Here is a 72,089-nt window from a genome sequence, read left to right on the forward strand (position 1 = left end):
TTTTCACAAGTTATATTAGGAAAAATTATAAAACCTATAGTTACCCAAAACCGAATTTCAAGCACTAAATTTTCTACGTATACTTTAAGCTAGTACATGACAAAAATCCTTATTCATACTGATATATTGCAGATTTACTTCACATGGCATTCTCTACTTGACCGGACAATTGGAGTATACTCGAGATCGCAAAAACCTGCCTCATACTAAAAATGAAATATTGCTCATCATTTCAACCACCCTGAAGATAATAAAATTGGACAAGGCAATTTTTCTAACTCAGGTAGTAAGATACCACTTTCTTTGACGAGTTCATTTGGCCAGGGATGTTGTTAGGGGCCTAACGAATTGCATGGTGCACCCTAAGACTGCAGTGGCCCTGTCCCTGAGGATTAACAGTACGTGGGGTAGGTATTTATAGGTTTGGAGTACATGCAGTAAGTATTTACGGATAATTTCAGGTTTGTGTTTCGGATATCAATCCGTTCGCGTGTGCACAGCGGTGAAAGAAAACATCGTGAGGAAACCCACATTCCCGAGAATTGCATTATCGGAGGTATATGATAGTACTACTTATGAAGCATTTAATCATTTCATCAGTTTTAATTTTGTTATATTTGTCAATTTCTGTGAGTAAGCGAACCCTGTGAAAAATGGTTTCGGATATCTATCAATAGACTATGAAACTTAAGCTACAAGAATTAGAATCAACGTAGTTATCACGGATAAACTTGTTGAAGTTTAATTATATTTTTTTGTTTGTTAATTATAACTATGTATCCTACTGAGTTTTTTTTTAATTTGAATAATTTCAGTTTCGTATATTTATCTCCGAACACACCTTGTTCCATCCCTAGGAGCATCTTCACCTCAATTTTTATTACTACGCACCCCCTAACGACGGGGGTGTGGTAAGTGGCTGGTAATTGTATGGGATAACTTAGATTGGCTTTTTAATACCACGGATTTGTTTGCTTGATTTGATTTTTAATGGGCACTCGAAAGGACCGCCTATTCTTCGGAGGGTAAGTGGAGTGTTTACTCTGTGGTATTTTAAAAAGTAATGAAAGTTTAAGAGTAAAAATTGGAGATTACAAATAATAATGGAACTCTTTCTTTTGAGAAACTAGAATTCATAATTCATAATCATTTATTTGGAATAAAAATGGTATTACAGTTTGCAGATGGTCAACATTTAACATTTGGTCTACATTTTTAGTTATTCAAATTATAACATGCAAATAGTTAAACAAAATAAAATTGATAATTTAAATGTCAATCATGTACCTAACATTAATTATGAAATAATAATAAAATGATTTACAATGTCATTATCCAAATTACACATCACAAAAAAAAAACAAACAATACACAAAAAAGAAACAAAGGACAGTCTCACAAAGTGATTTCGACAATGTACCCTAACGCTCTAACCACGGAGGTGACGGAGGCTGTTATAAGTGCTTAGTCACCTTAAATACGCAGTCCTATAAGGTGGATACAATAAACGAAATGGTTCTACGATGACTATGGTGGTAAGTGGCTAGAAAGATTATCACTCTTCGCCCGTATAATCACAGTAACTGCCTCTGTCGGTTTTTACGACATGCTCAGGAAGACACGCAGCTGTAACGCGTTTTATGTTTTATTCGCTCCCAGTGCGGCATCTAACCGTCAATATTATATATACACGTAGTCATACACTTAGCTCCCTCTCGTTCAATGAACATCCAATTTGAATAACGCCAGAGTTTGCTATTCAAACGCCCGAAGGTCCACAACTGAATAAATTAACTTGTTGCAAGCTCGGTGCATCGCACTTCCATCATCGGACTATCTACAGGGCCGTCTTTAGCCAGTAAGAGGCCATGGACCACTGACATACTAAAAAGAAGTAAACTCACAATATTTTACATTGTTTTAAGTTTACGCGGTTATAATCAAAATTAAAGCACATAATAACGGGTTCTTACCGCGTTTAAATGGGGATATGGGGATATGGGGATGGGGATGGGTCTCATATAAACGCGGTAAGAACCCGTTATTATTTACTTTAATTATCACAATATTTTTTCTAAAAAAGCGTCCGAACCGTGTTGTAAGTACATATAGGGTGTTAGTTACGTCGTAACGAAAACTTTGAGGCATGATTCAGACCAAGATCCTGAGTTGATTTCAAGTGGAATGTTTCATCGCGTAAGTATGGAACTGAAAACAATTAAAAAAAAACACTAAAATGAATCATGATTTTTCGACGGGAAATTCCACTTGATATCAACTCAGAATCATTGTCTGATTCATCCCCTTTAGTATTCGTTACCATGTCACTAACACTCTGTATACATTAAATGATACAGGTCCAAAAAAATAATTAAACCCTCAAATTAGTATGGTTGTTACATTTTGCCAAAATAATATTTATATTTTAAATAATTGTTTCATAAAACGAGCATAACAAGCAAGATTATGCTCCTATTGTGCGGGTAGTAATATAGGCCTTATAGGTCTGTTTCAGACGATTCATGACTAATATATCGGTAATTAAAACATCGGATAACGATTGGGGCTCTGGTGGGAGCTAGACCCTCATCGATCGTGGCGCCCTGGGCACTTGCCTAGAGAGGGGCCTGACACTCTCAAGGAGAATATTCCAAAGTCTATTAAGCCACTTATCTCTGGTGGACTGAGAGTGAAAAGAAAGCAAACATAGTCTTGGAGTTTTTAAGGTTAGAGTGAGAAGGCATTATAAGGCGAACCTGTGTCACATAGCTCCACACTTATCAAAAGTTGAAATTGTAGTAATACGCGAACCTATAACTAATATAAAAATGTCTTATGACGACTTATAATTCTGCCTACCCCGATAAGGATTAGGAGCGCGAGTTTAAATATATGTAATTTTTTATTTCTGTACAAAACAAACAATAATAAATCACTACTACTCAATGGCCGTGCTACCCATTTTATCAGCGGTTACTTAATTTCCTCCATGTCATTCAATTCCTATCGACAACGTTTACGCACGCGTTACATCAAATTATGTATACAGACTCGCGTTCGAATGGCCACGAGTTGCGATAGGTCAGTGACTTCTGACTTGTCTGTCAATAGGTATCGTTGTATACCATCTATGAAAGATACTCTCTTCTTCTTCTGACGTGTAAATGAAGAAAGTGAGCGGTCAGCAGCCCAATGTTCGACTGCGTAACCTTTAAACGCCTAAGGCGTATGCGAGCGTGCAACAGGAAATTTTGCTCAATCTCGCACCCTCTTAACGTTCTGGACGTGTAAGTCATCAATTTACCAAAAGAAGGTTCGACTTCACCGTTTTACAGAGAGTCAAACTACGATTACGGCGCGACAAATTTATCTTGTCACTTCGTTCGATACAATTTCTATACAACTTTACCGCATTAATAAATTTGTCTGTTTAGGGGGTTTTTTGCCCCCCATTTTAAGCTTCTATTCCAAATTTTAACATTCTAACACATCTAGAAGTACCTTATAAGATCTTTACCCACTTGACAGTCCAGGCGCACTAGCAAATCTAGCCTCAACAGTCCAGGCATTTCGAACTGGCGCGGCGTTCGGTGGGCGATATCGTGGCGTGTTATAAAAAGGCGTGTAACTCAAAAACTACTGTGGCTATAATAAAGAAAATTCAGAAACAGCAAGCGAGACGTGCAATGATTCTAATTAGATAAAAATAAAAAAGATCACATTATAAAATCTATCTCAAATCCAATTAGAATTGACAGAATCCGCTCATTTTTTCAGTTATCCCAGCCATGCCTGTTAATAGCATGTAAAGTATCATGTTCTAGGAACTGTAATATTTTTTATTTGAAAGCGCATTTTTTACACTTTTTACTAGTATTCAAATTATATTTTAATGTTATTTAGTTTAAACACAAGAAATATAAATATAACACCTGGTCACGACTTATTTGTAACACCGTATTCTTACCAAGATGGCCGCCCTCGCTAAGTTTCTGTTTACACTGAGCGTTCCTACCTTTTTAAGTCTATGGTAACTATAGTTACCAATAAAGGGTAAGATTAACATGCACATTTTGTGCATGGAATTAAAGTCGATAATCAGAATCAGAATCATTTATTCAACGTAATTATCATGGATAAACTTGTTGAAGGTCAATGTAACATAACATTTTTGAATTTACGTCATTTCGCAAGGTGTTATGGCTGAGGAGAAGAAATGACAAGAAACTGCAACAGCAACACATCTTTTAAATCAATGAGGATACATTATAAGTTATTTAATAACTAGAGGAACACATTCAATACCAGACATTTTTATCATTTAGGTAATCATTAATTTTATAATAAGCTTTTTTACATAAAGTAAGCTTCACGTGAGCTTTAAATTTATTCTCTGATAAATTTAAAATATTATCTGGTATTTTATTGTAAAAACGTATACATAACCCCAAAAAAGATGAATTTAATTTACTTAATCTAGAATTTTTAACAACAATTTTATTTTTATTCCTTGTATTGTAAGTATGTCTTTCACAGTTTCACAGTTGAAGTTTTGAATCTACAGTAATTCCTAAGAAAACGGTGTAACGGTGATAAGATACATAATACATAAAATGCAATAACATAGTAATTTTACTAAGGCCCATCGTTTTCCATACAAAATTTTAATTTGGAAAGTCTGTATTTAGTTTCTCTTGAAAAGTTGTAATTTGTAACTAAGTTATAACCAGCCAGTACCCCATACATAAAAACTTTATTTTGCATAATTTATAACGAACTAATTACCAAGACCAATCTATACAGATTATAGTTAGTTGAAAATAACTCTATTAGTTTTACGGTGACCTAATTTAGATAAGCCGGTCCATCGCTTCGGAGTATGTTGGACGCGTACGTATACACCGATGAGTGTATTTTTGAGCCTTCAGGTCGTCCAACTGCCCGGAGAAGTAGTAATAACAAAAGTCAGCGTCAAAAGTCTTAACTGTCAGTATTAATCAAAAGTCGCCAAAAATCTCAATCGTCAGTATTGTCCTGGTTGGTGGTGGAAGTGCGAGGAGGCTTATGATAGGCTTTAAAGCAATACACGATGCACAGATTTACGTCACACTCCTCGCACTTATATGCAGTCCTAGACGGTCGTTTGTTCTTAGTGCACATAAAACAACGTGTGGCAGTGGATCCCGTTTTCATCGGAAAATGGTTCGAGGCCACGTACGGTCGCGTTGTTTGGCGTGCCACCAATTGAGTCGTCTCTCTATGTCGAATTAGTTTGGGTTCTGTCGTCAAGTCAATGTTTTTGTGCAACCGTAGCAAGTCTTCAGCCAGCGTCCTCCTAAACTGACGGTGATCAAGTTTGTGTGTGGGATTACTATCGTAAATCACAAAGCAGTTAAAGATTGCTGCATTGTAAAGGCGCCTAAACAGCTTCTTGTACCACACTTTAGTTTTCTGTCTCTCAAGAGCTTGACTGGCAAGATACTGATCTTTGCGGTCGACACCTCCCATTGATTTGTTGTAGTCAAGGACGACAGCCGGCTTATGTACTTGCGTACGGTTATACGTAGTCACTGATCCGATTAGAAGGGGATGGTAAGTGGAGATCATACTAACGAGGTTAGAGTCACGCCACAACATCACCGACAGATCGGAACAGTAAGATGCCACTATTTCACCTTGTCGCATGTCAGTCTTTTTTATAGTCTTTAAACTTTCGGGAACAAATTCTCGCGATAATCTCAGAGTCCCAAATACGTCAGTCTTTTCCTGTTTAAGGCAACGCGCTAATAATGGAGCATTATAAAAATTATCCATTATTAGCGTGTGTCCCCGGTGAAGTAGTGGTGTCATTAAGTCATAAACAATCTGAGAAGTAGCATTTCGCGGACGAAACGTACTGCTCGATTGGTCGTCATGTCGGTCTTGTTGGGTGTCAGGGTCATTAGCTTGGTCCTGCTGGATGACGCGGTCTTCAGGTCGGTGTGTCTGGCTGTCACTGTTGTCAAGTCGCTCTTGCTGTGTGTCCTGATCCTCAGTCTGTTGCTGGGTGTTGTGGTCGTCAGATTGTCGCATTTTTCTTTTTCTGTTGGGGCCATCTTTTCCAGTATACACCCTGAACTGCCATAGGTAGCCTGATGACGACTCGCACATTTCATAGGTTTTTACACCTACTTGAGCGGCTTTGGTTGCTATTTTTTGAGAAATACTAAGTCGGCCATGCCATTTTAGTAGGCTCTCGTCAATAGCCACGTTCTGTCCAGGGTAATACATTGATGAAAATTTGGCATTAAAATAGTCGATGACAGGTCTTATCTTATTAAGTTTTGTCGTGTCCTCAGTCGAGTCATTGTCTACAAAGTGTAACATCGTTTTTAACAGGAAGTATCTGTTGTAGGACATTATTCGCCCAAAGAAAGGAGTAGTCCCAAACCCGTCATAAGAGAAGTAGGACTCCTCCGTCACTTTGGGGTATAATCCCTGAAGTATAATCAGTGCTAAAAACGCTATCACTTCGTCCCGGTCAGTCGGTGTCCAACGCAAAGTCCGTGTATGTTTTTTCGTTTCTCGGTTTTGTTTTAGTTTTGTCAGTTTTTGTTCACCGTAAAGGTTTGTTTGTCGTATCAGCATGTCAACAAAATCAGTGTCAAACATTTTATAAAAAATATCAGTCGGAGTCATGTCGTTAGTAACCGTGAATGTCGGTCCTGGCGAACCAGTAAAGACTTCTCGCTTACCAGTAAAAGTCTGTCTGTCACACGTCCAATTAAATTCAAAAAAATCGTTAGTAGGTGCCAAGTCTCTCACACATATGTCATCAGCTTCCTCTTGCGCATGAAGTAAAGAAATTTGTTCAGTAGTTAGTCCATCATCGTCTGCTGCGCAGTCAGTGGCTGTACGAGTATTACTTTGTGTCGAGAGTGAGATACCCAAGTCAACGTCATTACTGTCGATATCGAGTAAGTCTTCGTCCTCACTATCAAAAAAGTCTGTCATCCAGCTAGTCACAGTCTCGGCAAAGTGATCGTCGTTCATAGCTGAAAAAGTATTTATAATATTAGCACAGATTTTTTATCATTTTCAGGGACTAATTGTATAAGGATATAGTCAAATTAATTAAAAGTGTTTCACCTATTACACTCCTTTTCGACGTACTGGCAGTTGGCGCCGAAAATATAGACGGGCGGACCTCTGCAAAAGAATATAATTTAATGCGAGTTCAAGTACGCTTACACTCCACAATTTTGTATTAACCTGTTACCAGTGATATCTGAGTCGTCGTCACCAGCGGGTGCTACGACGGGAGCAGGCGCAGTGACAATAGATGCGGCAGGTTCGGGTGCCGGTACTGTAAACAAAATATTAATAAATGCGGGTTTAAAGACGATAACTACACTTTTATATGATTATTAATGAGTTTTTTACCGATATAAAATTCGTCGGTGTTCCCGACCACTTCTCCGCCAGCGACGTCGGTGGCTTCGGGGGCTGGATCACAAACAACGCAATTAAGTGCGGGTTTAAATCTATTGTGTTTAAACTATACAAGTTAATCTCTTTAAATTACCAATAATAATGAAGTCGTCCGTGGCCACAGGCACGGAGACTACCTGGCCAACAGGTGCATTGGAAGTCGAAGCCACAGGCACAGAGACTTCCTGGCCAGCAGGTGCATTAGAATTTGAAATAAATTCTATTGCACCACGTTCTGGCGATGGACGTCTAAAACAAAAGCAAACATATAGACAACACAACAAACATATAGAAAAAAAACATAAAAAAAACATAAAAACATATAGAAGTGTTTTTATTATTATTATTATATAGACATGACAATAACATAAATAACAATAACGAAGATTACTTACTGCGTGCGGCGCTTTCGTGGAGGCGCATCAGGCAATAATATACGATCTAATTGCGCCTGCCGCTTTCTGTCTATAAACTCCTGTTGGATATTTATTGGCAGTTTAGTCAAACGTTTTTTCGTAATTTGTCTTTGTGCCCTCACTTCAGCTATTGCAACTCTGAAAAAAAGCAGTCACTGTTTAGAACTGAAGATAAAAGAACGCTAGTTATAAATTGAATTTGTGTGCAATACTACTTACTCTACATTGTCAACTTCGCTTTCTCTGTGTACACGCCCACCTCTTCCCTGTCCACGTCCTCGCCCTCTACCTCTTTGAACACTGAAACGTAAAACAGCATATTATTATGTTATACATACTTTATTATCACGAAAACAGAAATAAATAATATTTACCTTTGACGACTTGCCGACCCGCGACTTGTCGGACTCAAGTCGCGACAATTTTTGTTTGGTAATCTAAAATAAATACTTAGTAATTAGTACCTATAATTAAAACATTATGCTTGCACAGTATTACAAAAATGTCATACAAGAAAACCGCAAAATTAACCACTATAGATATTTGGATTAGTATGAAAGTTAGTATTGTAGCATTTGATTATTAAATTAATTAATAAACCACACAAAAATCATGTCACACAAACACAAAAAAAATGACACCAAAACGTGCTCCAAATACAAACACCAAAGTAACTGTAAGCTCAAACAAAAAATAAGCGCGTTCAAGCAGCCATACAAAGATAATCGCTCCGTTTGTACGAACCCTTAAACCCAGATAAGTCGATGGTAGGTTTAGTTACCATGATAAAAGTTGACCAAATTTGGTGTACCCTGTAATCTAAATCCTGGGCATCTGCTGAAATAATTGTTTATTTAGGTAAATAATTTGTTTCCACGAGTAACTAATAAGTAACGTGATGTATTTAAAACATTTTAAAATATAATGCGTCGTGTAATATTCTGTAATTTGCCTCCATTTTTGTCTCGGGAGACGTTTTTTTTGATACGATATTTTTCTCTTAATGATTTTGGAACAAAATCATGGCTTAAATGTTCAGGTTTTTGTAGAAAACGGTAGAGGATATATTCAAGATGTATGCTAATCAATAAAAATAATATATTTTATATACTTACGGCATATTTCTTGTTTAAAACACTCACTCGCAAACACAGTAGTTGACAGTAGACTCGACCAACACTCGTCTGACTTTGAAAGTTGTTTTTTTAATGTTATCGACTCATAGGGAAGAGATGCAAATACCACCTAGTAAGGTTTTTTATAGTACACAATACTAGTATAAGTTTATAATCTATACTAGCTTGTAAAAATAGTTAATCCGTAAAATTGGTCACCCTAACGGAACCCCGTCGATTGGTAAGTATAGCTACCACCGACTGCTGAGGTGAATTTGGAATCGGTAGCTATAATTACCAACGACTGTAGAGTGGTTAGTGAGTCAGTGTAATTTGTAATAAAGTATAATAAATATGCATTTCAAACTTTTTACATTTAATAAGTCTAGACTGCTAACAACATATCCTGAGAATTTGGTTTAACTAGTATAATCCAAACCTGGGTTATGAGGATTCAAAAATCGACGAAACGTTTTAAGAAAAGGTAAGTAGTGCCCTGCCCTTTGCTCGTCTTGGCGGGGACACTCCCGTGCCCCCAGATCGACTTCCTAGTAAACAACCTCCATACATTTTCCCTTAATAGTGTTATCACTCCATTCGCATAACCACTCATAACTTTCGACGATTTACTTTCAGGCATGGGGCTTCGATACAGGCAATCCAATGATCACTTTACCATATAAGCCGTCTGGTAAAAAGGGTTTAATGTCGTCGTTCGTGGTAATAGTGGTGAATTACCGGACATTACCGCCAGTAAGTCATCGTATCTTGTCTCAACTGCGATCTGACTGGGGTCAGAAGTAAATAGGACGTGGCGTGGTTACAACTAGCTTGCATAGATGTTGATAGAGAGGTGGATGCGGCATTGTACGCCGTGATAAAAAAATAATAATAAAAATAATTTAATACAGGAACCATAGTCAATTTGAACGGAAGGCGATTGGGGCAACCACCGTTCTACACGCCCTATCTATGGAGTAATGGCGATTACTCCACCGACAAGAGCGCAGCTCTTAAATAAAGAGAGAGAGAGTCAATTTGCAAACTATTATGACAATAGCTGTCTATTATAGTATTCTAACCTTTGATACTTGTTAGTACTATATATGCTTGTTAGGCTATACAGCTTGTGAGAAGCTGCAGTAGTTTTAGGCGGATGAGACGTTCGTTATGTAAAAATTGACGATTCATAGTGTAACTATGTTACCTACTGAATAAAGATATTTTTGAATTTGAATTTGAATACTGTCGAATGCTTCGCCGATGACACGGTCATAACCTTTGCGGGCCCTACATGGAATGATGTCTTTCGTAATGCAACTGAAGGGCTAAGAGTAGTGAAAAGGTGGTACGACAATAATCTCTTGTCATTAAATGAGGCGAAAACGAACTATATATGCTTTTCCTTAACAAAAGCCGGACAGCCCAAAAATCAAAATCCCTTGCAAATTCATTCCTGCTCTGTCAACGATGGCCCTTGCAACTGCACGTGTATTTCCAGAACTTCTTCGACTACGTATCTAGGTATAGAATTGGACGAACATCTGAGATGGGACAAACAAATTGATAAAGTCTCTAGTAGAATAAAACAATTAGGATATGTTTATAGGGATTTAAGAAATGTTGTCGATCGCGCTACTCTGATGTCCGTGTACTTTGCACTTACGCAGTCCATTCTTTTGTATGGCATCATAGCATGGGGAGGCTGTGGATCTACCATCTTAAAAAAAGTTGAAGTGGCACAAAAGCTGAATTTAAAAATAATTTATAGAAAACCTAGACTGTTCTCGACAAGTGAATTATATATATAATATTACGAATGTTATGTCACCTAGAAAACTATTTATTTGGCAGGTCTTAATACACTTTGCAAGAAATATTTGTCAAATGCCACAAAAAGAATCAAATCGTCAGACAAGACAAACAGCTAAAAATAGAGGTAAATACTTAACACCAGTTAGATACACAGCTGCAGGAAAACGGCATTATTCTAGTATAGCTCCTAGACTGTATAGTCAGTTACCAGACAGTATAACCCACTTAATTGAATCTTTTCAAGATCCTATGTTATGTAAAAATCCGAATACAAGACAGAAACTTAATTCTGAAATTAAAACCTACCTACTAAACATGCAGTGTGATCAATTTGAAGAATTATATGATAAACTAACTTAACTATAATTATATATGCATAAATAAATAAAACATTAATTATATATTTTAAAATTCCTATTGCATGCTCTAATAAAATTACTAACAACCACTTACCATCACCATTTACAAATATATTACATACAAACATACATATATCTTGTCAATATTATATTACTGATATTTTCGCACTTTATTCAAAATCATAACGTAACCGCTCGTATAAGATGCACCTATGTGACTAGTCCTGCCACAGGCCGAGGCCTTTAAGGACTGTCACTGCAAACCATATAGTTTTGGAGCCGATTGTCGTAATTTCTGTGCATTATATTTGCATACTTTTGTAACTTGTATTTTATTATAAGTCTATGGTTTTAAATTGTCATCTAAATTAAGTAAATAAATAAAATAAAATAAATAAATAAAATAAATATATAATATAAGTCGGTAATACAATGTAAAATAGTTCTAAGTTTTTTGATAAGAATCTCATTTGGTACGCAATGGATATATATCTGTAATGTAAGTGTAAATAAATAAATAAATATTAAAAGTCACCCACGGAAAAATCACGCTCTTAAAAGTAGGTATGAAATATGCTATTATTTCTCCAAAATTCTTTGAAATAGTGATGCCTAAAAGTCAGCCGAATTCGCATGACGTGGTAAGCGATTGGCATACGACAACGGTTATCTACTAAACATCACCAATTTAGTTTAGAAGTTATACCGGGACAAACTTACACTGACATAGATAGCATAACCGTCCTTTTATCTTCGCCGTAGTCGGACAAAATTAAGCCGTCGTGTGACATTTAAAGTGTGTACATTGTTTTAGGTTTACGCGGTTATTATCATAATTAAAGCACATAATAACGGGTTATTACCGCGTTTAAATCAGGGATATGAGACTCCCGATATTTCAACGCTGTTGCAAGTGCCATGATCACTGATGAGATTGGAGTGGAGTATGTAGATCCATAATTTTCTACGGGCATATCTGTCTACCCTCTTTCTTTTTCTTTGCCGCTTTTTTATTGTTGATATCGGAATGTTCGGAACCATCTGAACTCGCACCAAACTAAAATATCGCTAGTCTCATATCCCTGATTTAAACGCGGTAAGAACCCGTTATTATTTGTTTTCATTATTTAAAGTGTAGTGAAAGAAACATAAATTTAACTTTGGTAATCTTAATCAAAGTCGGTAAATAATTCGGTTCATGCAATATAATCTACTGGTAGATAAAGACGGATTTATTTGACTCTTTCATTAAATAGAAGCCATATCCAAATTTTACGAATCCATGTCCACCTGGCAGCGAAAGCTAGTGATGACGAGCCTGGAGTAATGCTGGGAAAGTCTAGTTTATAGGGCACCATGCAAACACCATGCCGAGATGTACCCGATAATAACCCTTTAGTCTCGCTCGTACTAATGAGAAGTTGTGTAAGTGAGAAAGAGATGGCATTACTGTTAATAACAAAGTAAGCTTTGTTTAATGTTGTGATTATTCAAAATTCGTTTATAGGATTTTTTGGGTAGGATGTAAAGAAACTTGCGGTCAATTTTTCTTATCTCATGTGAATTGTGAGATCAATGAACGACCTCATCAAACCTGATGTCAAAGTTACTCTTCGATTACAAACGACCCTTGACATACGGCCGACTGCTTAACGTGCCGTCCGAAGCACATAACATCTTACTATCGGACAATCAGGTGATCAGCATGCAATGTCCTAACCGAACTAGAGATCTCAAAGTGATTTTTATTTTTTAGTGATTCGAACCCGGGAACTCTGGATCGCCCCAACGCTCAACCACTGAACCAATCCAGGTGTTGGCGTCAGATCTGGCAACGCCCGTTGCGTAAAAGTAAAAATTAAAGTAAGGATTTTTACATTATTATAACTTTGTGTTCTTTTACTCTTTCATCATCATCATCCCATTAACGTCCCCACTGCTGGGGCACGGGCCTTCCCTATGGATGGATAGGGAGATCGGGCCTAAAACCACCACGCGGGCCTAGTGCGGATTGGTGGTTATTAACGACTGCTAATGCAGCCGGGACCAACGGCTTAACGTGCCTTCCGAAGCACGGAGGAGCTCGAGAGGAAAACTTTTTTTGTGGTCACCCATCCTATGACCGGCCTTTGCGAAAGTTGCTTAACTTCAACAATCGCAGACCGAGCGCGTTTACCGCTGCGCCACCGAGCTCCCCATTAATAATTTCACTTTTACTCTTTATTTTACGTTAATATTGAGTTGGTCATCTTTGATTTCGCTCGCTAATACCAGGGCAGGCAGTTATTGTTTCTCGTCTATACCAAAAATATGTTACATTGGTAAGGGTATACTTAGTCTATTTTTACGAAATGTCCTAAATGATAATGAAGAATTGTCATGATCACTCATACTTTAAAATAAGTTGAATTATCTGCAAGTAGATATCTCAATATCTAACATGAATATTAACTAGATTAAAGTTAAAAGTTGCGAAACGATGGAATTTATGTGGACTATTAATTTACCTGTACTCTTATCGTTCAAGCAAATGGGCATATAATTTAAAAGTATTTTAATGATTTAAAATATTATTAAATAGAATTAATATAAATTATTTATAATTGTAAATGTTATACAACTAATTAATTAATTTAAAAAGTAAGTAAACAGAAAAGGCGGGAACGGAAGTGAGAATTACGCGGCGAGAAAAACAAATGAAGACCGGGGTTGGATTGGTTCCCCGACTTTTCTAGGAGACATTGGTTGTGGAAAGAATTACGATGGAAATTAATAAATAGTCGATAAAGTCACCAAATTACAGTGTTTTATTAAAAGAATACGGAATAAAAAAAAGAGGTTGAAAGGGCCAAGTAAGCGCGAAACGCGCGCTTTCCAAGTATGAGTTTATAGTTCATACTTCAACTTTTCACTCAACTCGTCCGCAAACTTCGCGACGCACGGGCTCCGCGTTAGTATATTAAAAGGTCGACTTGTGCATTATATCGACTACATTGCAAGTAGATGCCTCTTTATCACAGAAAAGCTAAAAACCTTAGTATCATCGGAAATTTATCAAAACTTTTGTATGCAGTATCCTACTTCTTATCGTGTGAGTTGTGAGGTGGAATACCAACCTCATCAACCCTGGTGTGAAGGTCACTTACTGAGCCGCCGAAGGCCCCTGACATGGCTCGTGTAACGACTACATACTTACATCAGTAAGTAGTAACCGGGACTAACGGCTTAACGTGTCTTCTGAAGCACGGATCATTTTAATTTCGGACGATCAGGTGATCTGTAATGTCCTAACCAAACCAGGGATCACAAAATATTTTTTGTGATATTTTCCCACCGGGATTCGAACCCGGGACCTCCGGATCGTGAGCCCAACGCTCAACCACTGCACCACGGAGGCCGTTAGTAGTAGTATCCTACGAAAAGTAATGATAAAATCGCAACTTATCACAAAATTTATACACAGGCGGTAAAGTAAAGCTAACGTAATTATCAGTTTGCATGAGAAGTAGTAAAAGAGAGCGGTGTTGAACCGGCGACAGCGGTTCTCATACAAAATCCGCGTTAGAGCATTTCCATCTTCTTCTATACCGTGAAACTAACATACACGTAGGTATATAAACTTACGCCTTTTTCCCTTCACAACGCAATATATAACTCACAATCCAAAATAAGCAATGATAAAACTGTTGAATCGAAACACGTAATTACTTTAAATTTCGATTACTTTTATTTATTTTCACAATATAATCAAATGAAACCGCTTTCATTTGAAATAATGCTTTAATTTTATATGAATTGTAAGTACCGCAGTTTAAGCTTGAAGCCTGTATAATCGATTTATTTAGCGTTAAATTGAAAGTGCATCTCAAGTTAATGACTAAACTATAATTATACAGAATCCAAGATGGCTACTTTAATTATAAATTAATTGTAATAAAGACAGGTATATCGTGAAAGTAGTAAATTATTTCGCTGACTAACGCATGAGGAATGTCGCTTGGAAAATATGAATCATTTTTACCATCATCACCAGCCCATTAACGTCCTCACTGCTGGGGCACGGGCCTTCCCTATGGATGGATAGGGGGATCGGGCCTTAAACCACCACGCGGACCCAGTGCGGATTGGTGGTTATTAACGACTGCTAATGCAGCCGGGACCAACGGCTTAACGTGCCTTCCGAAGCACGGAGGAGCTCGAGATGAAAACTTTTTTTTTTGTGGTCACCCATCCTATGACCGGCCTTTGCGAAAGTTGCTTAACTTCGACAATCGCAGACCGAGCGCGTTAACCGCTGCGCCACCGAGCTCCTCAATCAATCATTTGAATCATTTTAATACTCCTTAATCAATTTTTCCAACGGATTAGTGCAATGATTAGTTTTTGCACAAAAGGTCTCAGTTTCATTGCCAACTGTCTTCTTCTGATTTGAATACTTTATAAACATACTAAAATATTTTTAATACTTGTATCAAAACGATGTACTTTTATAGTATTTTATGCAACAGTTGTATAAGAAGGGTCAAAAAATGCGAGTGGCGTGAGTTGCGATGTGAGCCTTGGCGAACATCGCAATAAGAGACGCCACGAGCATTTTTTGACCTAGTTATACAACGTTGCATACAATACTTTTTCTACGACGACGTCATTTTTCCTCTTTATTTTATACTTTTTAGTGTTTTGAAACGAAACACAAAAATTTTCCAATTTATTTTCCAACGCGCGGGAAAATGGCGGCAAATGTATACTTTTTTTTTATAGTATATCTATGGCACCAAACAAAGTAAAGGTGCCAGTTTCCAGGTCAAAAAAAAAAAACAACAACAATGCTTTTTTGGCGACATTATAGTACAGTTACACTTTGTAAACAATGCTTTTATAGGCCATAGAGCGTACACTTTTTCAAAGAGTTTAATTATGTATGTACTTATATTAGACTTTTTGGTTATTTAAATGCCAGATTAAAGTAGAGGAGTAGAAAATAGTATTTTATGCAACAGTTGTATAAGAAGGGTCAAAAAATGCGAGTGGCGTGAGTTGCGATGTGAGCCTTGGCGAACATCGCAATAAGAGACGCCACGAGCATTTTTTGACCTAGTTATACAACGTTGCATACAATACTTTTTCTACGACGACGTAATTTTAAACGAAACACAAAAATTTTCCAATTTATTTTCCAACGCGCGGGAAAATGGCGGCAAATGTATACTTTTTTTTTTATAGTATATCTATGGCACCAAACAAAGTAAAGGTGCCAGTTTCCAGGTCAAAAAAAAAAAAACAACAACAATGCTTTTTTGGCGACATTATAGTACAGTTACACTTTGTAAACAATGCTTTTATAGGCCATAGAGCGTACACTTTTTCAAAGAGTTTAATTATGTATGTACTTATATTAGACTTTTTGGTTATTCAAATGCCAGATTAAAGTAGAGGAGTAGAAAAAAACATATAATACGCTAGTTTCCAACTAGTCAAATCAGTTACTGTTTACTTAATGTCAAAACACGAAATGACTATGGAATTTGTATAAAAAGGCACTGTGACGTCATAGAAAAATGTGATTAAATGTTGCACTTATTTGTTTATATTAAACGTGATAAACGTTTTTTGTCTTTATTTAGTAATCAGAATTTCATAATGTATCTTTGACCTAGGAAACAACCCAATCTTCTTCTATCGTGTGGGTTGTGAGGTGAAGTACCTAATCAACCGGTTACTAATGAGCCGCCAAAGGCCCCTGACATGGCTCATGTAACGACTACTTACTTACATCGGTAAGTAGTTACCGGGACCAACGGCTTAACGTGCCTTCCGAAGCACGGATCATCTTATTTTCGGACAATCAGGTGATCAGCCTGTAATGTCCTAACCAAACTAGGGACCACAAAGTAATTTTTGTGATATATCCCCACCGGGAATCGAACCCGGGACCTCCGGATCGTGAGCCCAACACTCAACCACTGGACCACGGAGGTCGTTGTTAACACAACCCAATTATATTTATTTTAAAATTGTTTTCGTAAAACAGTTCGGTAATATAGAGATGGTTTTAGTTGAAAATGCGCGTCATAAAGAGAAAGGGGCCAGAAACAATTTGGTACATTTCATGAATTCTTTATAATTATTCATTATGAAACCCGTAAGAGATTCGAAAAGTTAATGTAATAAATGAGATATTCCTCACATGAGACACAAGAACTCTAATTCTAGAAAAAAAAATCTCATTCATAAAAATTATCCTTTTCCTCTTACAAGTTAAATCGGACCTTAAGCTGGTAAGTGTAAGGTTCAAATGAGTTTGAAAGGAAAACTGCAATGCGCACTCAAAAATTCCAAGCTAGGTTTTAATTCCAACGGGCAGTTAAATGTGCAATAAAAGTTGAAATAGATGGGGATTTAAAAATGCAACGATTGCACCTTTGGTGAACTACTGCCACGACGTAAGTGAATCTACTGCGCTTTTAATAACCGACGTAAAATCTTTTATTGCAAGAAAGAATAAAAAAGCGATGGATTTAAAGGGTGTAGCAACTAGGAACCATTGCATTGGCCCCGATACCAGCAGAATTTCCTAATTTTATTTTAAGTTACACCCGTCATTTTCTTATCCACTGAAAAGGAAAGGATCAGATGATTGACAACTGTTAATTTCATCATCATCAGCCCATTAACGTCCCCACTGCTGGGGCACGGGCCTTCCCTATGGATGGATAGGGAGGTCGGGCCTTAAACCATCACGCGGGCCCAGTGCCGATTGATGGTCATTAACGACTGCTAATGCAGCCGGGACCAACGGCTTAACGTGCCTTCCGAAGCACGGAGGAGCTCGAGATGAAATCTTTTTTGTTTGTGGTCACCCACCCTATGACCGGCCTTTGCGAAAGTTGCTTAACTTCAATAATCGCAGACCGAGCGCGTTTACCGCTGCGCCACCGAGCTCCTCTAAACTGTTAATTTAAAATGAATGAATGAATAACCCTGGCAAATGAAATAGGCATCTCGCTGATATGCAACCCGATTGATGTGTGCTGTCAATTTAATTCTGTCGGATTATTGTGTTCCATAAATTTTCGGCGGATAAGAAAATTACAGGTAGGTATAACTTAAAATAAAATTAGGTGTTTGCTGGAATCAACACCTTTAGGTCTTCTATCTATTTCAGATAGGTAGAACTGCAAGACATTTGAAACAACAGTCAGGTTTTGTCACTCATGGTGGTGGTTCTATTTGTCTTTTTGTTTGTATTTTGTTTTTTCCTGTTTGTGCAATAAAGTATTATTTGTTATGTTACTCTTTTTCAATTGTGTTGGTTGTGATCTGCATTACCAACCTCTATTACTGAGCCAGCAAAGACCACAGATATGCTCCATGTAATGACTACGTATATACTTACATCAGAAACTTTACGTGCCTTCCGAAGCACGGATCACCTTAATGTCGGATAATCGGGTGATCAGTGTGTAATGTCCTAAGCAAAGCGATCACAAAGTTATTTTTATGATAACTCCCCACCGGGATTCGAACCTGGGATCTCTGGAAGTTGTGCCCGATGCTCATCCACTAGACCACCGAGGCCCATAATAATTAAGTACTTAAGTATATTTATTAGTTACACAACAAAATATAATCTACAGTCTTACTCTTTACCTGGTTTTTCTTAAAAAACATCCTGAATTTGGTCGTTAAATATTTGGTATACCTACTTAACTAAGTCCATAGTGTGAGTTTACAGATGAGATTTCTGTCAAACACGAAAAAATTTATAATAAAAAAAAAAACATTGATAAGACAACTAAAACACAATGATAAAACAACAAAAAAAAACTCATAAGACAACACAGAATGAGGAAATCAAAAATATCCATTACGCAGAAACTAATGATTCACACATAGAAGCATTATCTTTGAAATCGTGTGTACAACATGTTATTACGAAGGAACTGTCAAGTGAAACCATTTATCACAAATGTGATGGACAGACGGATCTCAGAGCCGATAACATTTACCACAGCTATGCATACTAATTAACTCTGATTCATAATTTAAAATGCTCATAAGACGGGAATTTCTTGGTAATAAATGGATAAAGGGTACGCGAGTGGTTTTTGTGCTGACATTTTTTTTTATTATTGTGCGTGTCCACTTGCATTTTATAGTTATTAGGCCCTATATCATACATGTATATATGTATGTATGTATAATGAGGAGGGATGAAAAGCATATAACGAAGAAAGTTATGAGTACGTACGGTATGACTTATTGTAGATTTGCCGCAGATGGCATTAACTACTTGGCTGGACAAATGAGTAGCGCTGAAGGCTTTCACCCGGTGCAATGTTTAAGACAACAGTCCTGAGGGTGCCCAGTTGGGTGCGTGCTTCGGCTCAGGGCGTCGTCTGAGAGGAAAAATATTAAAAAGAATTAATCGACCCTAGCGGGTCGATAGCGATAAGCGCTGATCGGTATTGGGGTCCTGAAGTGTTTGGTGTCGCGAACTGATTGGCCGCCTCTATAGCTAGAGTGGTTCGTCATCAAAATGTATGCAGTGGTATAAAAGATACTTCACCTGGCAAGGAGTCTGTTACTGGTGACCGAAACCCGAAAAAGATCCCGCTGGTGGTGCTACCATGGTGCACTAGTGAGGCCCTGACGAAGCGTTTTGTTGTTCCGGTATAATGGATTGATACCGGTTATTATGAAATTAATTTCCAGGAAATCAAATTAAGTTACCGACTAATACAGTGTAACATAGTGATTTATTATTTGTAATTTCAGCCTAAACACATAAAATCACCTCGCAACATAACAGTGTTTACAATTACTGCGTAATTACACCTAATACTGCTCTACATTACGTCATTAAAAGCCTAACATATCAGTTGTAATGTAACTAATTGATCATTGTTTCATGGCGTATAAAACGTTCGAATAGATGATTAATTACGTTCGCACTCCGCTGGCCGTGGCATTCATCAAAGCACCGCAGCGCGCCGCATCGTACAGCGCATTTCCACATATTTTGTGAACATCCCTTTTAATTTGAATAAATATAATAACGGCCTCCGTGGCCCAGTGGTTAAGCGTTGTGCTCACGATCCCGAGGTCCTGGGTTCAAATCCCGGTGGGGAAACATCATAAAAATTACTTTGTGATCCCTAGTTTGATCAGGACATTACAGGCTGATCACCTTATTGTCCGAAAGTAAGATGATCCGCGCTTCGGAAGGCACGTTAAGCCGTTGGTCCCGGTTATTGCTTACTAATGTAAGTACGTAGTCGTTACATGAGTCATGTCAGGGGCCTATGGCGGCTCAGTAATAACCCTGACACCAGGGTTGATGGGGTTAGTATTCCACCTTACAATCCACACGATAGAAGGAGAATTTGAATAAATGACATGTCAAAGGTGAATAAAAGTCTAAATTCTCGACTGCAAGAAAACTTTTTATCTTTAACTTTAATTTCACCAAGGGTTAATCTTTTTAAATTCGAAGCTATTAATTAAAAAATCACCCTGTGAGATAAGATTCATTATATACTTAGATTTGAAACATTTTAGCGGAAAATTTGAAAGGCTATCTCGATTTATTCATCACTTAACCACGCAGAGTTTTGATATTAAATTTTGATTGATGCTGAGACCAAGAGTTGGTGTAAAATATGAGCAAAAATTGACCGCGCGTTACGGTGAATCACTCTTTTCTAAGAACTTAACGCCAATCTGGAGTAGGATCATTAATATAATATTTTAAGTTTGAACTTTTAATAAGGTTTCCTGAGGTTCGTGACTAAGATCCGTTAAATGTTCGCGTTTCGACCTTTGCATGGCTTGCGAACTCGTTAAGCATTATAATAATATTTCGAATGTGTATCCTGGATCTTAAAACAAATTTAATATAACATAAGGATCACGTGTAGGATCTTACTTAGCTACCGGCTGAGAGCCCTCAGAGCTCCCCACAAACCTAAAAATAAGTCACTCAAAAAAAAAACACTGGGACGCCATTTATATTTTATTCTTTGTCAGTTATAACCGGCACACACACAGTTTTCCTTATTTCTTTTACACAAATTATTCAAGGTCAAAAACTTAATTAAATCCCTCGCAGATACCCTCAACACAATAAGACGAATAAACGTCTCCTTTCTTTCCCAAATTTGATTACATTAAGTTCCCTGTTGTTTACTTACAGCTAGGATTAAAAATGGTCTGTGGGTTTTCTTATTTGCGTTGGAGGTACTTTAGAGTGAGTACCTTCTCCACGACGCGGCGCGATTAAAAAGAAATAAAGAAAAAATATTTATTTAAAATAGAATAGATAATAATTGTTTATTACAAAAGAACGCGACACAAAAAACAAGACAATCAAATAATTTAAAATATTCACAAAACAATTATAAAAAAAGCAAAACAGATGTTATTCAAGGTTTACGCGGTTAAAATCATAATTAAAACACATAATACCGGGTTCTTACCGCGTTATTCACGGATATGAGACTCCCGATATTTTAACTCTGTTGCAAGTGCCATGATCACAGAACGACTGATGAAATTGGAGTGGAGTAGTTAGATCCATAATTTTCTAAGGGCAAACATATGAATTGTGGGTATTTAGTTCATCGCAAGATGAACGTTCTGATTACTCCAATTGGGATATATTCGTGAAATTATGTTATGTTACCACATGGATGTGCGATTAGGGTATGGTTTTTTCTTCGACATTTGAACACTTTTTGACGACGTCTTCATAATATATTAAACACGTTTCAACGTTTCGTGAAAATTGTTGCCCAGAGGTATCACCAACCCGTACTCAAATTGTCACTTATTTCGATATCGCACTAATTGTATTGTGACCTGGGGAAGACCATTAAGGTTTTCTTTAATAATCTGGTTTTTCGTTGTGGGAGTAACTTTTGAAAGGTATTTACTGTTCCTTTGATTGAGGTCAATGTGGGGAAGACCGGCATACTGTTCTAAAATTTGAGTTTGACTAAGTTTATTGAAGAAGATATCATTTGTAGATCAAGTTATATGATCGGGTATGATAGATAATTTACTTGGCTATGTTTATAAGTCTAAATATAAGAGAAAGCGCCGTAATCTTTTGATATACAATCGTTTTTTTAAAACATGCCAAGTAGACGGTCTTCCAATGCAGTGTGAGGCAAGTCCGTCCACAAAAGAAAAAACGCATTATTAGTAAGAAATCGTAGGCCTAGACGTATGAAAATACTTTCAGGCGGTGAACCAGCAATGCCATTCTGATACTTACTTTACCGATTTATAAATAAGGCTTTCATTACACAGATAAATGATTATTTTGTAAAACAAGGCAAGACCGGCATATCTTTGGTGACAGTGGTTGTAAACATTTCGTCATATTATTTACCCGACTGCGGTGAACCAAAGAGAGGGTTATGCGCTATGTATGTATGTATGTGTGTATACACGTTTGTTCCCTCCCAACCCCTGAAGCACTTATCAGAGTTAAACAAATGAGGTGTCACTAAAAAGCGTCTTGATTGTCTGGTGGTAGACTATGTGACGTACACATATTACTTAATATTAGGTATAAGTCAGTAAGATTTATAATGTGAACACACAAACACAAAATATTAACAGAATGGGACACAAAATGCTATCTCACTAGTCTTGCATAAAATACGCTCTGCTGTAATAGTTGACAATGTCTGGATTGAGGCAAGATCGGCATATGACGGACTTCCCTCTCTTAATGTAGACGGTCTTCCCAACTATTATATTTTCTAATTTAAAATTTCACATGGATATAAATTCTAAATAAAAGCTATATTCCTGCATTATGTTTAACGAATATATTAATGGATCAATAAATAACCTAAGTGATCAGAAAAACTTCTGAAAATCCTTCGATTTGCCACTTTTTTGGATCAAAAATCCGCCACTGGCTACTGTATTCTGAAGCGCGAAATGGTAAAAAAAATTGCAGAACCGATATTGTCCAAACTAATCATACTAGCGCCGTCTACGGTTTTTAGTTCGGAGTGGCTCTTTAGGGACTGTTTTATAGACAGAGACGTAAGGCGCTAGTTATTCAAATTTAGAAGTTATTTACAATATACGGTCTTTTAGCCCAGACGGTCTTCACCACATTGACCTTGTATGAGATTTGAGTTCTTGACTCTTAAAGTAGAGGTTAAGGTCAATAACCTTGGGTTGTTGTGTTTAAATTATTATAATTATGATGAAACTTAAAGTGTCTTAGGGCCCCATTTCACTAGGAACACGTGGTCACTACAGTTACAATATAATCGCTACCTGGGGGGTTAAATAGGCCACATCGTAGCAATTCATCTAAAAAAGCAATTTGACATTGGCGCATATAAAACAAAGTGCGCAATGCAAACAAATGTCAAAAAGCAATATTGCTTTTTTAGATGAATTGCCTTGATGTGGCCTTTTTAACCTCTCTGGTTGCGCAACTTATTCCGAATACAATAACTTCCTTCTTTTTTGAAGTCCGTTAAAATTCGAATTCCGAAATTAAATTAATTTCGGAACACATGTATTGTGTCATTTTAAAACATACTAACCTTTCGTTTTCATTACCAAACGTACTGTTTAACAGTTTAATTTAATGTAATTACGTCACTTAATGTTTTTTTTTTTTACTTTTCACCGTATTGTTGCCAAGGTAATTATAGGTTCAGAACCGGTATGATCACAGAAATGATTACATTGCTTACAACATGTCATTGGTTACATGACGATTTTCTTGATGATTGTTTAATTTTCCCTTCAATAGTGTAATGACGTCTTGCGATGACTTCTTTCGCTCCGACTTTCTATATCGAATTGAGAGGCCAGAAAGTATGCCTTTTTAAAAAAGCGGATGACATAAATAGGTACCTACTTTATTACATACATACACACGCACGCACGCACGCACGCACTCACACACGCACGCACGCACGCACGCACGCACGCACGCGCGCACACACACACACACACACATACCTAAATAAATATAAAACAAAAGAGAATCGTAAATAATACTATGTTTTTACTATGTTTAATTCCCATGTAATAGGAACTCTATTGCCACTAACGGGCACAAATCGAGAAATTAACGTGATATCAATGATATTAGGTATAATTATGAGATTAAACGAACTTACCTGTAAGTGAAGTTCTATCTCAATTATACGAAGCTCCTTGTTCGAGAGGTTTTAAACAGTGTAGTCTACGTCTTATGCTCCAGCATCGTCACAATTTTCAAAGCTCATATCCAAAGCTAAAAAAAAAAGTTAGTTTCCCGCTTCCTGAACGCAGCTGTCAACTAATGTCATTATGTTTAAAGCATGTTTCATGGACAACTCCATCACCTGTGGAAGCTTTAGGGCGGGATATTAAAATTGAAGGGAGGGAGTCCTCTCGAACAAGGAGCTTCGTATAATTGAGATAGAACTTCACTTACAGGTAAGTTCGTTTAATCTCATAATTATACTCGCTCCTTGTTCGAGAGGTTTTAAACAGTGTAGATGTTCAAAGTTTAGTTGGGAATGAAACATTTAAATTGAAACGAGTACCAATAATATGATTATTCATTAATGAATAAAGTACATTGTTATCACGAAAGCTAATTAAGCTGCCCATGACTTTAATCCCAATAAAGGCAGTGAGAGGCACAGCCGTCGCCTGATAAACTCAGCGCGGCGTTCCACCAAACGTTTTGATATTATCATGTAAAAAACAATAAGAATAATAACTGTTCGCTAAACAAGTTTCACCAGTTCTCAAGAATGGAATCGATATAATGTATGTCATATAATATATGGTTATACTATACTGTACTAGAATAGATACATAGTTCTAAATAATTAAGTTGAAGTTGAGCAAGTACATTAAATACCTATTTCACATTACTATCAATTTCACAACAAAAGAACTACACAAGAACAAATTTCTGAATGAGCTCAACATCAAGATTGGCTATAAGAGCCTCACAGGGACCTCACCATAGAGCACATTTCCGAAGCTCTTGAACAACAACGATAGTTATAGTCGAAAGGACTGTGAGACTTCATCATATAGTATAACACTCATTTTTCATTGGCATACCAAGGGCTACAATAATTATCAAAGTTACACATTATTTGTTTACATACATAAAAGAAGAAGAAATACATAAAGAAGAACGGGTAATGACGAGGGCACCCAGACACAAGATTGATTGTAACATCCTGTGCTAAGTTGGCAATTGTTGTCGACATTGAGTAGTTAAATGAATCCTAAGACAACATGTCAAATTGATTAGAGAAAATACAAATATAAGTGCAAGTAAGAATTTCGATACATTTATTCAAATGACCTTTTTCATTAAAATATTCAGAACCACTGAACTAAACTTTCCTCTTTATTATAAGATATTGTTAAATGAGGCTGAAAGTATAAAGAGGGGAAGTGCATTTACATTATGTACTTGTGTGATAATTATCTTCGTAATAATTAAGATTTTATTTTTATTAAAATAGATTACCTGAGCCCAAGTTATTGTGTATTACCTAATATCGACCATATGGGCTTGGTAATAATATTTAGTATATTTTTTTTTTTTTTTATGTGGTAATAATAAATATAACTTGTTGTGGATTTTTTTTCCTATTCCTCTATGCAACCTTTCACCCACCAATCAGATGATAGAACAACGTACACACAACACATTAACACACGTAACATTGTTTACGCAGCTATCTCTTTAGTGTAATAATTATTGAATTTGTTTTTAGGACAGTAATAGTGACGTCCTATTATTTACTGGAAAAAATAAATAAATGAATAAAACATATTTTACCCTTAGGTGTGCAGTTACATATAAGGATAACATTAATTTATTAATTATCGGTCGTGTAGGTATATTATCATCGTTCGTAAAAATCATCCTTTCCTTTAACCTAACTTAACATGATCCTGTTGTTTGCACAGGGATTCACTTCTCGTACCCATCCTGAAGATTTAATATGTCAGGTTATTTAGTGAAGGGACCTGCCTGATTTACGTTACAACACTAACCGAAAAATAAGATAAACATATAATTATCATGAAAATATTATTGTTACTTCTCCACTGCAGTTTGGTTCCGATTGATTAAGTGGAGGGACATTATTGTTGTAATTTTTATATTAATTGTAAACTGTGTTTTGGGCTGATCAGCAACAACATAATAAATCTACAACAACATAATTTAGAGAAAACGCTAATGGTGATGTAAGTTATATGTTACTAATGAACTATTTTTCCTTCCTTTTCACCTATGAGTTAATAATAAAAAGGGCAACTATTCTATCTAACCGAACTAGGTATCAATATTTTACAATTTCGAATGTAATACTTGAAGGAAATTTTCATTGAAGTTATAATATTATCAGGTAGGTACCCCAATTTATACTGAGATTAGTATTGTTATTCCTGATTAACAAAGACAGGATTTTAATCCCATGTCTTAATGATAATGCTAAAACTTTTAGTGATAGACATTCGGAATTAATTTTACCAGAATTTTGAAAAATATATTTGCTTGTGCAAATTTTCCCATTATAACTTTATAGGGAATTCTTCCTCCTCATGAGGTACTATTCTTAAACGGCCTTGCTGCCTGGGCCACTGTTGATACTAATGGCTGTGAGACTGCTAATACATCTGGTTGTAGCTCTGCTACTACTGCTGGCTGTAGGGCTGCTGGTACTGCTGGTTATAGCACTGCTGATCATGACTGGTTGCATCACTGCTTTTATTGCTGGCTGTGGGGCGGCCTGCTGATACTGTTCCTTGTGGGCTTTCTGTTCATGCTGTTGGCTGTGGGGCTGCCTGCTGATACTGTTGTCTCTGTTCCACAGATCCTGTTGCTATCTCGTTTACTCACTCTTCGGGCAATGTTATTCATTATTATTTATGTGCTATTTGAATTTTATGATGTTGGTTGAAAGAATTTAATAGCAGTATTCTCTAACCATGTCTTGTGTACAGTTATCTCTTTTGAAAGTAATCTCTGACATTACATACTTTGATTTCTAGCACAGTTGAAGTTGATTAATAGAACAGAGGCTTTTAGGTTTTGAATTGTCGGTTATTTCTTCAGAATTTGTACTCTCATTATTTTATAATAATCAATTTGACATAATAGTCTATTGTTTCTCAGCATTAGTCTAATCTTGAGTTTCAACATGGGTAGGTAAGCCCCGACAATTCAATGGTTTATCTTCGATTCCTCAAGTGACAAACCAAACATGGAAATAAAAGTATAAAAAATAGTTGGTCTATGTTCTAGCTATCTACTAGCGTTTAGCAAAAGGCGATACTTGTAGTGGTAGCTTTATGTTATTTGAGTTGATACCATCAAGTCCATTGTCTATCCTCTAAGTGATAGCTCTAGGTATGGAAATGAGAAATAGGTATATAGCGCTTGCTAATGCCGACCATAATCGTGGTAGCTCTTATATTAATAGGGTTCATACCATAAAGTCCATTGTCTATCCTCTAAGTGATAGCTCTAAGTATGGAAATGAGAAATAGGTATATAGCGCTTGCCAATGCCGACCATAATCGTGGTAGCTCTTATGTTAATATGGTTCATACCATCAAGTCCATTGTCTATCCTCTAAGTGATAGCTCTAAGTATGGAAATGAGAAATAGGTATGTTAGCGCTTGTCAATGGCGACTTTCTTAGTGGTAGCTCTTACATTCATTGTGTTGATACCTTCGAGTCCATTGTCTATCCTCTAAGTGATAGCTCTAGGCATGGAAATGATAAATAGGTATATTAGCGCTTGGCAATGGCGACCTTCCTGGTGGTAGATCTTTTGTTAATTAGGTTGATACCGTCAAGTCCATTGTCTATCCTCTAAGTGATAGCTCTAAGTATGGAAATGAGAAATAGGTATGTTAGCGCTTGTCAGTGGCGACCTTCCTAGTGGTAGCTCTTATGTTCATTGCATTGATACCTTCAAGTCTATTGTCTATCCTCTATGTGATAGCTCTAGGTATGGAAATAACAAATAGGTATATTATCGCTTATCAATGGCGACCTTCCTAATGGTAGCTCTTATGTGCATTGTGCCTTTAAGTCCATTGTCTATCCTCTAAGTGATAGCTCTAGGTATGGAAATGTAAAATAGGTATATTAGTGCTTAGCAATGGCAAACTTCCTAGTGATAGCTTTTATGTACATTAAGTTGGTACCATCAAGTCCCCTGTCCATCCGCTAAATGATAGCTCTAGGTATTAAAATAAGGCATAGGTATATTTGCGCTTTGCAACAGTCTTAGTGGTTGATTTTTATGTTAATAGGGTTGATACATCAAGTCCATTGTCTATCCTCTATTGTGATAGCTCTAAAGGGAAACAAATAGTCTGTCTATTCTCTAGTCAGACAGTTCACTACTAGTGCTTAACTAGGTGACTCTCCAAGTGGTGTTCTCTTGTTGGTTAGGTAGGTACCAATAATCATCACCCATACGTTGGAAGCTTGAATTATAATAAGATTAGAGTAATTTGGAAGAAATTGCTTACTATAATAAGGCTATCTTTTGCCTGTACTCTCTTAACACTCTTTCTGTTTTTATTGTTAGGGTATATTATCATCATCTTATATTGTAAGTATCATTCGGAGAAGATAACATTATTAACACCACTTAACAGAGACTGTGAGAAGGGATTATGTACTGTTATAATATATATAATATCATTTTTAAGTATGGTTATCTTGTAGTAAACCAATTATAATCCTCTAAATGTTTTAAGTGTTATCTTGAATAAGTTATGTATCTTGTCTACCAATGGTGTAGATGACCTCTGTGATATTGAGTACTACTGTGTCATAGGTACTTCTTGATGAACAGGGTAAACATGAAGTGCTTCTGTCATCTAATTATCTGAACTTGTCAAATTATTTCCGAGTTAATTATTTACTTTTCTATGCCATTCTGCGGTTATATTTCACTGGTTCTCTTTGTTTTATAATAAAACTGCTCATTTCATTCGCTGATAGTAAGTTATCAACCGCAACATACGCCAAGAACACAATTACAAAAAGAAACAAAAAAATTTTTTTTTTTTTTTTTTGACAGATGAAAATAAAAACGCGGCAATCAGGGACTGAAGACAAGGCTTAGGCCTATTTTGATCGTGATTTTCGAATATTAAATTACTAAAGTCAAGACTGTATAGTCCTCAGATCTTTGCCTGCCTTATATAAGGCGAATTTAAACAACATCAACATCGGAATAAAGTATAACTTTTAAATCACTGTTATAACACGAACACGATACAATTTTAATATTATTATTATTTCTGTTAATAAAACTAGTTACTTTTATTAGTAATAAGTACCAACTTAAGTTACTTCTTCGAATGTTAGGATTATAAAATTATAACCTCAAAAAAAAGTAATTTGTTTTCGACAATAAAAGGAATTAAATTGAATTGATCATAATTATATCTTCTCTTGTTTTAGTAGATGGATAATGTTAAGACTTACCAGTATAATCCACGTTTTGTTTTATCAAAAAGAACTTACGCTCGTCGTCATCCACATTTTTTCTTTGGTACTGTTTCTAGCTTTTTTAGAGAAAAAAGCACTTGATTATGTAAGTAACAGATTTTTCGCACTATATCAATCATGTTTTTGTATTAAATATTAGTTTTCAATTAGTTTATTTACGGAGGCGAAGTGACGCGCCGGTGCACAAAAACCGTAATGACATTAGTTGACAGCTGCGTTCAGGAAGCGGGAAACTAACTTTTTTTTTTAGCTTTGGATATGAGCTTTGAAAATTGTGACGATGCTGGAGCATAAGACGTAGACTACACTGTTTAAAACCTCTCGAACAAGGAGCGAGTATAATATTTACACATAAATTAATGAATGATAAAATGTTAAGTTGACTTGGACACGTAGAGCGGATGAAGGATAAAAGGGTTACGAAAGCAGTATATAAAGCGAAGGTTGGCGGTAGGGCTGGCAGAGGAAGACCTAGAAGGACGTACATTAACCAAATTGGAGTTGTTCTTAGAAAAGGTTCAGTGCTTGTATGAAACGATTGATGAACGTGGAGGAAGCAAGAGAAGTGTGACAGGATCGACGCAAATGGAATTCCATAGTCTCTACTTACCCCGGTGGGAAATAGGCGTGAGTTTACTCTATTCACACATTAATTCAAACTAAAAAAAAACGAATTCAATGATTTAGAGCCCGAGACGGAAATCGAACCAGTGACCCTACGATGGAAGCCACGCGTTTTCCGAACCGTACGGTCACGAGCATTATTATGTATACACTTTGGTACCATGTCATATTAACTTTTTTGACAAAATGAACTGTCAGTCTCACTAAATGTCAAATATGTTAGTGCGACAGAGTCCTAAAGTGGGTACATTATATTGCTCATGACTGTACTTGGTAAATCTGAGCATTCCAAAAACATAAAGTCACGGTATATACCCCGATACCGACTCCACCGGCGTGGTTGACGATTTCCCTTAATCAGTGCTTATCGCTATCGACCCACTAGAGTCGATTAATTCTTTCAAATATTTCTCCTCCCAGACGACGCCGTGAGAAGAGGTTCGCGCCCAACTGGGCACCCTCAGGCCTGTTGTCTTAAACGTTGCACCGGGTGAGAGCCTTTAGCGCTCCCCATTTGTCCGGCCAAGTAGTTAATGCCATCTGCGGCAAATCGAAAAAAAAGTCACGGTGAAAATAAAAAGAAAAAGGAACATTTAATTCCATGCTATCGCTGGTTTAAGACCCACAATTCGCTAAATGCCGTCAAAAAATCTTGTTCCATCGCATGACGCCACTTTTCATCAGATGCAATCACTTGAACACTTAAATGTACAGCATAAATGGCAGCCATTCACAAATTGCAGTGTAGGTATTCGCGTAAGCATTGATACGTGATCTCACCACGCATCAGGTGGTATTTCTTGCTGATGAAATGAAGAGGGTACTTTTTGTTCCCGAATCGAGAATTTGAGTGAAGTTTATTTATTCATCATCTGATAAGGACCCGTGGTATCCCAGTTGGTCGAACGCTTGCCTCTCACTTTGAGGTCGCAGTTTCGAAGTCAGTACAGGCCTAAACCAATGATGTCAAATTTGTTTTCGAATTCATGTTTGGACATCACGTGCTCAGCGATGAAGGAATACATCAAATTCCCGAGATATGCATTTTCGAAGGTAATGTGACCTAACCCGTATTGGGCTGGTGTTCCCTTCGCGGATTGGACGGTCAGACAGGCAGTCGATTTTGTAAAAATCCGGACCCGTCAAATCTTCAAGTTAGGTAAGCAGACACTATGAAAAACGGGATAATGCTAGGGAGATGAATATCAAGCCAAGTAATCCAGATTGATCTTTTTTTAAAAAAAATAACTAAATAATAAAATAAAAATAAATTAAATGTGGATCAGGTTAGCGCAAAATGGAGGAGGCCTGTACCCAGCAGTGGGATTATGCGGACTAATTGATGATGATGTAGTAATTAAAAAATATTGTCAACGAAACACGACTTTTATAAAATTTTTAAATTTGGAACCTTATGTATTATAAGGTTCCTTGCTTGCTCTGAGCAAAATTACATTTTATTCTAGTTCAAGAATTCATATTTAGCACTTTTCTGATAATCCTTACGGAACATTATAACTACGAAGAAAGGTGTTTCGATTTTTCGATGACAATTTTATTTTAATATGCAAAACACATAAGCAACCTAACACTTATAGAACATTAAAGAAAAAAATATAAGTGCATTCCACATTAAACAAGTTTCAACAGTAGCTTATTACCCGATTCAAAGCGAATCGAAAAGAGTACGTAAATGCATACTATTACGTCATGATAACGACTCCCGCGCTTCTATAAAGGATGGTACTCACTAGAAGAATTTGTTTAACAAAATTTACTTTATAATGAACGTTCGTAAAGTAAATGATCATTTGCACACAATACCTGGTTTTTACCGCGTTAACCCTTTCACGGACAGATGGTTGGGTCATTGATGGTTCATAATAGGTAGTATGAGAGTGTGACAACTTGGAATCGGAACGTCATTAGACGTTTCGTCCTTGAAAGTGTTAATTAGGGATATGAGACTCCCGATATTTAAACACTGTTGCAAGTACCATGATCAACCCGGGAACCACTGGACGACTGATGATGAACCCGGCGTTATGTGTTTTAATGATAATAACCGCGTAAACCTCAAACAGTGTACATTTGCACATAGTTAAGGAATTGAATAGCTTATCGCAGTCCGTCCCAATACAGTATTTTTACACAAGCGTAAGCGAGAGAGACTGTTTGCGAGCTCTCTCCCTCACTCCTTAGCAGCTTACAGTTATTTAAGACTAAAGTAAGACCCAGATGCGAAGTAGTGAGGGGCGCAGAGCTACCGTTCTATACGTTTTTCTTGGTCTGCATGACAACCACGCCGCGCACGGCTCGAATTATATTGTGAGTTTCGACCAATAGCCGTTTGACGTCTATCGACGTAGATAGCATTCGTATCGTTTATTGGTCTAAACGCTCGATATATTTCGCGCCGCGCGCGGCGCGGTTGTCATGCAGACCCGACTGGCATATACGGAATCGATATAAAACTACTCTTAAAAGAGAATTGACATAACATAAGCCCAGGACTATATCCCAAATTGGGGTAGTCAGAGCAATGTATGTAATAAAGTTCATCCATCGCAAGATGAACAAAATACTCACACCTCACCGAACTCTCTATTAGTGATGGTGTTAAGAGGATTAAAACTAAAAGTAAATTTGGAAGTTTTCTTTGACGACAAAGACAACAGTTTGTCGTTGACCCGTCTATAAACAAATCGCAGTTGTTCTTAAAGAATTGCATATCAGAAATGCTTAACTCGCGAGAAAAAAAGTGCTCATGAATTAGCAAACAAAAAGGACAGTATCAAAAAGTGATTCCGACAGTGTCTCTATCGGAAATAGAACCAGAAACATCCAGAAAGTTCCCTAAAATGCCTGTGAGCACCGCCCTTAAGGCGACAGATGATGCGTACGCGCCGCCGTTACGACACTCAGCTGTTGTCTTAACGTCTCATTTGTTGACTTGTTTTATTTTAAACATGTTCTGCGTAAGCGAGACCTATTTTCTTTTATTTTGCAGAAGTTGATTGCACTTTATGTTGCGTTTTGATGGAACAAATTAGCTGTATGGAATTTTCTGCATTGTTTTGTTTCGGAAGTTAATACTTTTTTGTCACCAACTCATAGTGGAGAAGTTTTTTTATCATCAACCGATAGAGAAACACTGTGGAGAAGTATGCTCCATACCTCCTTCGTTGAAAAAGTGTTAGCTAAATTGCAAAGGATTCACATCAAAGCCATGCATCTAAAAAAAGCAATCTGTCATTTTCGCACGTGAAACTTAATGTGCAATGCAAACAAATATATCAAATAGCAATACTGCTTTTTAGGTGAATTTCTTTGATGTGGCATTTTTAACCTCCCTTATCTATGAACGGGCGTGATCATTCGCGCCTGTAAGCGTCTGTATAGCCGATAGTGTAGTAAAAGAATTAGAGAATAACAGACAACAACAAGAAAACAAGAGAGAGAGAGAAAGAATAACAAGTTGCATGAATGTTGTTTAATAAAACCACGATTAAGAAATCACATAACATAAATAGCATATATACGTTCCACTGCTGGGCACAAGCCTCCCCTCAATCAACCGGAGGGGGTATGGAGCATACTACGCGTTGGTGGAAGTATATGTGAAGAAACCGCTAAAGAATTAAAATAACAACTGGTAGGCATCTAAAAACGGTTGGCTGCCTATTTAAAAGAATTTACATGCAGCAAACTATTTTCAGGAGTCAATTAAAAAGGAGAGCAATTGAGCCGATTTAACCGTTCGGTACCGTACCGTAATATATGCGGTACCGAATAACCGGTAAACATACCGTAACACGTCACTCGTCAATTTGTTTCTCTCATACAAAATGCATGAGTTTCGTCGCAACTCACAAAAAATGTCGCAGCGAATACAACTATATTTCAATAGACTAAATTAGTCTACGCCGAGAGAGGGTTTTTGTTTTTCGTTGAATTTGTTAATTTGTCGAATTTAATTTCGTTGTTATAAATATTCTGTGGGTTAGGTTGTAGATAAAGTTTCTCCGTACACACATTTTTTATTGATAAAATAGTCTGTCAGGAGTGAAAGTATAAAATATTCCAAGCTTTTAAAATTAATTACTTATTCCGAAAATAACGGCCTCCGTGGTCCAGTGGTTGAGCGATGGGCTCACGATCTGGAGACCCCGGGTTCGAATCCCGGTGAGGACATATCACAAAAAATACTTTGTTATCCCTAGTTTGGTTATCTGATTGACCGAAAGTAAGATGATCCATGCTTCGGAAGGCACGTTAAGCCGTTGGTCCCGGTTACTACTTACTGATGTAAGTATGTAGTCGTTACATATAATAACCCTGACACCAGGGTTGATGAGGTTGGTATTCCACCTCACACTCTACACGATAAGAAGAAGATTCCGAAAATTGGCATCCCAACATTTTAGTTTTCAAAGCAATATTAAAGTACTTTCTTGTACATTGTCAACGATACAAGGGTTTCCTAAAACTTCGTTAAATTATTATATTTAGACTTTGTTCAATTATTAAACCAGCACCCTATTGAAAGTTAAACACATCCTGATATGCGATGGTCTAATAATACGTACACGTGCACCTGTGTGTGTGACGTCTGACGCTTATACGATTGAAGACTAAAGTAAGACTGAGGGGCGGGGGCGGGGGGGGGGGGGGCGGCGATGTTGCCGTTATACTTAGTATTATTCCTTATTATATGGTTATATTATTGTTTAGCTGTAACTTATAATATAATAGTAGCGTGTTTGGCAAATATCATAACTTGTCGAAAATAGGACTTGACGAATTACCAATTTGACATATGACAGATTCAAAATCAAATTCAAAAATATCTTTATTCAGTAGGTAACATAGTTACACTTTGAATCGTCAATTTTTACATAACGAACGTCTCATCCGCCTAAAACTACTGCAGCTTCTCACAACCTGTATAGCCGGGGAAAAGAAGCTGCAAGAAAAACCTCGGCACAGGGCCCTAGACGTTCTTTAAAAAATAAACATAAAATATTGGTATACAATTGAGTAATTTAGCTGCCTAATATCAGTTCTCAGACAGTTAATCCCATGCATTCATATCTTCTAAATAATCACTAACTTTATAATAACCTTTTTAATAAAGTTTTTGTTTAACTACTGTCTTAAAACAGTTGAAAGGCAAATTCTGAATGTCAATGGGAATCTTATTGTAAAAACGTATACATTGCCCCTTAAAAGATTTAGTAATCTTATGTAATTGACTTGACCATAGTCGTGAAATTCATAATTAGGGGCTTCCTTCATTTCGACAGTGTTACACTTTGATCGCGGACGTGAATTAATTCGTGTTAAAAATATAAGTCATCCAAAATATTAAATTTAAATATTTTGCTCCAAAACTAAATACCGCGCGGAGATTAACCGCAATTTACTAACTGGCGACGTGACGAATGCGAAAAATACGACAAATACAAAAAGAGCACGTATGCAAATAACAGATACGGTATTCAATACGTCAACACAACACCTGCAGTGGACGGGCCGCCGTAATAGTGGGCCGACATTGATAGATAGTGCACTATTTGAATAATGCGCCCGTAAACTGCGCACAGACTACGATGGACCAGATGACCCACTTGGCATTTTATTATATTTCACGTGACAAATTGTCTCTGAACAAAAGATGCATGGATTCCTTCCAAAGTTGAAATCGTCGATTGAATACATAATTCCGAATTCAAAGTGGAATTCCGAGGTCTATGTCTACCCAAACGGCGTGATCGGCGTGAAAGGTGTAAAGGCGGATTTAAATATTTGTCTGATGTGTTGTGACGTGACGCGTCAGAATGGTATCGGCTTCATACATTTAGTATAGTAAAGTTCATACTAGTAATGCGTATTGTGTTGTGATGGCTTGTGTTGTGTCTCATCAGAAACGATCGCGATTGAATCGGAGCTGTATTGATTCAAAATATCTTCATGAGGCGGAACATAACATATAAATGTGAAAACTAGCCATCACGTCACGACACGACACGTAACAACACATCAGACAAATATAAATCCATTGTTTTAAGTTTACGCGGTTATTATCATAATTAAAACACATAATAACGGGTTCGGTAACAGTCATCCCGTGATCATGGCACTTGCAACAGTGTCGAAATATCGGGAGTCTCATATCCCCATTTAAACGCGGTAAGAACCCGTTATTATGTGTTTTAAATATAAATCCGCCGCGTATAAATGTAAATGCGCTTCATAGGCAGGATCTTATATATGTGAAGACATAAACGATAAATAAAACAAACTACAATCCTCAGCGGTCATACTTCTTGGTCTCAATACCTAACATTATTTTGTAATAATTATCTTTTGGAGCTACCTACCTACCTAACCTAATAAGTATAGTTGAAATTTTAGTTGCGTCTCTTTTTTTTTTAGCGGATAAGAAAATGACAGGTATAACTTAAAATAAAATTAAATAGCGTCTGCAGGAAATAGCACCATTAACAAATTAAGTAATTCTATAACATTACCGCTAGAACAGACTACAACACAAGAAAAACACTTTTGTGTACTTATTATTAGTAGTTTGACAACTGAAGTGTCCTACTCTACGTTTATCTATACTCTGTTGAAAGCAGAAATATCGGAATACCAGTCTTTGTATTTCAGCATACACTTAGTCCAGAGACTTATTTGATGTCATTTTTCATTCTGGCCTCAGTCAGTAACTGGTACAAACCAGTTTTAACCGACTCAGTTTTGGCATTTCGCTAGAACTTTCTTTCATTTGCCGCTTTGTGAGTGACTCGCTAGAAAAGTAACGTAGGCCGGCTGAAGAAGGTTTAACGGAAAATGAGCCGTAATTTAAGGGCTTTTCGTTGGAAAATTTGATGGGTTTCTAGTTTTGGGTAAATGGAGGTTGAATACACTGGTACTCCAGGCACACAAATTGGGATTCAGTAATTAGGTCAATTGTGAAAGTTCCTTGTATTGCATTTGTTCATGTTTTGTGATTTTTCTAACAAGGTTTAATACTTTCCGTGCAAATACTAAATTGTTTTCGAGTTGCACGTTACACATGTCAGGTCGTCGACAATAGTGACACAAAATAAGGTATAAATACTACGTACGGAACGGCAACTCTTCGCTCCCCACCAGGGCTGAACTAGGTTTACCTCACCCCCTTCGGTCTTTAGTCTTATATTGTATGGGCGTCAGACGTCTTTTTTCAGTAGGTACCTAGTAAAGAAAAAAAGCTGGCCAAGCGTGAGTCAAATTCAAATTCAAAAATATCTTTATTCAGTAGGTAACATAGTTACACTTTGAATCGTCAATTTTTACATAACGAACGTCTCATCCGCCTAAAACTACTGGAGCTTCTCACAACCTGTATAGCCGGGGAAAAGAAGCTGCAAGAAAAACCTCGGCACAGGGCCCTAGACGTTCTTTTTTAAAAACAAAAAGCTCGCGTTTTTTTTTAAAGATGTCGGAGTCGTGGAGGAAGCATTTCGTACTATTGACTAGGTAAACAACAATAGGTAGGTATACAAATTGTATAATTTATTATGGCCTACTTGTTGACATAGATATCGAGCAAAAAAATCACGTTTGTTGTATGTGAGCCCCCCTTAAATATTGATTTTATTTTGTTTTTAGTATTTGTTGTCATAGCGGCATAATAAATACATCATCTGTGATAATTTCAACTATCTGACTATCAAGGTTCGTGAGATACACCTTGGAGACAGACGGACGGTCGGACAGTGGAATCTTAGCAGAAATAGGGTCCCGTTTTTACGCTTTGGGAACTTAAAAACGAATTGAAAACCTCCGGTTTATACTCCTCAAAATCGTCTACCCAAGGCTTCGAAACTGCCGAAACGGTTGGATTTAATTAAAATCGCTTAGCACAAACAGTGTCTCGTGTCCTGGCGTAGAGTAATGGACTATGGACTTATAATTGCATAGAAAATATGTGCCAGTCGAGCTTTCATTATGTCTACCGGTGCTTGCTTAGCGGGCGTGCGGCCGCGTTGCGACGAATTATACGAAATTATTTTAAGTTGTTTTCGTTTGTAATGGAGAACATGCTAGGTAACCAATTCTATTTCGTCGCTTCATTCTCGATATAAGATGATTCACCAGGTAGTCCCTTCAACCTACAAGGTAGCACTCCGAGTGCTGGCTAAGTGTGTGTGTGCTGTGCTGAGTGTTGTGCTGTGTGTAGGAGTATCTGGTAAAACATCTTATATCTTCGAATGAAGCGACTCATATAATATCGATCAAACTTCACTTGGGAAGTTCGTTCGATCATATATAATATAATGCCGGTCTCGAGAATATATTCACTTTGAGAATTTGAAATTTGAAAGGGTTTTCGGCAGTAAAAAGGCGCGAAACCGACGTCATAAGATTCTTATTACCAAACCTTTAGGTAGATAAGACCAAAGTACAAGATAGAACAATTTAAAAAAGACAAGCTGCCAGTGTCCTTACTATTAAAGAGTTTTTATAACGGGAACATTCCCGGGAACTGGAGTTCAACTCCCGCTGTCAGGTCACACGTTCGAATCTTCGAATCCAGCACGGGTCTAAATTAATGTCTCTTTATTGGTTGGATCACATATAATTATCACTTGTAGAGAAAGAAATAGAAATATAAGTTTAAAAACTAAAACCCGACTACAGAAAAATAAAAAAACCCTCTCTTCTTCTCTTCTTTTTTTTATTTTTTAAAAGTATGTGCATACTTTTTAGAGTGTGTTTTTTCCGTAGTCGAGTTTTAGTTTCTAAACTTATAATTTTTTTCTAAATAAATGATTAATCAGGCCAAAAGTTTGGCACTTAAATTGCAATCTCCGCAGCGTTCATTAGTCCCTCTCGTGTACAAATGAGGGCTAAGTGAAAAGTACTTAATTATAAAGTGAAATGATAATACAATACCTACAATACAAATACACTTTATTGCATCAAAATAAAAAGAAATAATTACAAAAAGACTCTTAACTAAGTAAATGGCAAATGGCGGCCTTATCGCTAATAATAATAATTTTATTTTTTTAATCTCATGCCATATATACGACGAAGATTTCCCCTCTTACTCTATCTACAGTATAAGATAAAGTTATGAAACCATTTCAGTGTAAAATTTAAATCTAAATTCGTGGTAGCGAGACGGCACCGTCTCGCGTGCCTTACTCGCGTGACGGCCTACCAACGCTGCTTTTATGCGTTTTCATACTGTGAGCGGTACTTCTTAACCTATATACCTTATGCCTTTTACCTTATACCTCAGGAGTGCTCAAGGCTATATAGCTGAAAGGGTTGGTAATGCACCGTAGCACGTATCTCGTTACATGACGAAACAATCTAATGCATCTTAATGTTACTTTGAATGTATTCTAATTTGTGGCAAAGGGTTCTGTAACTGGATATTTTCTTCCATATTGGATAGAGTGTACGCTTTCATAGTTTCAGATGTTAAAATGTACTTTGATGACGTAACTATTAAGTCGCGTCTCATGTAATAGGAGTTTAAAGGTGGTTGACATCACAATTCAAGATTTCAAAATTGTATATCCCAATTGGGGTAGACAGAGGAACATCCATCGCAAGATTAAGTAAGTATTCACATCTTATCGAGCTTTCTATTAGACAAACGTGATGCGTGGGGCGTCGTATCGTCGTCTATAAAAAATAATAACTCATTGGCCCCGATTCCTGCAGACACCGCCTAATTTTATTTTAAGTTATATCCGTCATTTTCATATCCTTCGAAAAGGAAAGGGACGGATGATTCACAGCTCTTAATTTTAGGAAGAATGAGTAAATGAATGAATAACCCGGGCGAATCAAAAGGTACGTCGCTGGTATGCAATCCGTTTGACGTGCTGTCTACTTAACTGTGTCGGGTTATTGACTGATGAAAAATTTTTAGACGGTTGGTTTAGATTTGTGCTTAAAATTGACGTGTGTTCCATAAATTTTATGCTTGTCGATTACCCGTCCCTTTCCTTTTCGGCGGATAAGAAAATGACAGATATAACTTAAAATAAAATTAGATGGTATTTACAGGAATTAGCACCATTGGCGCAAGTCCGGGTTCGGTATTCGAACCGACGCTCCCCGTTTGGGAAGCAAACCGGGGTACCACAGGACTACGCATTCCTATGCAGTATGGACGTATTACGCGGATGTGTCCAAAGTCCACAGACTGATAAAAATATGGTGCCATGTGAGGGTTCATGACACTATTTATCACGTCGTGGTATTTTGACAGAACGACAAAATTTTTTGGGTTGGCATGTTAGTAAGGACAAGAAAATGATACGTGTAACTTAAAATAAAATTAGGGTGTGTCTGCAGGAATCTGGGCCAATATTCTTGTTACATAAACAACTAACAGTATATCACTGCACCTAATAATGACATGTTTAATATTTATATTCATATTATTTATATTTATATTCGTAACAAAATAAAACAATTATTCACTCGTCAATCGTCAACCACACAATCGATTCAAAAATAGATTCCGACCAAACTGTCCTAACATTTTTCAAATTCAAATTCGAATTCGCTAACCGTATTCATTCGGATAGTGATGTGAATAGTCAACTGCATCGCTTATTCAAATGATCTGTCAATCTATACAATACGACCATCCGAAACACGTGTCCGGATTGAGTGAGTGATTTGAATTAGTTTAGAAACCTCTACATAGTTTTCGTTTGTAAACTGGGTTTGTGTAGCTATACATAAAGGAGGCTATTAAGGCTTAGAAAATCGATGTTTAAAGCCTTTTGTTGTTTTGAATCATTTACAAACGTAAATGATTGGGAAGAACGTTTTCAAAATAGGTAAATAGAAATACTTACTTAAATGAAAGTGAACTGTTTAAAAGGTCAAAAGATAATATATGGTTATATCCCCGTGGTTGTCTTATTAATATTTGTATGGTGAATGAAACATCAGAATCAGAAGCATTACGTTATTCAACATCATCACCTTAGCGTTATCCCGTGGGTGCTTACCTAACCTGAAGATTTGACAGGTCCGGTTTTTTACAAAAGCGACTGCCTATCTGACCTTTCAACCCGCGAAGGGAAAACCAGCCCAATACAGGTTAGGTCACATACCTCCGAAAATGCGTTTCTCGGGAAAGTGGGTTTCCTCGCGATGTTTTCCTTCACCACTGACCACGTGATAATCATTAAATTATTCAAAATAATTAAGGTTTTTAAAAAAAATTCCTAAATGACAAAACGATGATCGTCTGATAAGTATAGAATCTAAACTATCAAACAAAAAATAAGAAGAAGAAGAGAGGAGAGAAGAATATTATATCGCTCATTTAACAAAACATAGTAGTAACGTATGGGGTATGAAGCACAAGATTCTTTCTACTCGACCAAAAACAATTTGTAAACCAACTAAGGATTTAAAATCAATCATTTAAAGTCCTCTAAAACATGTACGCAGATAATTTTGAAGCGCGTACAGTAATCTCTCATCAAACGGTCGAGCGGGTCAGATCCCATTTGGATAATGGTCGGCCGTAGTTGACTAATGGGCGTTAGCTCTTTCATTCGCTCTTTTCATTCACTCTTCCATTCACTCACTCAGTATATGAGTCGGTTACGGCTTTATGCGGCTGCGATTAAAATAGATTTCTGTTGCTGATATTAGCGCTAACTAGCAACAGATGATGGTGTATTTGAATGCAATTCGAACTTTTGGTGTACTGTTTTGTGGCTGTTAGAGTTTATAGAAAGTTACAATTAAGTGATACTTAGGTACATCCAATTAATATAAACAGACTTATTCAAACTAATTTTATAAACGGGAATATTGACGATGTGTGGACAGTCTCCGTAGTTTAGTAGAGTGTTAGGCTCACGATCTGGAGGGCGGGGTTCGATTCCCGATGGTGACATTTTCAAAATCTATTTGCGAGACTGATCTTTCGTTTTGTAAGGACATTTCAGGCTTGAACCACCTGATTGTCCAAAAAAGTAAGATGATTCCGTGTTTTGGAGCGCAGTTTAAGCCGTTAAGCTGAGCATACTTCATACCCCTCCGGTAGATATAGGTATACTGTACCTACACCTCTGCTTACACTTTCGGAGATACAGACATGATTCTTTGTAGCATAATGACTAAATTAAATTGTCAAATAATTATGAAAGGCAGATTTACCTGACATGAGAATGTATTTAGAACGCAGTGACAATACGAGAAAAAGCATGAAATATACCTATACACATCACACATCACATCACCAGCCCATTATCGTCCCCACTGCTGGGGCACGGGTCTTCCCTATGGATGGATAGGGAGATCAGGCCTTAACCCACCACGCGGGCCCAGTGCGGATTGGTGGTTATTAACGACTGCTAATGCAGCCGGGACCAACGGCTTAACGTGCCTTCCGAAGCACGGAGGAGCTCGAGATGAAAATTTTTTTTGTGGTCACCCATCCTATGACCGGCCTTTGCGAAAGTTGCTTAACTTCAACAATCGCAGACCGAGCGCGTTTACCGCTGCGCCACCGAGCTCCTCTAAACGAAATATACTTACGTACCAGGTTATTCAGGCAAACCTGTTAAGGGATAAAACATCGGCAAAACGGCCGGAACAATGGTAATGATCCGCATTACCGTAACCGGACATCATTAACAGCAACACACGGGCAAATTGAATTGTGCTGCCTAAATCAACAATGCCCGTATCATAGTGTTACGCCATGATATGCAATAACGTATCACATCGCGGCAGAATTAGCCCACACCGCCGTCAACCGTCAAATTAGATCCGTTAGGACCGAAGCGCGAATATACAAACTAAATTCGAATTGACAAAGGAATTTACAATACAAATTAATTGACGTACCCCGGACGCACAAAACATGACGCTCATGCAAGCGAGACAGACTGTCCGCGCTCTCTTTCTTACTCTTGCAGCCATTTAAGACTAAAGAAGACTAAAGAGAGTCAGCGGACAGGGTCAAAACGCACGTCAAGTAAATGCGTAACATTAGTCTAGAATTGCCTTGGTCATCAACATCTCTATGCATTATCCCGTTTTTCAAAGGGTCCGCATACCTTACCTGAAGATTTGACAGATCCGGTTTTTTACAAAAGCGACTGCCTGTCTAACCTTCCAACCCGCGAAAGGAAAACCAGCCCAATACAGGTTAGGTCACATACCTCCGAAAATGCATTTCTCGGAATGTAGGTTTCCTCACGATGTTTTCCTTCATCGCTGAGCACAAGATAATCATTATGATATAAACATGAATTCGAAAACAAATTCGACAATCATTGGTTTAGGTCTGTGCTGGATTCGAAACTGCGACCTCAAAGTGAGAGGCAAGCGTTCTACCAACTGAGCTACCACTGCTCTAAAGTAGACTAATGAAAGTAACTTTCCAGTAATTATTTCGGACATGTTAAATAGTAAAATAGCAGAAGAATACCACAGAAGGAGAAATAAGGAAAGAGAGGAAGTGATAGAGCTAGGAGAATAGAAGAGAAGCTGCAGGTCGTATCGTATCAGGAGGTGAAGGATTTGGCGGAAAGAAGACAAAAGTGGCGGTTACTTCAGCAACAAGAGCGCAGCTCTTAAATAATGAGCGGAGTGAAATAATAACATACAATTTAATACAAAAGTCGATTTAGAAAAAAAAAATATGACACGGCTCTAAGTAGTGGAGTTGGAAGAGGTAGGCTTAGACGAACATAGCGCGATCAAATTCAAGATACCTAGTTTTAAGAAAGAGTAGTAAAAACAAAAGCTAGTGCTACACAGCGGTTATAACAGTTTGCATTCTCCTCGCCTTGGCACCTTACTTATAGATGCTTTCCTTTAATATAACAATTAAAATCCGGCCTATGGCAAGACACGGCGTTTACTACCATTGGATGTCCACGACTTGGAATGTACCAGAATATACAAATTCAACCCGATTGACAAAGGAATTTGCATCGTGCAAACTCCGCGCTTAAAATCGATTATCCGCCGATTCGATTCACTCGTAAATTTGAAGAGGCACTCGCCTTTTCAAAATCGGAATGTCCAGGAGTGGCGTTCAAATTTAGAATTCGCTCGGACGCTGAAATATGGCGGAGCTGGGAAGGGTCATTCGCGTATGCTCCTTTTGCATTCGAGCAACTTTTTAGACCTATCAAATATAAAAATTTTTGCACTTTTCCTAAAGGCCATATCTCACTCACCATGATAGCGCCACCACGGTCGCGCCACCAACCAAATGTATGCAGTTCACACCTGCCGGGCATGACAACCGCGTCGCGCGCGGCGCGAATTATATCAAGCGTTTGGACCAATAAACGATACGAATGCTATCTACGTAGGTGGACGTCAAATGCCTACTGGTCGAAGCGCTCAATATAATTCGTGCCGCGCGCGACTCGGTTGTCATGCAGACCCGGCTGGAGCGTTTGACGAAATCAAAACACATTTGAAGATCTATGTTACGTAATAGGAAAATGGCCAATAGTGTAGAATGGGTGGTGGCAACTAAACAAAGAGAATTTATGCAGTAGATAGCGGTTAAGTAGGACATGAAATACTGAATAATACTGTGCGTATTAAGGGCTAATTCATCAGGCTGATAAATTACCTATTCGCAGACCACAAATCGCCTAAACCCAGACACGGGTTTTGTTTGAAAGTTAGATTTAATACATCTGAAACAACTTTCGAACGCTTAGATACAAACTAACTAAATATAAATGGTAATAAAATTGAGACACGCATTATACGTAGGTATATAGATATCTCAATTTATTATTACGGGGAGAGCGTCATCTTCCTAGCATTATCCTGTTCTTCACAGGGTCCGCTTACCTAAGCTAGAGATTTAACAGGTTCGGTTTTTTACAGAATCGACTACTTGTCTGAACTTCCAACCGGCGCGGGAAAACCAGCCCGATACAGGTTAGGTCACATACCTCCGAAAATGCAATTTTCGGGAATGTGGGATTCGAGAACGACACGTCCGATAGAGCGAAGTGGAAGAGAAGTACGAAGAAGGCAGACCCCACCATCAGATGGGAATAATAAATGCCAAGGAGAGAGAGAGAGAGCGAGGGAATGTGGGATTCCTCACGATGAATTCGAAAACAAATTCGACAATCATTGGTTTATGTCTGTGCTGGATTCGAATCTGCGACCTCAAAGCGAGAGGCAAGCGTTCTTTCAACTGGGGTTCCATGGTTCTAACGGTGTAATAGATCAAACTGTAGCATCATCATCATCATCAGCCGTAAGACGCCCACTGTTGGGTATATTAATACCCTACTTACTTGTTTTAAAATTCAAAAAATTCAAAAATATTTATTTTTCAAAATTGGCTTACAAAGTTAGCGCTTTTTGAACGTCAACCATAATTAAATTACATATTATGTAACTAGCTGTAAAACTACTACCACATCGGAATCTGTAACGCTGAGGGAAAGACGTGGCCAGAAAACCTCCCAGCACAGGGCCCTAGTCCTACTGTTTCATGTTTTCCTTTCTTTTCTTTTAATCCAGTTTGTATAACATAATGTTAGATAGATATTCTCTTCGTTATCAATGCAAATTCACATCTATTTTGTTTGCGTCTTAAGCTAGATATTATTACCCTTAACCTTTGGGCCACATTAACATATTAAGTAACTACGTACGTACATAAGAAACAATAAACTCAGTACACAAACCGCTTGAAGACTAGTCGTAATTTCACTTTTGTATTGTTTAAGACTTACGCAATAATACTAAATTGACTTGTCAAACTGTTTTAACTTTGTACTTGGTGTATTTGTTCTAGTCCAATACAAGTTTGATTGAACAAAGACTAAATAACATAATCTGAGAATATTAATTTATTAATATAATAAGAGTTTTAAAGCAGACACCAAATGGGCCACAAAATTTTTGATAATAAAAAATCGATATTTTAGACAACAATACAATCGATACAGTATAATACCAAGGCGAAGACGATGAAGGGAAACATCGAGAGAATACCCACATTCTTTCGCGGGTTGCAAGGTCAGACAGATATTCACTTCTGCAAAAAAACCGGACCTGTCAAATCGTCAGGTTAGGTAAGCGGACCCCGTGAAAAACGGGATAATGCTAGTGAGATGATGATGACCAAGGCATTCATTAGTAGCAGTCTTGATCTTACAAGGCTCAAGACGTCTTAACGGACCCACGCTGATTAAAGAAATAAATGGATGGAACTAAGTGACATTAGGAGTAAGTAAGAATAAACCACTGTGTAGGATTTTGCCCGCTTATCCACTTTACGTTCAAAATCGCTGAACAGCTCTCTATCAGTACAGGACTAAAGTTCATAATGCTAGCTTCATGTTTCGAATCGGACAAGGTTTGTAAGCGGCCAATACTATTCTTATGCTCTTCTATTTTTTAAACGGTCCGAATCGCGCTTTAGTGCTTCGTGTATTCTGAACTAATATTTGGGTTTAGTCCGATACTCTGCGTTGAAAGTGGAAAATCTGGGACCGTTTTATAGTTCCAACTTTACTTATTGAGTGGTTAGCAAAGTTACGACAAAGCGAGGGGGGGATAGTATTATAATTTCAAAGGTTTGGTTACAATCAGCCTGTTAATTCACACAACATAAGTATTAAATATCCGAATTTACCAAGAAATAAAGAACACGTTCATATTCCGGGAAATGTCGTAAAAACCGACAGAGGAATTGTGTCCTTTCTGACACAACGGACTATAAAAATATGGGCGATAGACCGCGAAAGTGGCTGCAAGTACTCTTTTTATTACTCGTCTATCTATTCACCCCATTTAGGGTATATTAGGTTTAAATAATATAAGTTTAAATATACAGGGTGTTAGTAAAATCGAAACGAAAACTTTCAGGGATGATTCAGGCCATGATTCTCAGTTGATATAGTAAGTAAGTAAGTAAGTAAAATCTTTATTTCCTCTACAAATAATAAAACACATGGATACATAAATAAATACAAAAATACAACATATGTAGAGGCTGGAGCCTAAACTAGGATACCCTGTGTTTTAGGACTCCAGGCCTCCACCCCCAAAAAGTCATGGTCAATAAAAAATAACAAAATATAAAACAATAAAGTTTTTTTTTTAAATTGTTAGACTAAATCATACAATATTTCTTAAAAGGAAAATATCAAATCTATAAATGCTTGTATGTGTATGTGTGTGTGTGTGTGTGCGTGCGTGTCTGTGTGTGTGTGTGTCTGTGTGTGTGTGTGTGTGTGTGTGTGTGTGTCTGTGTGTGTGTGTGTGTGTGTGTGTGTGTGTGTGTGTGTGTGTGTGTGCGCGCGTGTATGCGTGCGTGTGTGCGTCTCATTTCTATTTCTGTTTCGTCATAATTAAAATTCTGTAACCATACAGCTACTGATTTTTTACATTGGTAAATGTTTAATGGGTAAATATTATTATCTTTGTTACATTTGTTATAAAGGTAAGATCCTAGAAAGTCCATTTCAAGTGGATTTATACGTCGCGAAATTTCTGTTCTTTTTTTGTGTCTTTTAAATATTTTTTAATTCTATACTCTTGCGATGGAAAAACACCTTGTATAATTTATAACTATTTCGTTTTTCTATGAAAATGGACCGCATTTCACCAGAACTACTCAACTGATTAAGTAATCCTCATATGGCCAAAGAACAATATCATCATCAATCAACCCGCGTCACCCACCTGCTGGGTATAGGCCTCCTCCATTTTGCACCACCTTTTCCGGTCCTGCGCTAACCTCATCCACAACTTTCCCGCCGTTGCAACGATCTCATCTGAGCACCGGGCCGCTGGTCTGACCACTGACCTTTTCTCTTCCCGTGGCCACCATCCCCACTTACCCACTGATCCTCACGTCTCGCCAAAGATCAAACAGATTCGTAAGTAAATTCTTATAATCATAATCTTCTTAGCATTATCCCGTTTTCACCACCCGCTTACTTAGCCTGAAGATTTGACAGGTCCAGTTTTTTTACAGAAGCGACTGCCTGTCTTACCTTTCATCTGGTGAAGGGAAAACCAGCCCAATACACGTTAGGTCACACCTCTGAAACGCATTTCGGGAATATGAGTTTCCTCACGATGTTTTTCTTCACCGCTGATTCGAAAATCATTGGTTTAGTCCGTTTGTGTTGCGTGTGAGAGTTGAGCGTTCTTTCAACTGCACTACGGTGGTTCTTTTAGGTTCTAATTATGAATAATCTTCATCATCATCATCAGCTCATTAACGTCCCCACTGCTGGGGCACGGGCCTTCCCTATGGATAGATAGGGAGATCGGACCTTAAACCATCACACGGGCCCAGTGCGGATTGATTGTTATTAACGACTGCTAATGCAGCCGGGACCAATAGCTTAACGTGCCTTCCGAAGCGCGGAGGAGCTCGAGATGACAACTTTTTTTGTGGTCACCCATCCTATGACCGGCCTTTGCGAAAGTTGCTTAACTTCAACAATCGCAGACCGAGCGCGTTTACGGCTGCGCCACCGAGCTTCTCATGAATAATCTTAGAAATCAGAAATCATTTAATCAAAATTTCTAACGTATGTTTACACGTTCAAGTTTACTATCAGTTTTATTAGTCACAGTATCTTAGTTGTTCCTAAGCAGGGTAATAAAAACATCGTAAAATTGTTCTCTTATAATGTGGTCACTGCGTGTTATACTCGCTCCTTTATCCTAATACTAGCTTTATTGTTCTGTTAATAGGTCACTGAACTTTGAACAGAGTTTGAAAGAGTTCGACCGTTTAATGGTTTGGCCTAGAATTATAGGTGCTAACGTTTATTGAAAGAATCTAGCACGGTGATTAATGATCTTTTAGGGTTCCGAACTAACCCTAAAGGATCATTTTTGGTCAAATGTAACCCTTAAAAGAGTGCATAACCCTTATAAGCGAAATAGGCTTTTTGACGTGGCTTATTGTAGATTTGCCGCAAATGACATTAACTACTTGGCCGGACAAATTGGGAGCGTCGAGGGCTCTCGCCTGGTAAACGTGAGTTTATGTATGTGTGTATGTATGTATTACCAGAGAGAAATTTTGTATCAGGCATTTCCGAACCTTCCTCCCGGCTACACAATATTATTTTTTTTCCATCATTAATCAGAACGGGTTCAAATAGTAAATTCTTTCTTATTTTTATGGAGGCATTAAGAAATGAGGTGATAATTTATTTACGCTCCGACTTCCAGATCTAATTTAAATAAAAACAAAAGGAATAAATCTTTGTGCTGTTAGTTGGTGGTTGTGCGTTGGGCTCACGATTCAGAGGACCCGGGTTCGAATCCCGGGGGGTGTCCCTTGGTTTGGTAAGGACATGCACCTACCGAAAAGTATTGGCGCCCGAAGGATGTAACATACGGTGCCTATGACCCGGCCAATCAGCTTGCGACAACAAACACTTCAAAGCCCGATATCGACCCCGCCGGTGTGATCGATTAAATTTTTCAAATATAATCCGCTCAACTGAGCACTCTCAGGACTGTTGCTTTAAATTTTGTACCAGGTGAGAACCCTCACCGCTCCCCATTTATCCGACCAAGTAGTTAAATGGAAAATCTACAAGTTATAAAGAAAAAAAATATGTCCTAGTCCAGCGTCAAACATGAGATTCAAATATAAACTCAACCCCATCCCCTCAACATACGTACGATTACACAATCAAGAGAAGCCATTTTGAAAACAACTAAGTTCGTGGGCAGAGTCTAGATAAGCTGCACTGACCTAATCTAGTCTGCAGGGATTACCTGCAACTCTCAAGTAATTCTGACCTTAACGAGACTTCAGATTTCTGCTGCAAAAACATTACCCTCCCTCTGCGGCGGTCGGGTAAAAACTACTCTAGGTAAATACCTACGTGAAGTTTTAAATTGGGTTTAGCTTTTGAACTTACAAAACTTAATCGAAATCGATTAAGAAATTGATTATTGAATATTAGAAACGTCAGACTTTACAAAACTTTTTTGTCAAGATCAATATTTGAACAGTTTTAGAAATAACTGTATGTGGGCATCTAGGTGTTGGCGATGCTTTTCTCGATGGAATAAAACAACTGGACAATGTTATTATCGCCACATTTATAATTTTTATAGTTTTAATTTAACACACGATACACATTAGTTATTGCAGATAGTAGAAGAAGAAGGCAAGTATTGCCATACTTAAATATACATTGTTTTAAGTTTACGCGGTTATTATGTGTTTTAATTACTTAAATATAAGTATAATTTTGTTGGGGATGCCAACACTATACAAAAACCTCGCTAAAGAAGTAAAGCAGCAGTTTTCCACACTGCCTACTAATATAACAACCTTACTAGACCACGTAGAGGGAGCAGATAATAACCTCATAAAGATAGCAGTCACTTAAAGCATTAAGTATAAACGTAACAGATTGCAATCTCGTTTCTACGTTAGACCGTACTGACTTAGGGTGCTACCAGACCAAACGATCGATCATCGATCGACGGCATCGATCAACGTCGATCGAAGTTGATCGACCGGTCTGTTAACTTTAATTGATCGACAGATACTGTTCGATTAAGCAATCGATCGATTGCCGGGCGATGACAATAATCGATCCGTCGGTCTGGTAGAAACTATCGATCGACGTCGGCTATTCCATTCTACCATCGATCGATGCCGTCGATCGATTGGTCTGGTAGAAACTATCGATCGACGTCGACTATTCTATTCTACCATCGATCGATGCTGTCGATCGATGATCGATCAATTGGTCTGGTAGCACCCTTACACATTAATTCTAGCACACCGAAATCACGCTTATAATGCCTAATAGGGTGGGTAGAGTCAAGATTAATCAGAAGACAACTGGGTACGAATTCGTAAGGTGGTCATAATGAACCGTATAGGGAGTGATCAACCTACCACCTATAATGGTCTAACACGTTGGTCATAGCATGATAAGCATTAATGTTAGTCTGTACATAACAATATTACATATTATATTAATAATGTTTAAAATACTTTCTTTTAAAAAAAAACCGGCCTGGATTGTTTCGGTCAATAAGATTATAGAGGTAGGGTTCTGCAGATAATTCAAGGTAACACAATTATTGTTTCATTTTTTTTTGGAAACATTCAAACAAACAAAAGATTTATGATAAAAACATTTTTAATCTCCTGGCCCAGATTGCCAGAAAAACACACACATACATACATAAACTTAGGCGTATTTCCCACCGGGGTAAGCAGACACTATGCAATTCCATTTGCTTCGATCCTGACAAACTTCTCTTGCTTCCTCCACATTCAGAAAAAAATGTTAATTAATCAATTTGGATTGGATTTTTAAAAGACAGGGCTTTAAGACCATTATTGGTTGGATCATCAATATAATATAAATACACATGTACGTAACAAACCATATAGACATGAATTTTTTATTTGGTAGTTTTGCTTCGGGTAGCACTTACTACTTAACAAAGAGTTCCTAATTGACTAATAAGGAACCTTAAATTCCTCCATAACTGGTTGACATTTTTTTATTTTAATCGACCCTAAAACATAACTTTTACTATGGGAACAATCGTAAACAGAAAAGTATCTTAGACAATTCCACCCACGTACAATAAAATGCTCATTTTGTCTTGTTTAAGGGAGATTTTGTTTTGGTAATTTTATATACTTACGGACAAGGTTATTCTATTTACTATTTGAAAACAATATTGAAAGTCTATAGATTCTCAGAAAAAAAAAAACATAAAAGTCAATTAAGAAATGTTTTTAAAATAAAAAACAGTTTAAGTTTCGAAAATTAAATTCGAACAATAATTTGAAAACGGAACTGAAAATATTTAAATTAAAAATTGAGGTTCCAGAGTTATCTATGAGAATTTTCAATCAATAATTATGTCATCACATCTGGTTTTATAACAAAAATATTGCCATAAAGCTTCATTCTGATTATATACTAACAAGAGTTATAAAAGTTAATCCTCGTTTTCCCGAATTCCCTTCAAGATACATTATTTCGTCGTCATATAGGAATTATGGTGGTCATAAGTTCAAGCTAACTCCGCTCATACATTTTATTGCGCCAGAAATGTCTTTATTAAGTCCATAGTATTTGTCTCGTCTGATATCTTATCGTTTGCCCTCGCTTTCTTGCTCTGTTACGACGTAATCTCCTGCCTCTACTAATTCATCTAGTTCCTCGACATTTTCATTTGCAACGTTGTTCATTTCTGTGTCTCTTTGTACAGTTGCTTCTTTAGATTTTTATGGAGCAGCATTGGATTGTGTATTATGAGATGTGGTTGATGAATATAAGCTATTATAATGTGTAAACTTTATTACCGCTAAGAGTTGCACTGTTTTAAGTTAACACATCGTTTCAAAGCACAATTTCAACTTCCATTGTTGGTTTTGCACTCTAGTTACACTGCTTTGATATAAATTCTCTTCAAACATAGCGACCTACTCTTATCGTCATAAGAGTTCTTATTTATATTTGAGTTGGATTTTGATGTAAGTTGTAAAGTTTGTGTAGTAATTACATTGACAAATAAGCAGCGCGAAGAACTTTGAGATTATGGTTGTGACGTTTAGTTTGCTATGTGAATAAACATTCAAATAGCTTCACTTTAATTTAAAGCGAGTAGTCGCTTTAAAGTGATAACTACATTATCGTTTTTTTGAAAAATCACATTCTGATGTGATTCTCTTAAACGAATAAGACGTAAAGAATCTGACTGGATTTATAGATCTGAATTCTCAAGTAATATTATAATATTGACACAATTTCGTTAAAATAGATTTTTCAAATCTTTTTCACCCGAATAATGATAATATGTTATGAGTTCTAGACACATTGTTTCTTTTTAATAAAAAATCTCTTATGTTAAGTACCGAGACTTTATTACAAATACCTCAAAAAGCGTAAAGGCTGTAGCATACATTCCTCTGCTTCCTAAGCACGAAAAATACCTCCAAGGAAGCTTAGGAGCTGTCAAAATATTCAGGATTCCAGTAATAATGTAACGTGCCCTTTTTACCTCTTTTGCAAACGGGCAGAATTCTCAAGTGTGCATGAAAATTATGGCAAGCTTATCTTCGCACGAGGCACGAATACTAATGACAAGTCAATTCCAAAAAAAATCCTCCCAAGATGAGGTAGTAGCCGCTCTATTGTATTCTTCGTAAGTTATTTTAGGAGTCGATAATACTTCACTCGATCTTCCTCACAAAATTGTATTTTCTCTTCATATTTTACACGCAGTCTTGTTAGTAAAAGTGCACTTTTACGTATCTTTTTTTCTTCTAATCCTTTTATCCTCCATTGGGATGTGGGGAGTTTTACGTAAAGATTAAAGTAAATTAGTAAAGAGTGTTTGTCACGGAAGGAACATTATACCTTAAAATCGTAAGACCGAATGTTCTTATAAAATCCAAACCCCACTTTTTAACAATTGTATCTGGCAACCTCAACGTTACAAGGTGTTAGTTTTTATAATAAATAATATAGATCAGCAAAAGGCATACCTATAAATAATAAATGGTAATTGCAATGGTAAATTAATTTATTTTCGGTGTAATAAATGTATTTGTAATATTTCTATCACTCATAGCACTAGGCAATAATTCGAATCCCCATCAGAGCAATAACAAAGCACCGAAGTCCCGGGTTCGATGCCCGCGCCCGAGGCACTGGGCCTAGGTACACAGATTTATGCCTCAGACTTGTACAACACAACTCGTGCTTTGTTTCTTGTGTCCGATACAACGAGCCACGAATCAAGGGGTTAAATTGATGTGGCTGTTTAATAGTTAAATTATTATTAAGGGCGTAAGAAATAGTCACCCGCTAAGCCGCTACTCAATATATAGCCGCTAATGGCGCTAACTGGCGTATCTGAAATTATTGCAATTATCGATAAGACACAAATTATTTTACCAAATTACTGCAGATATGCTAGATTGCCAGGATATCGTTGCCTTATAATGAAAACCACGTAAGCGCCCGTAAAAAAAAACATATTCTGATGTTATTTTCTTCAACAGAACCTCGAATTCCTTCAATTAATTTAGTCGGGTAAAAAACATTTTTTTGACTTTATACAAAAAACCTTGTTTTAAACAGATACTACACATTGACATCATCGTGTGCGACATTTGACGCCATACGATTGAAGACTAAAGTAAGACCGAGGGGCGGTGGTGTGTGTGGGGGTGAGGTAAACCTAGCGCAGCTTATGGTGGGGAGCGGAGAGTTGCCGTTCTATACGTAGTATTATTCTTTATCTATGCCTGGACTAAAACTAGATTGTCTATGGCGAGGTTTTGTTAACTTTTTCGTCGTATTTTATTCTATTCGATTAGGAAAATGTTCGTAGTCATGAGCAATATAATGTAGCTAGCACTTTAGGACTCTGTCGCACTAATATATTTGACATTTAGTGAGACTTACAGTTCAATTTGTCAAAAAAGTTAATGTGACATGATACCAAAGTATATTATACATATTAATTCTCGTGACTGTACAAATAATTGTTTATGTTAAAGTAATGACCTACTGAAATTTATCTCCGCCGTATCTGAAAAGACAATTTCTGTACAATATGGCTAGTCACTATATGGCTATCAGAGGATCAGAATTCGAATCCCGCTTAGATCAACTTTAAAAACCCCTTGAGACTGTGTGTTTCTCTACCAACCCCATAGTAGAGTACCTTGTCGGATCGATTTGGGGAAGTGTGTTGCCAGCAACTAAAATGTTATTATAAACGGATTCAAGTGGAAAATGTAATTTAGTTGTCCACTCGCATATTTTAACATTGTCAACAGCAGGACACGACACGGTTGGTAAATAATTAAATTAGTCTATTTATGCGTGATATTGATTAAAATAGTGTGGAGTAATGGACTAATAACGAATCAAGGCATGCTCTTCTAAAGTCATCATTGGCCATCGCGAAAGATGACTAAAGCGGCCTCTGTGGTCCAGTGATTGAGCGTTGGGCTCACGATCTGGAGGCCCCGAGTTCGAATTCCGGTGGGGACATGTCACAAAAGTCACTTTGTGATGGCTAGTTTGGTTAGGACATTACACTTTAATGTGAATAATTCGAAAGTAAGGTCATACGTTCTTCTTATTGATTATTGAAGTAGTCGTTATATTTGTCATGTTAGGGCCCTTTGGCGCCTCAATAGTACCCCGTGACACCAGGGCTGATGAGGTTGGTATTTCACCTCACAATCCACACGATAAGAAGACTGCCAATAATAACTAAAAGAGCATGTCACGGATTATGTACACTCACACACACACACACACACACACTACACACACGACACACACACACTACACTTCTCTACCGAGAATCGAACACAGAGCTTTCGGACTGCGAACCTTACGCACTAGTCAAAATATGTGTTTCTGTAGCAGTTTCTTGTCATATCTCTTCTCATCATCATCTCCCTAGCATTATCCCGTTTTTCACGAGGTCCGTTTACCTAACTTGAAGATTTGAGAGTTCCGGTTTTTTTACAGAAGGAACTGCCTGTCTGACCTTCCAATCCGCGAAGGGAGAACCAGCCCAATACAGGTTAAGTCACATACCTCCGAAAATGCATTTTACGGGAATGTGGGTTTCCTCACGATGTTTTCCTTCACCGCTGAGCACGTGATAATCATCATCATCATCGTTATAATTTCTCCTCTGCCTTTGCAAAATGACGCAAATTCAAAAAAATAAAATTGACCTTCAACGAGTTTATATACGATACTAATTCATCACTAATTTAAGAGCCACACTCTATTCGGTGTAGCATTCTCCATTTTTGTCTATCAAATACCAATTCCAAGTGGCAACAGTGGCTGCAAGTTGTCTTTGATTACTTGTGGCTCTGCCCACCCCATTAGGGATTACGGGCGTGAGTTTATGTATGTATGTATGTAAATACCAATTCCTTCACCTCCTTATAAGACACGACGTTCGCCTTCTCTTTAATCTGTTCCATGCCAGCCCTTCTTGGTCTTCCCCTTCCTCTCTTTCCTTGTAGCTTCCCTTCTATGATGTGTTTTTAATTGATTCTTCATTTCTCATTAAGTGTCCAATCATCTTGCCTCTTCTGTCCTCAATAACTCTCAATATACGAATTACCTAAAGCACCGTTTTATAGTTAGAACTTGTAGCAAATATAATGATAAATACAATAGCATTGACTTATTTCATCTTAAGCACAATAAATTTGTATCTGCCCTCAAAACGTTGGAACAGATGTAGCATCAACTTTCCTTTCTTTTTTTGTATTGCCTGCTTACTTAATTTATTTATTGCTTCTGTCTACTTCTCAGTGATGCATGTATTAGTTATAAGTGGAGACTTCATTGGCTAATGTACAAACTATTTGCATTTTTTAAATTGTTATTTAAGCTGTTTGTTTCCCGATTTGAAATAAATATTTCCCTCTTTTCCCTTACTTTACTAGCACTATTTACGTAAAATAAATATGATTCTGATTTTGGTTCAGAAGCTTGGCCACTACTGGCTCATCGGCAGGGTTTCCTAGCTCACAGGTGAGTTAGCTCATGGAGCTGTGTCAGATAGTCAGTTCACGCCTCGTCAGATATAATTTACAACGTATGCGCGACCCTCGTCCGTGGTAGATCCATCTCGCGCCATTGTTCTATGGTCTATCGCTTATTATTTGTGCTGGTCCGGTTTTGAGGATTCTTTCCCAGGCTGTAAATTTGCCGTGTTGAATTATTATAAACAACCTATGATCGGCTTTTGCGAATGTTGCTTAACTTCAACAATCGCAGACCGAGTTCCTCAATGCCTTATTGTATTTGGCTCAAACGGCCAAACTTGACCGGGCGCAAACTTTGGCTCAGGAAAAAGAGCTAGTGGGCGTTATTGGCAGTGATGTGCCGTTCCGAGAAAAAAAAAAAAAAAACGCGCGAAACTTATGTAAAAAGAGATGTATTATTTAGCCTGGCAGATAAGCCCAGAGTACAAAAAAGAATAATTTGACAAAGAAAAGCAGCCAGTCTGCTTACTGTTAAAGAGTTTTTACAACGGCAATATTCTCACTTTGAAAACATTCTCAGGAACGGCAAATTACTGGTTATTGGGCCAATAATAGCGATATTGAAGACCTCAACTGTTGCAGAGGCGGAGATGGGAGCCATCGGTACGGCAATGCAGGATGGAAGGGGCCGTCACAGGGACTGTAACCTGGAACCTGACAGAGGGCAGCAGTAACTGTCAGTACTATTCAGAGGCGGAGGACAGGAGTCCTAGTACGGCTTTGAAATAGACTACTCTGGGCGCCATCCCACTCGCGTCAGACTGAGTACTGCGAGGCGGAAGGCAAGAGGGAAACCACTGCCCTATTTTTCCCTAAAAAGTAGCATGGAGAATGCTACAGTGACAAGAACGTGGCTCCTAAATTAGTGATGAATAGCGATATTTATACGCTAAATGAGGAAAATGGTCAACCATGCTAATTGTCGCAATCTCCGAGATCGTGTCGGGTCGCAAACTTAAGTTTCTCAAACATAAGTTTACTATGATGACCTGTGAGTATATTAGACACCTGTGTGTACTTCCTAACAATTAACTTTCGTATCCTGTAACTAAATAAAACAAGGTCTTATCCGTCTATTTTCTAACTAGCGCTGATTGGAAACAGGCGGGCGAAGGCAAAAAGTTCCAACCCCTATTCTGAAAGCCCGAGGGTCCTATTCCGGGCGAGTTAAAAAATTATCAAACGCGCTGCAGTACTGGATATTGAGTCTTGCAACGCTCTTACTACTCACATAAATGACTGTACAGGGTGTTCAGGTTTAACAAAGACATTTTTTTTATTAAAATATGTTAGCGAAAGAACAAAATCGATGTTTACAAAAAAACTACTTAATTCAGAAAAGACTTATTTAATAAATAAAAGAACAATACACACGTATTTAATATGTTTCCAAAATTATTTAATTTAAATAAAAATTACTTCATAAAAATAAGAACAATAAGTAAGAACATTCATAAATAAAATGTAAATTCTATTTTCAAAGACACATTTTTACAATTGTTTTAATTGCTAAAAAAACAAATTTCGGAATTCAAAAATAGAATAACCTCGACACGCACGTCATTTATAACTAATGGGTAAGAATAATAATTATCAATCCGTTCAATATCCATTTAATCAATCATTCACCACAATAATGACCACACCATGTATAATCTAAAAGCTGTAAAACGTTGTGTTTTGGGGTGGCCAGAGATTTACAACCTTTCAAGTGGCCACCTAATAGACGTATATTGCATTGCGGTCCGATTTATAGAGTATATTTCTTTTGTTTTCAACGATTTATGGGCACAGGTATTCAGTAGATCGGCCCTTTTCAGTGCTTTTAAGGTGCGATTAGGTTTTTTATGTGTCTGTAAGTGGGGGCTTAAGGTGGTAAACGAATGGGCAGGGCATTTTACGTGAGACGGTCACTGTTTGATTTGTGGTGTAATACCTTGTTTGTATAAAGTGCCTCTCCATAAATTTTATTGCATGTTGATACGCAAATAGTTGACTTATTGCCCTGTTTAGCACACATTTATAATATATATAAACACATTTGGTGCCAAGCCTTACAGACGACGATACGGCTCATCCATCACTTTGTACTTAAATTTGAATTCATGTTTATGTCATAGATATAATTTATATCACGTGGTTTACACTAGGATTTTTTCCTGGTCAATGGCTAAGCTCCCTGATGTCTGATTAAGTTCGCCCCCTATACCATGGGACTTTTACACAGCTGGCGAGGAGTAACTATTAATATACTATACACCGCTACCTACCCCTTCGGGGATAGAGCATGATGTTTTGTTATGCAGTAATACAGTCAGTCGTATTCAGTTTTGTTTGCGTAGTCGTTACATGAGTCATGTAACACGGCTCAATAATAACCCTGACACCAAGGTTGATGGGGTTGGTACTCCACCTCACAACCCACACGACAGTAGAAGAAGATGCAGTATTAATTAGCGCAGTTAAAATACACTGTCGTTAAAAGAATCAAGAAACCTTTCCCACTAACTCCACGTCAAAACCACACGTTTATAAACCCATTAAAATAATAATCCAAGCAACTAAAACTACGATAATAATTACGTACAAAAGGACAAGAGACGTGTTTTTTCATTAAAAAGTGATTTAGAAGCGAGTGAAGAAACAGAACGTTTGTCTGGTGGGGGCGACATCTGGGAATAAGCGCACCGGCCAGCCGGTGACAAAGTAAGTAACTCACAAAGTTTTTAAAAAGATGCTTGTAGAATTTAAGTTACATTGTAAGTTTCTTTTGTGAGTTATTGCGTTTTTAACTGGGAATTACGGCTATCGCTTCGTTTTAATTAATTAATGTAACGATACACTTAATTTCACCATACGACAGTTGTATTTATAATAACATTGCTGTTTTTGACCATCGAACGATATTCCGTTAGTTCATAATTTTATTTTCCTGTTTTTTTAAGGACGGAGGGAACACACTCTCTTTGTATATTCTTATCAAAACAAAACAAATATACTTTATACACAGAACTTAATTTTAACAATTAGATACAACACATGGATACAGTACAAATTGGGCGGCCTTATTGCTCTAGTGCAATTTCTTCCAGGCAACCACTACTAGGAAACAAACATTTACTAGTCTTGGATTCGGGATGGAGCAATAAGAAATAAATAAAAGTAAACTACTCACAGTTAATCCTAAGCCAGACATGATAAGCAGCTGAAAGTGTTCTATATTCAAAATGTCTAAGTAATAATAGCAACAACACGTTTACGGGTATTTAGGAGCTCAGTAGCCACATTTTGTTCAGCTAAGTAGTTAATGCCATCTGCGGCAAACCAACAATATATTATACCTCTATTCAAATTCAAAAAAAACTTTATTCAGTAGGTAACATAGTTACACTTTGAATCGACAATTTTACATAAGAAACGTCTCATCCGCGTAAAACTACTGCAGCTTCTCACAACCTGTATAGCCGGGGAAAAGAAGCTGCAAAAAAATACCTCGGCACAGGGCCCTAGAATTTCTTTAAAAAAAAAAATTATACAATTGAGTAGGTAATTTAGCTGCCTAATATCATTTCTCAGACAGTAGTATTATTTGTATGTCGTTTCCATATCTCGGGCCTATGGAGACCCGGACTTTTGCAAGGCGTGCGTGGGGCTGAAGCCAACACGCAGGCAATATTATTATTATTATTAATAATAGCCCTCGATGTCCCACTGCAGGGCAAAGGCCTCTGTTCCCTTCTTCCATCATCATCTTCTTCCATATTTCTTCTTATTTTTTTATTTTTTTTTAACCAACATTAAGTCGTGCAAAAAAAAAACAATAGCCACAGTTTTCTTACAATGTAAGTTACGTCTTTATGCCAAGGGCCGCTCCTGTCATATTTTAATCTGTTTCACAGGGCTGCGTAAATATTTATTTAAGTTTTAATCCCGCTTCCTCGTATTTGTGCTTAAGAGAGGTCATGAGAATGACTTGAACATTATATTTGTAAAATTAATAGGCGTTAGCTTATGTATATGTGTGTGTGTGTGTGTGTGTGTGTGTGTGTGTGTGTAAAATGTTTAATATCATAGGTACAATCAAAGAGCAAAAGTTCACTCACTCAACCCAGCGAATTATATGTAAACAGTGGCGAAATTATGAACCAATAGTTGTCATTGTTTAATTTAATGTGTGTACATATATTTTATTGTGTGTCGTAGGTTTTACGTAAATAAACTTTTTTATTATTTATTTTTATTGTCGAAATAACTTTGTCCATTGTTTAGTAAGGACATTACAAGCTTGAATCACCAGATTGTCTGAAATATAAGTTGATTCCGTGCTTCGGAGGGCACGTTAAGCCGTTGGTCCCGGCTATTAGCCGTAAAAATACCACCACCAACCCGCAATGGAGCAGCGTGGTGGAGTATACTCCATACCCCCTCCGGTTGATTGAGGGGAGGCCTGTGCCCAGCAGTGGGACGTATACTTATATAGGCTACTTATGTAGTGTCAATTGTAAAAAAATATGTTTTTGTTGCTATTTTTGGTCTATTACAGAAACGACATGTAACCAGGAGGTTTTAAGTGCAACCAGTTAATTTATTACTTTGCATGAAACTGATTGGACTTTTGCACCTTAAATTTTATTTTAAGTTATACCCGTCATTTTCCTATCCGCCGAAAAGGAAAAGGACGGATGATTAACAACTGTTAATTCCAAAATGAATGAGTGAATGAATAAATAAATTGAGCGACAAAAATAGGCCTCTCGCTGAGTGCAACCCGATTGACGCGTGCAAAAAAAAATAAAATTAAGGTAGCGTTAAGGGCTATTAAAATTTTTGCCTAAAATTGACGTGTTTTTTTATAAATTTTATGTCTGCCGATTACCCGTCCCTTTCTTTTTCGCCAAATAAAATGACAGATATAATTTAAAATAAAATTGAAAGGTGTTTTTTTTTCTTTTTTTAAAAAAGGGAAAATTGTTAATAATGGTTCTGTTTTTTTATAATGAAGTGTGTTGTAGTGCTCATATTCTGAAGCTCTTGAGTTGCTTATTATTAGGTATTTTGTGTGTACTATTTATATAAGTAGGTATATTATGTTAGGTTAGGTATGTATTATATTTGTAAGTATGTTATATATTTATTTGCATGTATTTATTGGTAAGTTGTACGTATAGTTTGTACCCGCAATCTTTCAAATTTTTTTACATTTTTCCTCACCTTATGGTTGTCTGGAAGAAATCGCTTTAAGCGATAAGGCCGCCATTTGCCATGTACTTAGTTAAGAGACTTTTTGTAATTATTTCTTTTTATTTTGGTGCAATAATGTGTATTTGTATTGTATTGTATTGTATTGTATTGTATTGTATTGTAAGGTGTGTACTGGAATCAGCATCATATTCTACTTCTTCCATAGGCTGAATATGAAAACTGGTAAGGACGTGGAAAGATGGCGTCTTGGTAGACTCTATTTAATAAATAATTTGGATAATGATGCATTCATTTAAATAGCTGGAAGAATAAATTATAAATAAAATCATAATCATCAGCCCATTAACGTCCCCACTGCTGGGGCACGGGCCTTCCCTATGGATGGATGGGGAGATTGGACCTTAAACCACCACGCGGGCCCAGTGCGGATTGGTGGTTATTAACGACTGCTAATGCAGCCGAGACCAACGACTTAACGTGCCTTCCGAAGCACGGAGGAGCTCGATATGATTTTTTTTTGTGGTCACCTATCCTATGACCGGCCTTTGCGAAAGTTACTTAACTTCAACAATCGCAGACCGAGCGCGTTTACCGCTGCGCCACCGAGCACCTCGTTAAAAAATAAAATATAATTGTTAAATGACTGGCTTCAAAATAATGGCTTAAAACCGCTTTTTGTAAAGAATATGGAAGTATAAATCAATGTATTTTATTGAATCACATCTCAAAGTCCTGAAATTTGATTAAATAAACCTCATTTTTCACGTACTCTCTTTCTTCAACTCTTGACATTTTATGTGTAATAACGTTTTCTTTCGTCTTGACTGAGCATTCATTTACATGGCTTTGTAACTGAGAAGAGTGATGACATTATTCCTTTATAAAACAGCAAAGTACATCGAAAAGTCGTGTTTAAAGTAAGCAGTTTGTGCGAACGCGTCTTAGAATCACATCCCTACGCTCGTTTGCTAAGATTTACGCACCGATAGATGTGAGAACCCTTTTCAAGCGTTTTATGTCCCTAATTCTCTCCCGGCTCTATCGAATCGCAACGTTTCATGCCTGGGAATGGGATCTGGCAAGTTATTCGAATCGAGTTTTCCACTGAACGAACGGAACAAAAAATCTTTTAACAATTACTCAAACATACCCCTTTAACAGTTTCCCGTTTATGATTTCAATGTTCCGCTTTACCGGTCAAAACGATGGGTGATTGACGGCAATTTTATTCAATTTCGGACGCGAAAAGCTCTCGATTAATTTCATTCATTCATTCCAGCGGTCATTGTATCATGATTTTTGCGTGCAAGTCTAAAAGGTCCCGTTTACGTAATGTAATTTACAATTATAATTTGACGCTCATCATTGAATTATAACGCCAAATTTTTTAAATGATTGACTTTTCAATTGAAACGCGATTTCGGGAAATGTTACCGATTAATCAAAGAGTTAAGATAAAATACGCTCTCATTACGAAAAGTTTTCAATCGAATGAGAACGAAATTATCTTTGCACTTTTGCATTATTTTCCTCACTTTGTGGTTGCTTGGAAGAAATCATTATAATAAGTTACTTCTGTAACAAGGCACCTACAAGACAGAAACGTCCTAACCAAACTAGGGATCACAGTAATATGTCCCCAGCGGGATTTGAACCCGGGACCTCCGGCTCGTGAGCCGAGCGCTCAAACCACAGGACCACGGAGGCCATACATTATACGTATATGTAAGCATAACCCCAAACGACATGTCGCCGGACACATCGTAATCTTGCACCTGGCCGTCCGGCATCGATCTTGTCCACCAATTACCGGATGTCCGGTGTAATTGGTGCAATCGTTCACGCCGACTACCAGGGATCCATCAATGGCAGAAGGTGTTTGGTCAAACGCAGCTAATGGCGGTAATGTACAATAGCAGAATGACGTCAGAAGGGAAAGATTTTTGAAAATGGAACCAAGGTTTAAATGGATACCTAATATTTGTATTAAGCAGCTAAATTACTGAGTACTGCCGAGGTTTTCTTGCAGCTTCTTTTCCCAGGCTATACAGGTTGTGAGAAGCTGCAGTAGTTTTAGGCGGATGAAACGTTCGTTATGTAAAAATTGACGATTCAAATTGTAACTATGTTACCAACTGAAAAAAGATATTTTTGAATTTGAATTTGAATAACAGCTGTCTGTCATCCGTCACTTTTCTGTTCAGCGAATAAGAAAATGACAGGTATAACTTAAAATAAAATTAGATGCATCAATGAATCTAATAATGATCAACAGTTTATTTACGCTAAAACGTTGGCAAACATGTAAATAGCCGAAGCAACCGGGAAGACCAACCGATGGAGAAATTAATTATGTGCCGAATGTGCTGCCATCTGCCACATCAATATTCAATCCGATTGGGGCCAATGGGCCTGGCATAACCGACCAGCCCACCGTGACCCCTTTTGAATCATTAAGCGACCCCAATTTAATCAATCGCTGTATAGACAGGGAGGACTGCGGAAGGTCAAGTTGCGCTGGCTGTCCAAATTGCCGATTTACCGGACAATTCGTATTATGAAATTGCTACTTCATAGCCATAGGGTCATATGTTTGTATTTGATCATCTCGATTACTAGGTCAGTAAGTATTTGAGGGTTACGATAATAATAATTGTCCTTTTAAATTCTTAGTTCCTAAATATAAAAAATACAGAAATAGTAGTTTGTTTTCGCAGTACGTGTACTTAGGTGGACACATATTACGCGAGTTATATTTATGTACAATTAATGAATACGTGATAGCCCTGTTTAGAGAGCGCGTGACCTTAATCGTAGCATCCCTAGTTCGAATCCCGGCTTGGGTTTTAAATTACTAGATCTGACTTATTATGAGTCTGAATTCATATTTGGATCATAGAGGTTAATGACAATGGCAAACCCCGTATTACATGGGACTTAAACATAACAGGCGAGGAGTGGGTGTACGGTCACGAGCATTATTATACACTTTGGTACCATGTCACATTAACTTTTTTGACAAATTGAACTGTAAGTCTCACTAAATGTCAAATATGTTAGTGCGACAGAGTCCTAAAGTGGGTACATTATATTGCTCATGACTGTACATCATGCTACACATTTCTGCCTACCCCTTGGGAGATAGAGGCGTGATGCTATGTTATGACTGCTATAATTATTATACTTAGTAATATTATATTCTGCTGCGCAAATATTCTTAATTTTTTATTGTAGATTTGCCGGCCGGACAAATTCCTAAGTACCTGCGAGTAAGATTCTAAACAAAGCAAACATTGGTCCACAAACTATATTTCTAGTTCTTAAGCTGAGGCATCCTTCTTGGAACTGACAAGTAAAAGACAATCAATGATTCAATAGGTAAGTAAACAAGGAAAACCTGAACCACTTCCAACTTATTAGACATCTCATTTATATTCGTTAGTTGGAAAGTGCCAAACTGTCTAGTAATACAATGACTAAGAGGGCCTGAATCATGACATATTTTTCTAGTTATCTGACTGACATGAAAAGTAAAACATTTATAATTTTTTTATGAATAAGAATAGAATAAGAATAAGAATAAAATAAATTTATTGCCAGTAACAATTTACATTTGCTATATAAACTAAGTACACGCAAGTAACTATTAAAAAGCTCAATTAAACAATTTATGTATGTTTACGTATATAGGTACGTAATGTAGATATGTATAATATATATTTTATGTAAGTATTACTTTTATGTATAAGTGCTGTTAACAAAATGGTGCTGATTCCATCATCTTAATTTTATTTTAAGTTATACATGTCATTTTATTGTTTTTTCTTATTTATTTTTATAATAAAATTTATTTTTATCATATATGATAACAATTATGTTTTCAACAATTATGTTGCCATCTCTTCGCAGGTTTTATAATCTTTTTATATGTTTTTTTATATTTCTTCTTTTTGACGTTTTTTTTATGTCGCTTTTGTTTTTTTTCTTCCGTCGTGTGCTTTTCTGGTGACTTTGGTGGAAATACATTAAAATCACTAACAAAGCCAAGTATTTGTTATTCCTTCATTTCATTTAGTAATATAGTCCACTTCATCATCCTTATATTCATCAGCTACCATCGTAGCTCACAATAATAACACATTATTATTAAAAATGTTATAATAAATAAATATCAATAAAAACCACTACATATACTACGGAAGAAAAGAAGTTGTAGCTTCCCCTCTATGATGTTTTTAATAAATTCGTCGTGTCTTATTAAGTGTCCAATCATCTTGCCTTTTCTGTCCTCAATAACTCTTAATATTTGCCTCATAAAATCATCACCTACTATAAATGGTAGCGTGACCAGTCATTCATCTACAGCTACTTGGCAAACATTGCTCAAATTTTACGATCGGCGTCCCCAAACGCAAGCGCAAGTAGGATACCAGTTCATTTATATTCGTTAACACGAAGGTGCAATGTAGAACAATGACTAACAGAGTGACTAACTTGACCACGGGTCACGTGATCACGTGGTCAGTGGTCGGACAATTGTTTGACAATCAGATGTTTACCGATAGCAAGTATGACTCAATGTTGCTATGAATAATGTAAGCAAGTAACTGCTTTTCAATTGAGTAACTATGTTACTATGCAGTTGCGTTGCAGATGGACTATTGATTGGTTTAATAAGCATGCATAATTGAGGTCGAAATCGATAAGTATTTTTGAAGGTAACGAGCTAAGTTAGCTTTATATTTGATGGGAAGTGAAATGAGCAACTTTGAGCTTCGAGCTAAACATATTTTAAAATATGAATTTCGTATTACAGATAGTACAGAAACACGCAAAAACTTAAAACAGGCACAACAGGCGGTCTTATTGCTAAAACAGCAATTTCTTCCAGGCAACCTTAGAGTACAGGAGAAAGATACTTAGTATTTAATAATTTCATCACGAACTAACTTTTGATAATAACTTATATCCATGCGACAGTATCACTTCAATACCAAATTAATGGTTTAGTTTTAAAAAAACAAAGTATAGGTATTCAAGAGTCAATAAACAAAATAGACCCACCAGAACACAATTTTAAGAAAACGAATTCCTATACTAAGTCGTCATAACAAAACAATGTTCGCCATATATTATTTCAGCATCATTAAACTCTTATGATGTTGTCACTAACATAGAAAGGTTTTCTATAAAATTGTGAAATATGAATGCAATATACATACATATAGGTAAAGATGCATATCCATGCATATTGCATGAGAGTACTGCGAGGCGAGCGTTTGATGTAAAGGGCCTTGTAGATTTGACCTCTGACATGTACAGTTATGTGCCGTTACTAAGAACGTTCTCAAAGTGGAAATGTGACATGTGATAATAATTATGTTTAATATGTGAAATGTGACGTGTTACAGGATATAAAATTTTTTTTAATTTTTTTTTTTTAAATATTTGTATAAGGTTTAATAAAATAATTGCACTTACCTGTAGTATGTCACAGAAAACATCAGAAATCTCTTACCTGAAATAAGAAAAAACGGTTTTATAATAAAATATTAACAAACAAACAAATATTTGAATTTAGAATATTCTAATTTATAAGGTATGTTTTGTATGACAGCGAATTCTATACCAACTGAAGCTTTTTTGTTTTTATCACATACATGATAGGGAAACAGAGCCATAAGCAGGTATAATTTAATTGCAACCAATTTTTGCTGCACTCTATATCGTGTGGAGTAAATATTAACATACATATATATATACAAGCCTATTTTCCACCGGGATAAACAGAGACTATGAAATCCAGTTTCATTCGATCCTGACATACTTCTCTTGCTTCCTTCAAATCCATCAATCGTTCCATACATGCACGCGGGTTATAGTAGATCATACTAAAACTTTAAGGGCATCTGCAATTTTATCAATGTACTTACGTCCTTTTAGATCTTCCTCAGTTTTTTTTTTTTTCATATAATATTATAGCTTGAACAATGAAAATGCTTCTTAATATGAAACGCAACGGCCTCGAGAGCGTAGAACGCATCCGGCGATATTTCGACCGGTATTAGGAGTTATTGCCGCATTCTTATTCATGGAACTATTTTATAAATCCTTCGATTTTTTTTTTGTATTTTAAGGTTGGCTTGAGTGGACTAAAGGGGCTAGAGAGGGGCTGGTGGTAGTGACCGCCCCTAGTGGTCTTGGCGCCATCAGCATAAATGTGAAAATTATGATAATTCTGTTTGGTGATTCGGTTGATAGCAACGGTAAAATAATAATAATAATAAAACACTTTATTGCACACAAATTTACAAAACATTTACAGGATAAACATTTTTTTTCTTATTTATATTTTTATTCTTTATTATTATTCTTTTTTTTATTCTTATTCTTTTAAAACCATTTGTCTCGATTATTATTATTATCATCACATTACCTACAATCGTAGTTATAACTGATGCGAATCTCGGTTCGGGCTTTAAAGAACTGTATTCGACTTTATGAGTTTTAATTCATGTTTGATTTGGGAGTCATGTAGAGACTATTTTTTGAAGTTTAAGATTTTGACGGTACCAAGTTTATATATTTTTATCATTCTCACGGACGTAATACGTCACAGGTTCATTTTTGAGTCCGAGGATGAAATGATATCCAGAGAGGCGACTGGAAGGAAAGACCTAAAGAATGTCGTGGTAGGCTAGGCTTAATGTGGTAGATCGCTGCGCAAGATATCAAGCGGTCAAAATTTTTAACAGGTTGCCTGTAGAATTAAAAACAGACAAAATTGAAAATTATGCTGTTGGAAAAGTGTTGTTACTGTATCGAAGATTTCTAACTTTGCGATATACTGTGTATTGACTATTTTATCATTTGTTTTAATTGACTTATTTTTTATTGTTTGATGATTTTTAATTTTGTTAGAAGTATAATGTGTATTTGAATTGTTCCTAATTTGTATGATTGACTTATTTTATTACTGCTTATTATTATAATTATCTTATTTCGATTATTATTTTTTTCTGTAGGTATCTATCATCATCTGTGTTAATTTGTTTTGTATGTTGTGTGCAATATAGTATATTTGATATGATTTTGATAATTATTTACTTACCTGACATTCGCATACAATGATATAATGTTTATGAATAAAAAAAGATTCATAAATAATATTGATAATGTGGATTCGAGGATTTGTGCCCGGTTGATGGCAAAAGACACCTCTTCTTATTACATGGGTCTTAAACAGCACAGCTAGTTAACAGGACGTGAAACTGTACCCCTCTGCTTACGCCTTTGGGGGTACAGGCGTATTGCTACTTCTTTGTTTTTGAATTATGAATATTCTATATTGAAATATTTAATCATTTACTGTACTGAACTAGTCCTTCTGCATAATACTACTAAATTATGATGGGCATTTTCGCATGAAATAATAACTTCTTTTTACAACTGGACCTTTTTCACATCATCCATAATAAATAATCCACCTAAATATTAAATGCCTCAGATAACCGCAGCACTTACAAATAACGCTCGGTTGAAAATTTCAACAGGTGTTCAAAATATTGGGGTCATGGACCTTTTGCGAACCCCCTGCATCACGTACTTGAGACGAAATTAATTATTCTGGGCCTTTAACGCATCCCGATAACTTATGGTCTAACTCCACACGCCTTAGTGTACGGGTAGGGTGTGCAGAGGAATTCAATGTGGGGTTTAAATATCACTTTAATTAAATGAAGGGCGCTGTACAGAGCTCCTTCGTTTAACCTTAAAATTTCATGGAAAACAGACATAGTTATATGACAACAAAAAAAAAGTTTTCATCTCGAGCTCCTCCGTGCTTCGGAAGGCACGTTAAGCCGTTGGTCCCGGCTGCATTAGCAGTCGTTAATAACCATCAATCCGCACTGGGCCCGCGTGATGGTTTAAGGCCCGATCTCCCTATCCATCCATAGGGAAGGCCCGTGTCCCAGCAGTGGGGACGTTAATGGGCTGATGATGATGAGACATATATGTATCTTTTTTTTATATAAAATGATGACCCTTGTTATAACACCCAGGCACTACACGTCTTCCACCCATTATTATTCTGATCATAATAAAGAGAAGCAATATAGGTAGTAATATAATTCTATACACATCTGATCCAAATTAGCAACAACTATTTTTATACATGCCTGAGCCATTATATTATTATTAATAATAAATTAATAATATTAATATAATATTGTATTACCTATTTTATTTCATATTTTATATCATTTTATTGTATAATTTAATTTTATTTTAATTTATTTATATGGGTTTTTTATGCCTGAAATAAATGACTTATTATTATTATTATTGTATGTCTTTTTCATATCACGTTAAATATGTACAACGCCATCTATATTGTTTTTCAGGAACGTACCCTGAAAAATCCTTATTATTATAAAAAAACGTGATAGCCGCGAATGGATTTTGGCAAAAAACATTTACAAAATTAAAGATTTTATTTATTTATGATAACTTTTGACATGAATATCCTTTATACAACCATAATTTTTCACATGTAACTATTTAGAGTATTTTTTTATTATTTGTTTTCATTATATTTTGACTATTTTAATTTTACTCTTTGACTTGTTTTTCATTATTTTCATTTCTGATACAATATTGTGTCTCAATATTGTGCGTGGGTGACAGGCTGATCCCTTATCACCATAAGGTTTATCATATCCAGCTTACGACATCGTATTAACAGTGGCTGCAAGTTGTCTTTGATTACTTGTGGCTCTGCCCACCCCATTAGGGATCACGGGCGTGAGTATGAATGTATTGTGTCCCAGTTGGGTAGTACTTAACGTAATATGTCTTAAAGATCTATACATTTATTTTATGTTGTGTAGCCTATTTGAATCCCACTTAAAATATAACATAAACATAAACTGCCTATATACGTCCCACTGTTGGGCACAGGCCTCCCCTCAATCAACCGGAGGGGGTATGGAGCATACTCCACCACGCTGCTCCACTGCGGGTTGGTGGAGGTGTAAAAAACTTAAAATATATCACATTTTATTTATTCTACTTCAAAAAGTCTTCCCTGGGAGGAACGTGTCGCTTATCGGAGAGCGCCAGTTCTAACGCCGGTACAGGACTTGCACCAATGAGGTATTAATTTATCTTAAGTGCAGTTTTCACTAAAACAGTTTGCTTAGGTGGTAACTCTCCCACTATAAACAGCTTTTCAGATTTATTAGTGTTTATTTCACCCAATACTTTTTGGCTGGACCATTATAGATGGCGATACGGCTCACTACCTATCATGTTGGTTTAACAGAAAACTCGGTAAGGTCTGGGTACTTGGTCCATCAAATTCAAATTCAAATTCAAAAATATCTTTATTCAGTAGGTAACATAGTTACACTTTGAATCGTCAATTTTACATAACGAACGTCTCATCCGCCTAAAACTACTGCAGCTTCTCACAACCTGTATAGCCGGGGAAAAGAAGCTGCAAGAAAAACCTCGGCACAGGGCCCTAGACGTTCTTTAAAAAAATAAACATAAAACATAAAATATTGGTATACAATTGAGTAATTTAGCTGCCTAATATCAGTTCTCAGACAGTTAATCCCATGCATTCATATCTTCTAAATAATCACTAACTTTATAATATCCTTTTTTGTAAAGTTTTTGTTTAACTACTGTCTTAAAACAGTTGAAAGGCAAATTCTGAATGTCAATGGAATCTTATTGTAAAAACGTATACATTGCCCCTTAAAAGATTTAGTAATCTTATGTAATCGACTGACTTGTAAAGCAAGTTTATTTTTATTCCTGGCATTAACAATGTGGCGATCGCTATTTTTTGCAAATAATCCTGTATGTTTTTTTACATATATATTAAGTTTTCAGAGATATATTGTGATGCCAAAGTTAAAATATTAATT

General features: G+C 36.9%; 1 protein-coding gene across 1 annotated transcript; it reads right to left on the minus strand.

Moving 5' to 3' along the window:
* Positions 1-4,098: 4,098 nt before the first annotated feature.
* LOC126382353 (piggyBac transposable element-derived protein 4-like) lies at positions 4,099-8,323 on the minus strand. Its single transcript, XM_050032165.1, has 8 exons — positions 8,261-8,323; positions 8,106-8,186; positions 7,866-8,024; positions 7,565-7,719; positions 7,423-7,485; positions 7,259-7,345; positions 7,129-7,188; positions 4,099-7,034 (listed from the first exon to the last, which is right to left on the minus strand). The coding sequence occupies exon 8, from the start codon at positions 7,030-7,032 to the stop codon at positions 5,017-5,019; it is 2,016 nt and encodes a 671-aa protein (XP_049888122.1). The 5' UTR covers positions 7,033-7,034; positions 7,129-7,188; positions 7,259-7,345; positions 7,423-7,485; positions 7,565-7,719; positions 7,866-8,024; positions 8,106-8,186; positions 8,261-8,323; the 3' UTR covers positions 4,099-5,016.
* Between the last annotated feature and the right edge of the window lie 63,766 nt (positions 8,324-72,089).

Source organism: Pectinophora gossypiella, chromosome 4, assembly GCF_024362695.1.
Source record: "Pectinophora gossypiella chromosome 4, ilPecGoss1.1, whole genome shotgun sequence".
NCBI classification, from domain to species: Eukaryota; Metazoa; Arthropoda; class Insecta; order Lepidoptera; family Gelechiidae; genus Pectinophora; species Pectinophora gossypiella.

What these genes read in the sequence shown, in the direction of transcription:
- LOC126382353 (XM_050032165.1), bottom strand. Translation starts at nt 7,032, where the DNA reads ATGAACGACGATCACTTTGCCGAGACTGTGACTAGCTGGATGACAGAC.